The sequence below is a fragment of the Cetorhinus maximus genome, chromosome 15, assembly GCF_964194155.1.
Source record: "Cetorhinus maximus chromosome 15, sCetMax3.hap1.1, whole genome shotgun sequence".
NCBI lineage: Eukaryota > Metazoa > Chordata > Chondrichthyes > Lamniformes > Cetorhinidae > Cetorhinus > Cetorhinus maximus.
The window spans coordinates 105,953,964-106,026,052 of NC_135893.1; the positions used below are offsets into that span (position 1 = coordinate 105,953,964).

General features: G+C 45.1%; 1 long non-coding RNA gene across 2 annotated transcripts; it reads right to left on the reverse strand.

Moving 5' to 3' along the window:
* Positions 1-8,624: 8,624 nt before the first annotated feature.
* Positions 8,625-49,497, reverse strand: LOC144691090 (uncharacterized). Of its 2 annotated transcripts, XR_013579037.1 has the most exons (4): positions 49,205-49,497; positions 41,919-42,103; positions 16,159-16,221; positions 8,625-11,210 (listed from the first exon to the last, which is right to left on the reverse strand). It is a non-coding gene; the product is annotated as an uncharacterized LOC144691090 (long non-coding RNA). The 2 variants fall into 2 exon arrangements; XR_013579036.1 differs by lacking the exon at positions 8,625-11,210 and having other exon boundaries at positions 15,366-16,221.
* Between the last annotated feature and the right edge of the window lie 22,592 nt (positions 49,498-72,089).

Below are 72,089 nucleotides of genomic sequence, written 5' to 3' on the forward strand. Positions count from 1 at the left end.
CTAGAGGAGGAGGGCAGGCCAGAGGAGGAGAAGGGCAGGCCAGAGGAGGAGGGGAACAGGCCAGAGGAGGAGGGCAGGCCGGAGGAGGAGGGGAAAAGGCTAGAGAAGGAGGGCAGGCCAGAGGAGGAGAGGGGCAGGCCAGAGGAGGAGGGAAGGCCAGAGGAGGAGGGAAGACCAGAGGAGGAGGGAAGGCCAGAGGAGGAGGGAAGGCCAGAGGAGGAGGGCAGGCCAGAGGAGGAGGGGAGGCTGCAGGGTAGGCCAGAGGAGGAGGGCAGGCCAGAGGAGGAGGGGAAGCTGCAGGGTAGGCCACTGGGGGGCCAATGTGCCCTTTGCTTCTCTGATGCCTGCCTTGCTGCCCTTCTCGAGGAGGTGACAGAACGGCGAGAGGTCTTGTTTCCCCAGGATGGGAGGAGGAGGGTCCCCCACATCACAAAGTGGGCCTGGCAGGAGGTGGCGGAGGTGGTCAGCTCCCAAGATGCTGTGCGGCGCACAGGAACCCAGGGCCGCAAGCGCTTCAATGATTTCTTGCCCTCTGGAAGGGTGAGGACCATGTCAGCCTTGGCTATTTAACCCAGCAGGTAGCCTTAGCCTTTGAGGCCCCCTCCCCACGTCTTAGTGTCGTTACTGCATTGGGCATTTGGCGCACGCTGGGTGGGCAAACAGATAGTGACCATGTTTACATCAGCCTTAGTGGTTGAGGAGAAGATGGGTTCTCCCCGCAGCATATGTTGGTGTTTGTTGCATTTGAGTAGTCTGGGGGCAACCTGCAGGGGAGGCAGCTAGACACATACTCAGACCTCCAACACATGTCTTATTGATGGTGATGAGATGGTGCGCCTCCTTTCCATGGGCGCTAAGACTCGTGTGTTATTGAAAGTGATGGACGCCGCATGTGTCCAAGGTGGCCACTGTGGGAGGGGGTTGGAAGCAGCCGGACTATCTTCTGGTGACTGATCACCAGTAGTGTGGACAGGCTTAACCTCACACTTATCCACATAACATTCCATGTGGCATTCCTTAGGCCATCTGACCAGCCTGTCTGTATGCGCGTGTAATGTTTGGGCCTCCTCTTGACTATTTACCACCCCACCAATGTTCGTCTCCTTAGCTTCTTGAAGGTTGAGCGCATTATGAGCCTGGGGGGAAAGGGATGAAAGGTGTTACTGACTGAACACTAACTGATCCACTGTCCTTGTTGTTAATTTCAGCATCACCACCGCATGGCCACCAGGAACAAGTCCAGAGCCCCCCCTCCACACCTGAGGGGCATCAATTGGCACTAGCGTCACATCCTTTCAGTGAGCCAAGCACCAGCGCAGCAGCAAACACTTCGGTGGGGAATATAACATCGGCTAGTGTCCCAGGGCAGAGTGGAGAGGGCACTTCACAATCGCTGGAGGAGATGGTAGGGACAGAGAGTGCCGATGGCGCCAGCAGCTGGAGGACCAGGCACATGCTGAGTCCGGCAGTGATGATGTACTTCTGGAGATGTCAGCCATGCAGCAGCTGCAGGACAAGCGGCCGGGTGCGCGGGAGCATCTGGCAGGGTTGCATGAGAGTGTGCTTTAGTTGGTCTCTATGGTGGAGGAATCCAGGCAGAGTGTCAGTGAAGGCATGAACCTCAGGACAGAGCTTCAGGCTTCCTCCATTGAGAGATTGGCAACTATTATGGAGAGGGGCTTCAGTCGGATGGAGAATATTCTGATTGGGTTACGCTCTGACCTGCAGCCCTCACAGCGCTAATGGCCAAGGGTGGTCATTCCCAATGTGGGAGATGTTCTGGGCACCAAGTGTCGGCACTCAGTGCCCATCTATCTGTGGTGAGCAGGGAGGTCCAATGTGACCTCACATTGGCGCAGCAGCTGCCTGTCGTCGCTGCCTGTCCTCTCAGGGCGCTCCGGATGGGGGCAGCAGCTCCTCCGCCCCTCTGCCAGTCAACATTTCTTCCGTTGAGGCTGTGACAACTGGGGAGGTGCCAGTTCTGGAACTGGCCACTCCCTCCCAGGCAGAGCCAGCACAGGCTCCACGGGCTAGAGGACGCCCACCAAGGTCATCGTGGATGAAGGTCAATGCCCGTCTGAACAGAGCGTCTGTAACCTGCTTGACACAAGTGTGGAAAGATCACCCACTGAGCCCTGGAAGGAGCCAGAGGCATAGAAGTGGAGGGCAACTGTGAGCTTCAGAGCCACTGGCATGGGGTGTCCACCCACACAGTTAGCGGAGATCTCAGGGCTGATCATCTGACAGATATAGTTGACTGTCTCCCTTGAGAATCGGAGCCTCCTTTGGCACTGCACCTCAGACATATTGAGGTAGCTGCTTCACTACCTGTAAACCCTGGCAGCAGGATAGTGGCATCTTCTGCTGCCTCTTCCATCTTGGACAACCTCTTGGCCCTGCGCCCCTTGTGCCTGCGCCTGGACTCCCAAAGGTGGCTCCCCTGGAGGCTGATTGTCCACTCCTGGCCTCCTCCTTATTCTATCCCTCCCTTCCTCCTCAGAGGAGCTGCCTCCAGTGGAGATGTCAGAATCCATACCCAGGCTAAATGGAGGCCTCCGGAAAGCTGCAGGCCTGATAAAGATTCCTGTCTGCAGAGTGCTGAACTGAAGCTTCGAAGTACAGAGAAAGCGGCTGGAAATCGATCTGAACTGGTAACAATCACACAGGCAAGTTTAAAACACTTTCTGCATTAAATACTTCATGTAAAACATTGGCAACCTCTCTGAGCCCAAATATCCCGCCCATGGATGAGGTTTCTTAAAAAATGACTTACCTGCCTGCCCGTTGCGCCCATGCGCCGAGCCGAAGATCACACGGGCTCCTCAAAATCGGCGTCGATAGCCGAGGTAAGGGCCTTAACAAGGCCTTTAATTAATGGCGGGCGAGCGTTGCACTTCATCGCGCATCCGCCCAGCTAAATATCGCTATGCCGCGCGGTGATGTTAGGACGCTCGCCCGACATCAGCATGCGCCATTTTAAACGCCTCCATGCGGGGCCCACTACCCGCACGTCATCCAGAAAATTCTGCCCTAATAGTCAGTCTGAATGTCTATAATCTAGAAAATATAGTCGCCAATAAATTTAAAAGGAATTCAGGAGAATGTGGAACTCACTACCACATGGGATGGTGTAGACTGATTTGGTGATGAGCCTGGAATTTGCCTTCCCAGTTAATTTACCATGACAAAATCAGCACTTTCTTTTCGGTGATAATCTTGTCATCATTTTCCTGCAATCCTCACTGTCTGACCGCATTCCGGGTATATCCTGGCAGGAAAATATCCCGAACGTGACAGTCCTCTCAAAGGCAGAGCTCCTAAGTTTGGTAGCACACATCAAACAGAGGCAGCTTTGTTGGTTCGAGCACTTGTGCAGGATGGAGTATCGTCGCAGATCCGAGGACTTGCTGTACGGTGAGGTAGCCAGAGCCAGAGGATTAGTGGCTTCGGGGATGCTTGCAGGCAAGGCCTGAAGGCCCTAGACATCGATTATCACATGTGGGAGTCACGGGCGGACGGTAGAGGAAAATGATGACACGTCCTGTGGGCTGGCGTGCACCACCACGATGACCAGTGGCAACGTCAGCTTGGCAACAGACGCCAACACCGAAAGCAACAGCTTCATGTCCGGCGCCTGTGGCAGAACCTGCCTCTCAAGGACTGGCCTTCACAGCCAAGCGCATCGTCTGACGGCTTCCACCTGAAATGGGGTGGTTGCTGTGTGTCCCACATCTTTTGTAGATGGAAGGATGCCAGGATGTCGGATTTTCTTGCTGTTCAGCTTCACACCCCTATCCCTCATCCAATCTCTTATGAAAATGAGTTCAGTCACACTGAACATACGCCTTGTTACATTTCAAGTTGTTCTTCCTTGTTCTTTCTAGCACTTCTGAGTCTGGTGATTTGTTCCTGCTGAGCAATCCCCAAACCATGATCTCGCCTGTCCTTGTGTGCAGAGCTCAAGTAACGACTGAATGTTTTACGATGCACTTTAGCTGCAATGGAAGTCCCAAGTATCACACATCATTAGTAAGAACTTCCAAAGTGTGAATTGAAATTAATCGGATGCATCTGTGCATTTAATTCCAAAACACTTTCCTCCAGTTTAACTGTGACACAATCTCTTCTAGTGTGGGTAATTTGCTGTGTTTTCTGAGTAGTTTTGTTCGAAGTGAGTGGATAAAGCTGCACAGGCGTCTTTCAGTTTGGTTTGTGCAGATTCATTAAGAAGTGAACCTATTTAGTGAGCTCATCAACTAGAATAATTAAACCAAGTGATTTCATGCTGTTCTGTTCTGTTTTGCTTCTATCCTTCAGTATAAATGTGGTATGACTTGACGATCAGTCAAGAAGCTACCCGGTACATCAAGTCATTACATTTGGCGACGAGGGTAAAATAGCTCCAGTGCTGCACCTCGCCTCGTGAATGTCAGTACGTCAGGTCTTAAGAAAAAAGAAAAGTATACTCACCAGTCCTACCATTCATCAGCAGAACTGATCCTTACAATGTGACTACCGAAGACGGGAGCCAGCATGTAGTGCGCCTTGGTTTTTATTTCGTGGCGAACAAAATTACCACGGAGGAGAAGCAGAACGCAATCCTTTTGAGTGTCTGTGGTAGCAAGACATCCACAGTCTGACGGGGCCTGAACGCGCCCAATTCTAAATCCTTTAACAAAGTTGTAGATATTGTGAAATTGCATTACCAGCCGAAACCATTGGTAATAATGCAGAGGTTTAAGTTTAACTCCAGAGTAAAGGCCCCAGCCTATACAGCAACCTATATAGCAAAGTTGAAACAGTTGGCTGAGCACTGCGACTTTAAAGCCAGACCTGTGCTTTACGCCCTAAAGGAGAAGGTGGATGCAGAACTGCGCAGGTTAGAAAAGCTGGGCATCATCCAGCCTGTCCAATTCTCAGAATGGGCAGCACCCATAGTGCCTGTGTTGAAACCTGACCAAACTGTATGCATTTGTGGGGACTATAAATTGAACGTGAACAAGGCAGTCAAACTAAATAAATATTCTAACCCATGGAGAGATGACTTATATGCAAAGCTAGCTGGAGGCAAATCCTACACCAAACTGGACATGAGCCATGGATACCAACAACTAGAGCTGGGTAGCACATCTAGATGGTATGTAACCATCAACACGCACAAGGGTCGCCTACCCTTTGGAGTATCGTCTACATGTGCAATCTTCCAAAGGACAATGGAGAGTCTCTTGCAAGGACTTCCCTGGGTGGTAGTGTACCTAGGTGATGTGCTGATCACAGGATCAACTGAAACAGGGCACTTGGCCAACCTGGCAGAGGTGTAAAGAAGGTTTTTGGAAGCCGGTATATGATTAAAGAAAGAGAAATGTACATTCCAAGTGCCAGAAGGCATCCACCTTTGGTCACAGGGTGGATGCCTTGGGTTTGCATCTGGTCAAGCAGAAAGTTAGGGCCATTGAAGAGGCGCCCTCTCCGTTCAGTGTAACTGAACTCAAGTCTTTTCTGGGCATGATCAACTATTATAGCTGCTTCTTGCCAAACCTGTTGACAGTGTTAGCACCATTACACTTGTTATTAAAAAAGAATCATTGTTGGTCATGGAATTCGCAACAAGAAGAAGCCTTTGTGAAAATTAAGAAGCTATTACACTCATCATGTTTACTGGTACACTGCAACCCATTGAAAGAATTGGTATTAACATGCGATACGTCTCCTTAAGGTGCGGGAGCTGTGTTATCACATAGGATGGAAGATGGATCAGAAAAGCCAATAGGCTATGTCTCCAGAATCCTCTCTGCAACTGAGAAGGGTTATTCCCAACTAGAAAATGAAGGTTTATCACTGGCATTCGGAGTGAAGAAACTCCACCAGTACCAGCATGAACGATATTTCACCATTGTGTCGGACCATAAACCATTAATGGGTTTATTCAGTGAGGATAAAGCCATTCCGCCAATAGCATCAGCAAGAATTCAACGTTGGGCTTTGATATTATCTGCATATGAGTATACCTTTATGCACCGTCCTGGCTTGTCTATTGCAAATGCAGATGCACTCAGTTGTCTCCCATTACCAGATAGCATTGTACATGCTCCAGTGCCACAAGAAGTTGTGCTTGTAACGAATTTCTTGGATTCTTCACATGTGTGTGAAGCAAATTAGGAATTGGACGAACAGAGATACAAGTTTGTCGAAAGTCCGAGACCTTGTTTTGCAAGGGTGGTTGAATTCACCAGTGCCTGAAGAGATGAGACCAATCCATGCCTGAAAATCAGAGTTAAGTTGTTAAGATGGAATCTTGTTGTGGGGATCAAGAGTCGTCTTACTTTTGCAAGGAAGAGAACCACTCAGAGCTTCACAGTGCACATCCAGGCATTTCGAAGATGAAAATGCTTGCACAAAGTTATATCTGGTGGCCAGGTATAGACAGTGACATTGAAAACATGGTCAAGCACTGTCCCTACTGTCAGCACCAACAGAAGTTGCCTGTTTCAGCTCCATTGCACCCGTGGGAGTGACATGGTCAACCCTGGGTTAGGCTACATATTGATTATTTAAGACCATGCTTAGGTACCATGGGTGGGATTTTCCTCACCAGCCCACTGCCGCCATCCTCCGGTCCTGCACAAGCCAATGGACTTCCGGCTGGGGCACCGCCTCACCTGCGATGAGGCCAGAAAATCCCGGCCTACGTTTTTATTGATCGTAGATGCGCATTCTAAATGAATAGATGCGTATGGAGTCAGATCACCGACATCGAGCACAACTATCGAAAAGCTGCGTCAATGTTTTAGTGTACGCTGCCTACTGGAAGTCACTGTTTCAGATAACGGTGCAGCCTTTACCAGTACAGAGTCTCAGAGATCCATGAGTTTAAACGGAGTCAGGCATATTAAAATAGCCCCATATCATCCCCCATCAAATGGGTTAGCTGTAAGAGCTGTGCAAGTTTTCAATTCTGGAATGAAGAGGTTATCAGAAGGTACTCTAGAAACTCAGCTGTTCCACTTTCCTCTTGATTATCGGGCTATGCCTCATTCAATGACGGGTTCAACACCATCTGAATTGCTGATGAAAGGCCACCTACATACAAGGTTAAGTCTGGTGTTTCCAAACTTAGAGGGGAAGGTAGAGAAGAATCAGAGTAATCAAAAATTGAATCATGGTATTCAGAGCAAAGCCCGCAGATTCACTGTAGGCGACAGCATTTCATGTGGAATTTTGGAAAGGACCTTGTTGGGTTCCTGGTACAATTGTCTCAGAAACTGGTCCCTTGTCCTTTCAGCTGGAAGTGGAATACCCAATTGTTTGAAAACATGTGGATCATCTTAGGAACAGAGACATCCCAACAACCAGCTATTCTGCCTGTGAACCATTGAACCCTGAGGTGACTGACCTAGAATAGACATGCCTAATGTTCCTGTAGAGTTGCCAAACCCTGAACTGCCACTTTCTAATGATGTACCTGATGCTGCAGTTCCTGATCATGTCCATCCAGTGAAAGAATCTCAAGTAGTTGAGCTATGCTGCTCTAACCAAATAAGGAAGCCACCTCAGAGGCTTAATCTTTAATTCCCTGAATTGTATATATGTATATGTTGTGGGATATTCAAATGTAAATAAAAACTGTAAAAAAAACTAAAGGGGAGGAAATGTAGTAATTGAAAGTATAGTCTTTCCGACTGTCAATCAGAGGTCACGTGATTGTTCTTGGAGACTCTGACCAATGAGCCTTAAGCACAGGGCTTTCTATTGGAGGACCTGGTTCAAGCATGTGGCTTCTGAAAAGCCCTCTGTAATAAAGTTATCTGTTTCAAGTAGAAACCTATCTGGTACGTCAAGTCATTACAAAATGGTAACATCCTACAAGGTTCAAACACTTTGGGCTGAGTTTTACTGCAATGGCTGAGGTACTGCTGCGGGACCGAAAGTGAGAGACCACCTCACATAGGGGGGCACTGGAACCCAGAGAAGTGTCTTCCCAGAGGTAACCAACCGCTGAGGCTGAAGCTGCAAGATGAGGGCAATTGGATGGTCTGGGGCCTGAGAATGCTGGGGCCAGACAAGCCCTGGTGATCAGAAAGGGGGTGGACAGGTGCCATCATTGTCGCAGGGCAGACATTGCCACATGGAGGACCCTATGTGGGCCAGGGAGTGCCCAGACAGGAGGCCCCCTCTGTTGCCAAAGGCCTGATAAAATTCTGGCCAGGCTGCGCATTGTGGAACAACTTAATGCTATGTTCACGGGCCAAACATCTAAGACTGAGCAGAATCGGTATACTCATTGAAGAATGAACCTGAACTCTCTGCTCCTGTGTACAGACTTTATAAAGCATCTGCAGCCAATAGCCTTTTCAGAAACTGCATTCTTTCATCTTCCTTTCGTCCAAGTGCCACAACTTTAGATATATTATGAAGTTGTGTTTGCTCACACAGCAATTCCTTTAAGTGGATCATATCTGTTGCGATACAGAAGCTGCACCTTATCAGTAGTCTGCACTTGCAGAGCTGTGAATCCTGCAGGAAAACTAACGACCTGATTTTCAATAATCTGCATATTGGATTAAAGATAGATTAACGCAATGCTGAACACTCTTCAAACAGGGAAACACTAAGATCAGAATTTTTATAATATGAAGAAATGAAAATAGCTATTTACAATTAAATTGAAAGTGAAACATCAAATAATTCAGCAAATGTTATTCATACAATTTCAATGTTTATTTGCCTATCTTGAGAATGTTCTGGATATTAATATTTTTTGCCTTGACAAATTCCAATTTCTTTTCATCAAACTCCAATTCCATTTTTATTGTTTCATTGTCAGTTGATGTTGAATGATAATGTACCTCAAACGCAGAACACTTCTTCAAATCCTAGACTCAAGAGCATAGGGTACATACAACCATCAGCTTGCAAGCTATTAGGGCCTTCTAGCCGTTCTCACCTCATCTCATCTCATCTCAATTGGAGGAGATGGTGGTATAGTGGCCTAGACTACAAGATGGTGATTTAGAAGCTCAGGCTAATGCTCTGGGGCCATGGGTTCAAATCCCACCATAGCTGTGGGTGGAATTTAAATTCAATGAATAAATCTGGACGCGAAAGCCAGTCTCAGTAATGGTGACCATGATATCTATTACTGATTGTTGTAAAACCCATCCGGGTCACTAATGTCCTTTGGGGAAGGAAATCTGCTGTCCTTACCTGGTCTGGCCTACATGTGACTCCAGACCCACAGCAATGTATTGATTCTTAACTGATCTCTGAAATAGCCTAGCAAGCCACTCAGTTCAAGGGCAATTAGGGATGGGCAACGAATGCTGGCCTTGACAGTGATGCCCATGTCCCACGAAAGAATAAAGGAAAGAAAATTCTCATCTCACCATTCTGGAGATATTATCAAGGAGATAAAGGTATGTGGAGCTGAGGGAGAATGTTGGTCCATCCAGTCCATCAATCCATTGAAGCCAACATTCAGGACCAAAACGTTAGGTGGCAAAAAGAGGGAGTGCTGCAGGAGGGGGTGTTAGCTCATATGGGATTTAAACAGATTATAACATGTCAGCCGGATTTGCAGCATTGAACTCTGATGTCGAGAGTGCGAAGGTAATGAGCACAATGCAAACTGGAAGGTAAATATCCATCATATAACTGATGAGAAAATCCTGAGACTAGGGTTGACAACTATTGCAAAACATTACATGCACTATATCACCAATTATGAGAACACACATTCATTTGATCAAGGCCAAGTACCTATCATGATTAGCTACTGATGAAGGTCCACACCTCCAACCAGCAGAGCCACCATTCTATTGGATATTTAAATAAATTGATCGATCCTGAACTTCAAGTAAGGTGCCTCACTTGAAAGGAACATGGATCAGAGAATCTGGCCAAAATAGTTGCAGGTTTATCATTGACCCATGCACCCTGTAAGCGCAGTAATCTACTGTGAGCATATAGGATTGCTGAATTCAGCCTAATGTGCATATCCATGCTGTGCCCTAAGAGATGATGACAACACATTCTTACATTTTACAGTGAATTGCACTACTCATGATGCTGATTGTGAGGAAATGTCGAGCTTGGTGTCCATCTAATAAAAGTTCAAACTCAAACTGGATAAATCTATTCTTGGTTCATTCCATGTGACATTAAATGCATGGGTCCACTGGACATGGTCAAGACAATGGGCCCCTGCTGTAGTGCTGAAGACCTGCACACCTAAACTATCCATCTCAGTTGCCAGGTGCAGCCAGGACATTGGAATCTACCCCAATAATGAGAAAAAGGTGCCAGGTGCATCCTATTCACAAAAAAAAACAGAACAAATCTAACTCGGCCAATACTGGCCAAAATTCTAAAGAGCTAACAGTAATGTGAATGGGAGGAGCAATCAACAATCCCATTAAGTGACATCTGTTCATTAATAACCTGCTGACCAGTGTTCGGTTTAGTTTCCGCCAGACTGCCTATCTCCAGATCACAACCCAATCTTTATGCAAACAGGGACACAAGTGATGAACACCGGGGGAGAGGTGAGAGGAGCTGTTGTTAATATCAAGGCAGCATTTAACCAACAGGGTGGCCAACTGTCCCAGATTTTCTCTCTCCACAGAGATGGTGCCAGACCTGCTGAGTTTTTCCAACACTTTCTGTTTTTAATGTCATGACTCTCGATTCCTTTGTCTTCATAATTGGGCCAATTCTCACTTGGTTCACGATTGACCCTTTACCTCAAATTTTCAGTGGCAACTTGGAGTCCTCAGCACTTCTATAAGTATCCATGATTTTTTTCAAACGTTAATCCATTTCGTTGACTAGTCTTTCTCCAGCCCGATCTTATACCGTAGACTCTCTTGTCTTTAGTTAGGCAAACCATAAGCTTACAACGCACATGATTTAGTGGAATGTTTATCCAGCCCTGTCTACTCATGCAGAATGACTGATGTAGTAATCATATTCTGTTGTGTAAAATAATACTCCTGTTTCAGTGGACAAACTGCCAATAATAAATAAAACAAACAGAAAGATCAAAGCTACTGATTTTTCATCAGGACCACTGATCTGGACAGATGCCCAGCTGAAGGGCTGGAAGCTGGGTATCTATTCCCTGTTCCTAAGGCAATTCATTGCTCAGGTATAACAGTCTGTCCTTATAAATATTATTGGATCCAATCCCAGGCATCACAACTGGCCAAAGTGCTCTGAAAAGCATTTTTTACATTAAAAAGTCAATTTTTAAAAATGCATTATTAGCCCACAAAAAGCAAATGTTTGTATAGACTCGGTGTTAGATTTCCATCAATTTTGAGACAAATTTAGAATGTTAAATGAAGTAAGATGAAGTCACTACCTCAAATCTGCTGCCAAAACACAGCACCTGGATCTCCTTCTTAGAAAATCACCTTTGAGACCCGCCAGTTGCTCCATCTCATATAAAAGGGGTCAGGGAATGTGGATAATATCCTTGGCTCCATTACTCCAACTTTCTTCCCAAACCATCGCTGATACTTCCTGCCATAAACGGAAAAGCAGACAGACTATGTTCTAGAAAATATAGAATGGACTGGTGGGAATTGACAGAAACAAGAACCCTTCAGCAATGAGGACACACGGAGGTGGCCATCCACACAAACTACAAAGAGCATTTGTTTCTGCTGTGTAAGGGTGTTCGGGCAGATCAAGGGTTAATGTGGGACTGGGGAAACGGTACCGCCCCTGGTAGGATTGGATTGGATATAGTTATGGGTTAACAATAAGCGGTTTGTGGTCAACCATACAAGCCCCCAGAACTCTCAGTGAGACACTAAACAACCTTACAACAGTTTCCAAGACAGCGTACCAACAATTCTTCTTCTTAAGGGAAATCCCACAATGGAACAAGCTGCCAAAGGAAATAGTCACAGTCCCATCACTGGTAATCTTCAAGACCCATCTTTAGACCATCTCCAAGTATAAGTTTTTCATTATCATGACCACCATATCAATGAGTCATGTCTGATTCAGCTGGTGCTAACCACATTCATAAATGTTGGTGGAATACGGATGTTAGTCTACGATGCCAACACAGGCAAGGCAGAAGCAGAAGCAGATTTTAAGCGATAGTTGGGGTGTCAGGAAGTTATTCCTGAGAACGACACCACAATGAGGAAACCATTTTGAGCACTGATACTGACGGTTGGTGTTAGTTTGTCTGTATATCAATCTAGCTGATGATTTGGAAATTCGGTCAGGACTTTTTAAGCTTTGTATTGGAGACCTTGGATCTCCAAATTGGGAATCCCTCAATTCTTATGCAACAGCCAAGGAGGCATCACTGAAAATGTGACATCCCTATGTGTTAATGCCCAATTACACTGGTCTACAGTTTGTTTGCAGTTTGTGCCTCAGGCTGTGCTTCCTCCAAAGAGATGATGTTGACTGGTGGCTGAAGACCTGCAGCCCAGGTCCACCAGGAAAGCAGCACTTTCTCCAGCAGTGAAGTTTACAATTACCCTGAATTTGTCTGTGATTGTATCCTTCCAGGCAGCAGCAGGTGACCTGCACCACATCAGTCAGGAAGCTGCTCACCATTGCATCAAGGTGGTCACTAAGGACAGAGTGCGTTTTATCTGTCCCAATGGAAGAAAACAAACAAAGAGATGGAGCTATTCAGATCGACAGACTGACAGGGTTCACACAGGTGCAAGGAAAAATAGATGAAACTTATTTACCATCCAAAGCCCCATTGTCACCACACCCACCCCCCGCCCTCCACACTCCTGTCTCTTCCCCCCCACCACCCCATACCCGCACCGCAGCTACCTTTTTACACTTTTGCACCCTCAATTTTATGAATAGGAAAGATTTCATTGTATCAATGTCTGGTTAGTGTATGAGTACAATCACAGTATTGTGCATCAATAACCAGGAAGCTGCCAGTCTGACATCATCCGGACCTCCAAAAAGTGAAAGCAGATGGAGAAATGAACTTAATTCTTTTTTAGTTTCATTTATTTTACAGAGCAGCATATTCATCAAAAGAAATGCCAATGATTCCAATCGACCCCTCAAAACTACTTAAGAAAGAAACACAGCAGAACACAGCAGGTGCTGGGAATCGGAAATAAAACAGAAAGTTCTGGAAATCCTCAGCAGGTCTGTCAGCAGCTGTGGATAGAGAAAGAGTGTTAACATTGAGTTGTATATGACTCTGCTTCAGAAATTCTGAGTTATGAATTTGTGCTGGCAGACCTGCCGAGTATTACCAGCACTTTCTGTTTTTATTACTAAAGAAAGAACTTTTTTTGTTCGTATTGTGTCTTTGTGCCTTTTCAACCTCAGGACGTCCCAAAGCACTTTGCCGCTAATGAAGTTCATCACTGTTATAGACTAGCCATATTGGACCAACAGCAACCAGAGGTTACTGTGTCCACACAGCTGGCACAATCCATGCTTCTTCGAAGGAAGAGCAGCTATACGTGGATAAGTTGAGGAGGAAAGAAAGTTGCAGCAAATTAAGTTTACTGCATCATGCTGATATAAACGTTTCTACTCTGTCCCTTTACATTTTTTCATGTCATACATGCGTAATATATAAATTAGTTAACCAACTCAGAGAGGCTTAAACATTGGTTTGTGCCAGCCTTCAGGCATGTGCAGGGTGCAGGGAATAATTCCTACACCGGAGTGGGTGGACCAGCGTCACACCCAGCGATGGGCATCATGTGCCTGAGATCGTTGAGTTGCAGACACTTGCTGGGTGGTCTCCAGGCTGCTCACTGGAGAAGTGGTTTGAAATTTTGACCCACTGCCTAATCTGCAATGAGGAAGAAAGGTTCCAAACACGCCCTGTAGTGATGGTCTTGCTATGGAACCAGTATTTTTATAAAAATGTGCCTTTTGGGTGGCTGCCTCCTTTAAACCTATGACACTTGGGCCATGTTTTCTGGAGCAGGCTTCATGCAGCTAGGCAACCCAATTTTACATCGAGGGCCTCAAGCAGTTTTAAGGTCCCCTATTTTCATATTCTAAGGATGTTTGTTTTTCAGCCTTTGTCAGTGAAATGGGAGGGACACCTTCCACTCTGTAGTGAGCATGCCTGTCATTTTAGTTGACATCTATACTGAAAATGAGTGAAGCACCATCAAGTTCGTGGCCCACATGACACTCCTACCATGTTAAATGCTCATGTTCATGTAGATTGTCTCATTCAGTTTCAAGGTACTGTTGCTAAGCATAAAAATGGATAAAATAAGGAGAAATAGCATGGAATTGAACTTGGTCCAGTCCTTCATGAGTTAAAGGAAAGGAAAATCAAAACAGCCAGACCGCACACCACTGAAATCCTAACCTGGTTTATCCATCTGAATAATTTAACTCCATTTTTAATAAAAGCTTTTTCATTAGGTCACTGCTTCAATAATGTTACTACTCTTTCATTTACTGGATGCAGTAAGTAGCTCCCATTTCATGGCAGAGTTTGCAGCTCACTGGATATTGGTTTACTTCGCGATCATTTCCATTAGCCTGTAAAAGCACTGTGGTATTTTTCAGTAAATGGTGAAATTAGATTTATTTCCTGAGAAATAAGACCAGATATTGGCAGAAACACAAAACCAGCTCTGTGACAGCGGTGAAAGGATATCTCCAAGATATGTAACAGAGGTTTGCTGACACTCCTCCGGGGGTTTTAGACTACGCACCAGTCTAACCTTCAAGAATTTTCTGTTTGCCGTGTCTGCCGGAGTCGGCAGGCACAGGCCACAGGAAAGTTACAGAAATAGATCAGGAGTTTTTAGCTTATCAGAAGAAATCATCTATTGGGGTTCACCTGTGTGATTGCCCTCATGGTGAGATGTTACCTTTTAACAGGGCTGCCCTGTGAAGGTGTGTTGAGTGGACACCAATATTTTACCTTACGGGGAAAGGAAAAATGGGAATGGGATTTAACCTTTGCCACTTGGAGGGGAGTAATGTTGAGAAGATACCCAGTAACTCCTAAGCCCCAAGCAAGCTTAAGCATTAGGTAAAATCTTTCTGTAGCCAGAGTGAAACCATGCAAAGAATTTTTTAGTTCATTAGATATCTGTTGATACCGTTAAAGGGAAGCTGGATTGTTATCTGTTGAAAGGAAGTATTAAATGTTATAGAGATCTTAGTAAAACTATAAAACCGATCTAACCTCTGAGGTGGGTTTCTTGTGGTGAGATGGAGGTAGGAGCCGGACACTTAGAAGTTCAAATTTTCTGTACGTCCTGCAGTTTCTAACTACAGGACATCTTTTCTGTCGCCTCGCTGCCTGACAGCCTGTCTGCTTGACAGGGTGGCTGCCTGTCAGCTCGCTGCCTGACAGCCTGTCTGCTTGACAGGGTGGCTGCCTGTCAGCTCGCTGCCTGACAGCCTGTCTGCTTGACAGGGTGGCTGCCTGTTGGCCTGTTGGGTGGGAAACCTGCTGCACAAATCTGCAGCCAACTAGAGGTGGGGAGGGAGAGGGGGGTAGCTGGGAGAGAACACTGGGTGGGGTGGTGTTGGAGGGAGCAACAGAGAAGTGGACGGTGGTAGAGGGGGCTGGGCTCCGATCACTGGAGGGGAAGCAGACAAATGTTGGGGATGGGTACAGAGGGAAGCTTGTTGGCCATGGAGGAAACACCCTTCTTCCTCCTGACCCACAGGCAGTTCTGTCAAGCCTTTTACCTTATATATTCAGCCCTTCTCGCCTCCTTTTACCTCCCAGGTTTCCCAAAGCCAAGCAAACCTGGCCTACAATGGTTAAAAACAGAATCACTGTTAAAATGAAGGCACCAGGACCTCCCTTCAAATGGTTTCAGCGGCAGACCAACTTTCCGTGGTTCCACCAACATCCCACTTCACCACAGGCCTGAGGCTGGTTGGGTTCCTGTTCCACATTTCCAGCTTTATAAGCTCCCACCCTAAGCAAACCCGTTTGTTTTGGTTAAGATTAGCCACAATGTAGTTTTCAGATGGGGGAGGGAAAGTTTCTTAAATTGCGGGGATAATGTGTATACGTGGGGAAGGACACAGTAGGCCCAGTGAAAGATCAACTGCTGCCCTTCACTCCCTCCAAACCTTCCTGTGTTCTTAGTATCTTTGCAGGATTGCTGAAAACAGCTCCGATGCTGAGGTTTTTGAGTTTTTAGCATTTAGTATTACCTGGTGCTGGTCGGCTACACAGCAGCTTCTAGATTGTCGACACGTCCTTCAGACTGAGACATCCTGAAGATGAGAAGAAAACAGAAAAACGTAAGAAAACGACTTTAAATCACACCAGATTCCCCATGGCACTGTTCGTGGTAAAACAGATGATATTCTGCTTTATGAGGAAGGAACATTGTCCCCTCGGCAATACACAGCTTATTACCCTGCTGGTACATTGCAGCTGTGTGGAACCTACCTAGCCTAGCGCTTTCAGACCACAGGACTAATTGCTGTATAGAAATATTAGGAATATAGGGTAGAAGTTAATGCCCTCCCTCAAGATGAGTTTCAAGGCATGGGGCATTTAACTGGACGTGAGGGTATCGAGTAGGGACCCCACTGACTCCCTGTCTCCACTCCGAATAAATCCATAACAAGAAGACTCATCGATGGCCTTCTCACCCGCCACCAATTGAGACCCACTGAAGGTCCTCATCCCACCACCACTGGTATTCAGTCAGCGACGGGAGGGGTAGGTCACTGGGGAAGCCGGAAAGCAAACCTGGCTGGGGCTGCTTGAGGGCTCTCAGGGTGGGGAGGGGCCCCTTGTTTAAAGACACTCAGTACCTGATCAAGACACCCAGCATTGGGAAGGGGGGAGAGGGACCTTCTGGGAGCCACCCACCCCCACTTGCTGCTGACTCCCCCTCACCCTGTGACCACGTCCTGCTCTCACCCGCCTGTGGCCTGGGTCCCTTGACGATCCTGAGGCTCTCCATGGATGCATTACTGGCGGCTGCCACCAGCCCCCCTGATTGGCCAGCAGCTCTCTCCGGGTTGGGATTTCTGACCCTGGGTTTCTTGATCCTGGGGAAGATCTGCCACTGTCCATTTAAGTGACTGAGGGACGCTTAATATGGCGGGCTTTCTCCAAAGGAGCCGATGCAGGTTTAAACTAGAATGGCAGGGGGATGGGAACCTGAGCAGGGAGACAGAGGAGGGGGGAAACAAGGATAGAAACGAAGGACAGAAAAGTAAGAAGCAAAAGTGAAAAAAACAAGGGCAAAAAAAAAATGGGGTCATAGTGCAAAATAAAGTTATTTAACAGGGTTAAAAAGACAAGTCTAAAGGCATCGAATCTTAATGCATGGAGCATTCGCAACAGGGTAGACAAATTAACAGCGCAAATAGATATAAACAGTTGCAGGGTGCAGGGTGAGCAAGGATGGGAACTGAACATCCAGACGCATTCAATATTTAGGAAGGACAGACAAATAGGACAAGGATAGGGTCACACTGTTAGTAAAGGAGGAAATCAATGCAATAGTGAGGAAGGATATTGGCTTAGGAAATCATGATGTAGAATCTGTTTGGGTGGAGGTAAGAAACACCAAGGGGATTTCAAGAAAGCATTTGATAAGGTCCCACATAAGAGGCTAGTGGGCAAAATTAAAGCACATGGGATCGGGGGTAATATGGTTGACAGGCAGGAAACAGAGAGTAGGAATAAATGGGCCTTTTTCCCGATGGTAGGCAGTGACTAGTGGTGTACCGCAGGGATCAGTGCTTGGGCCCCAGCTATTCATAGAAACAGAAACATAGAAACTAGGAGCAGGAGTAGGCCATTCGGCCCTTCGAGCCTGCTCCGCCATTCATTATGATCATGGCTGATCATCCAACTCAATAGCCTGCTCCCGCTTTCTCCCCATATCCTTTGATCCCTTTTGCCCCAAGAGCTATATCTAACTCCTTCTTGAAAACATACAATGTTTTGGTCTCAACTACTTTCTGTGGTAACGAATTCCACAAGCTCACTACTCTCTGGGTGAAGAAATTTCTCCTCATCTCAGTCCTAAATGGTCTACCCCGTATCCTCAGACTGTGACCCCTGGTTCTGGACTCCCCCACCATCGGGAACATCCTTCCTGCATCTACCCTGTCTAGTCCTGTTAGAATTTTATAGGTTTCTATGAGATCCCCCTCATTCTTCTGAACTCCAGCGAATATAATCCTAATTGACTCAATCTCTCCTCATATGTCAGTCCCGCCATCCCAGAAATCAGTCGGGTAAACCTTTGCTGCACTCCCTCTATAGCAAGTACATCCTTCCTCAGATAAGGAGACCAAAACTGACACAATATTCCAGGTGTGGTCACACCAAGGCCCTGTACAATTGCAGCAAGACATCCCTGCTCCTGTACTCGAATCCTCTGGCTATGAAGGCCAACATACCATTTGCCTTCTTTACCGCCTGCTGCACCTGCATGCTTACCTTCAGCGACTGGTGTACAAGGACACCCAGGTCTCGTTACACATTCCTCTCTCTCAATTTATAGCCATTCAGATAATAATCTGCCTTCCTGTTTTTGCTACCAATATATAATGATATATATAAATGACTTGGATGAGGAAACCAAATGCAATATTTCCAAGTTTGTTGATTACACAAAACTGGGCGGGATTGTGAGTTGTGAGGAGGATGAAAGGAGACTTCAGGGTGATTTAGACAAGTTGTGTGTGTGGGCAAACACATGGTTGACACAGTATAATGTGGATAAATGTGAAGTTATACAAACAGAAAAGCAGAGTATTATTTAAATGGTGATATAGTGGGGAATGTGGATGTACAAAGGGATCTGCATGTCCTTGTACACCAGCCAATGAAAGTAAATAGGCAGGTGCAGCAAGCAATTAGGAAGGCAAATGGCATGTTGGCCTTCATTGCAAGAGGATTTAAGAGTTCAGAAGTAGGGATGCCTTACTGTAGTTATACAGGGCCTTGGTGAGACCACACCTGGAGTATTGTGGGCAGTTTTGGTCTCCCTACCTGAGAAAGGATATACTTGCCATAGAGGGAGTGCAGTGAAGGTTCACTAGGCTGATACCGGGAATGGCAGGACTGTCGTATGAGGAGAGATTGGTTCGACTGGGCCTGTATTTACTAGAGTTTAGAAGAATGAGAGGGGATCTGATTGAAACATATAAAATTCTAACAGGGCCAGACAGGCTGGATTCAGGGAGGGTGTTTCCCCTGGCTGGGGAGTCTAGAACCAGGGGCCACAGTCTCAGGATACAGGGCAGGCCATTTAGGACTGAGATGAGGAAAAATTTCTTCACTCAGAGGGTGGTCAACCTGTGGAATTCTCTCCCACAGAAGCTGTGGAGGCCGGGTCACTGAGTATATTCAAGAATGAAATGGATAAATTTTTGGATATTAGGGGCATCAAGGGGTATGGAGAGAAAGTGGGAGTCCTCCGAGTCCCTACTTCTGCCTGCTGTGGATCAGACAGTGCGATGTGCTCACCAGATTGTGATCCCGAGGCTACTCTAAAACCAGGTCACACCAACGTATGTCTCTGCACTGGTGGAGGGTGTGGGTGAGCGCTGTGGTGGGACTTCAAGGAGGGTTTCAACAGATTCTCCTCCCAAGGTGTCTTTGGGGTTTACGTCGAGGACCTGGGTCATGGACCCCCTCGGCTTCCCAAACGTGGCTGTGAAAGCAAGGCGAGATAATTAGTGCATTGCAGGTGACTGTGGAATAGGAGAGCTCACAGCATGGTTGTCTAATGGATATTGCACAGTGGGATCCACTTGGTAGAGCACTGCTGACCTCACCGTCAGCGCAGGACCGGTCCATATTGTCGCCAGCCAGCTGGATGACTCTGTGTTCAAACCCTGTTAAGGCCTTGGTGTCAGGCATTCCTCCACCAGTCTGCAAGCTCTCCCTGTTGTTGTGTGCCAGCTTCTCCTGTGTGAATACAGATGGAGAGAGTGCAAGAAGGACACCTGCTTGGCCAGATGATAAGCATGCCTGGCATGTGTGGGTGGTGAGTGGTGCCATGGATGGGATGAGGACATGATCCGCAGGGCAGAGGAAGGTGTGTGTTTGAGAGTGAATGGTGGTGTCCCTTGAACTTGCAGTGAGTGAGGGCTCTGCGGATGTGTAATAGGTTTGTCAGTGTGTGCTTTGAGAGTGATGAGATGAGTGACTTACCCTGGCAGAACGGAGGAGATCATTCACCCTCTTTCAGCACTGGGTGGCTGTCCTCTTTTGCAGGACATTGGCACTGATCACCACTGCCACCGCCTCCCATGCTGGATTGGTGACCTTGCTTGCTGGTCTTCGCCCAGAGCTGGAGTGGAGGACTTCATGGTGGGTTTCCACTGTGTCCAATAGGCACTTGAGGGAGGCGTTGCTAAATTTGGGGTCAGCACGTTTCCTTCCTTTGGCAGCCATGACTTTCCAGCAGCTTCGGATGCCTTAGAGAGAGAGAGAGCTCTGTGCAAGGGCACCGAGATTAAATACGGCGCCCAGATTATAGAGCTGAGGTGATGGCAGAGCAGGTGAATCAGAGGTCATCCCGCCAGTGTCCCAGCGTGTTTCCCGGGAATACATTATTAAGGAGGTGGGACCTGCCTGGAATGGGGCAATATGGCGCGAAAAGTCATTATTGCAACCAGCAGGTAAAATGTTCTTTTTCCCGCCTGTTACCGCACTTAGCGCTTATCTAGGACGGTTCCAACCAGTGAATTAAATATTTTTGGACTGGCTTCAGCAAATATAATTGGTGTTTTATTAACTCCTCCAGGTAGGTGAATAAACAACTGTGTTTGCATCACATACCGCAATTGCATAAATAGAGAAATCCCTGCCTGTTTACATAAAAATATATAAAATGGGCACACTGTCTGTTCCGTTTACAGTGCAGGCCAAGAAATACAAAATATTGAACTGATTTGCATCTCTCCTTCTTTACAAAATATCTCAATGAAACACTTAATGTTATGAAATGTTGTCTTTAGATAAACAAGTTTAAATTCAGGACCTGTTTTCAGTCTGCCAAATTGAATAATGATCACACCCTTCCAGAATTTGTCACTTAATGTTTTCTCCATTGCTTTAACTTCTCTCATAAACGTGAAAAGGAAATGCAGCTGTTATATCCAGCTTGAAGATATTAGGCGATATAACAATTACATAGCAACACTTTAAAGTTGCAATGTTTTATTCATTACACATGCAACACCCAGTGTTTGTGGTGATGTGATTTACTGGCCCTGTCTGTGATTTAAAACAGGGAGGTAGTGGGATCGAAGTCAAGAGGCAGGGCGTTGTGTAACACAGCACTTTTTTATTTTCCCATCTGACTGTGGTGAAGACTTCCATTCTTTCATTCAGAGCTCCCGTGGGAAACAGGTATATTCGTGTCTGAAGATTGGGCAGAAGAAAGGAAATTAAAATCCCTGAGGCCCTTTTTGTTCTCTGTACCCCCAACTGCTGCCAGTTCCCACTCTTGCCCACTGACCATGAGTAGCACTTGTTGGGAACTGGCCACTTCCAGTAACAATTAAAGCCATCTTAAGCTGCAGTCTGGGAAAGCTGGTTGGAGCTTTGGGAGATATTTTTATGACAGCTGCTTGTGGGTATTGAGCCTTAAAGCCTTTAATATGTTATATATTTTCTGCTGTAGATTGTGAACATATTTTGTCTCATGCTTTTTGGTCCTGCTTCTTGTTATTCCTTATACTAATAGTCACACCTACAAGATGTGTTATACAGCCTTCACATTCAGCTGTCCGGCCCCTAGGTAGCAGTGATCATAATAGGATTGAATTTTAATTCAGTTTGAGAGGGAAGAGTGGGTCTAAGACTAGTATTTTAAATTTAAATAAGGACAATTATGAGGGCGTAAAAACAGAGCCAGCGAAAGTGAACTGGCAATTTAGGTTAAGGGGTAGGTCAATAGAGTGGCAGAGGAAGATGGTTGTGGTTGTTGGAGGTCAGTCATCTCAGCTCCAGGACATCACTGCAGGAGTTCCTCAGGGTAGTGTCCTCAGCCCAACCATCTTCAGCTGCTTCATCTATGACCTTCTTTTGTGTTTTTGGTTATCAGGTTCGCTGTGTACAGTGAACGCGAGATGCACTCTTGATATTAACACATTAGTTAATGCTTGAAACAATACAGGCAGAGAGACCGATTAACTGAACAAACACTGGTTGTTTATTGGAACTAAGAACAGAGCACGAACACCATGTGTGCTTCTTCAATCACCTCCAGCTCTCGACTTTCAGTTACCCAGAAGCATGCACTGTGTAGCGATTGGTCAACACAGTCACATGGTCAAATAACTACATTCTCTTAAATGTACATTGCACTCCACTTTACCACACCTTCCTTCCATGGTAAGGTTAGAAGTGGGGATGTTCACTGATGATTGCAAAATTTTCAGCACCATTCATGATTCCTCAGATACGGAAGCAGTCCATGTCGAAATGCAGCAAGACCTGGACAATATCCAGGCTTGGGCTGACAAGTGGCAAGTAATATTCTCGTCACACAAGTGCCAGGCAATGACCATCTCCAACAAAAATGAATCTACCCATTGCCCTTGACATTCAATGGCATTACCATCACTGAATCCCCCACTATCAACATCCTAGGGGGGGCTACCATTGACCAGAAACTGAACTGGACTATTCATATAAATACTGTGGCTGCAAGAGCAGGTCAGAGGCTAGGAATCCTGCGATGAGTAACTCACCTCCTGACTCCCCAAAGCCTGTCCACTATCTACAGGGCACAAGTCAGGAGTGTGATGGAATACTCCCTACTTGCCTGGATGAGTGCAGCTCCCACAACATTCAAGAAGCTTGACACCATCCAGGACAAAGCAGCCCGCTTGATTGGCACCACATCCACAAACATTCACTCCCTCCACCACTGACGCACAGTAGCAGCAGTGTGTACCATCTACAAGATGCACTGCAGGGATTCACCGAGGCTCCTTAGACAGCACCTTCCAAACCCATGACTACTACCATCTAGCAGGACAAGGGCAGCAGGTAGATGGGAACACCACCACCTGGAAGTTCCCCTCCAAACCACACACTACCCTGACTTGGAAATATAGCGCCGTTCCTTCACTGTCGCTGGGTCAAAATCCTGGAACTCCCTCCCTAACAGCGCTGTGGGTGTACCTACACCACATTAACTGCAGCGGTTCAAGAAGGCAGCTCATCACCACCTTCTCAAGGGCAACTAGGGATGGGCGATAAATACTGGCCTAGCCAGTGACACCCGCATCCCATGAATGAAAAAGAAAATGAGACTACAGAGGGATATGGATAGATTACGTGAGTGGGCAAAGATCTGGCAAATGGAGTATACTGTGGGAAAATATGTAATTGTCCATTTTGGCAGGAAAAATAAGAAAATAAGCATATTATCTAAATGGTGAGAGACTGCAGAGCTCTGAGATTCAGAGGGATCTGGGTGTCCTAGTGCATGAATCACAAAAGGTGAGTATGCAGGTTACAGCAGGTAATTAGGAAAGCTAATAGAATGTTATCATTTATTGTGAGGGGAATTGATCACAAAAGTAGGGAGGTTGTGCTTCAGTTAAACAGGGCATTGGTGAGACCACATCTGGGGTACTGTGTACGGTATTGGTCTCCTTACTTAAGGACGGATGTAAATTTATTGGAAGCAGTTCAGAGAACATTTACTAGATGAGTACCTGGAATGGGCGGGTTGTCTTATGAGGAAAGGTTGGACAGGTTAAGCTTGTATCCACTGGAGTTTCAAAGAGTAAGAGGTGACTTGATTGAAACAAAAAAGACCCTGAGGGTTCTGACAGGGTGAATGTGGAGAGGATGTTTCCTCTTGTGGGCGAATCTAGAACTCGGGGTCACAGTTTAAAAATAAGGGGTCACTCATTTAAGACAGAGATGAGGCAAAACTTTTTCTCTCAGGAGCCTATGGCACTCTCTTCCTCAAAAGGCAATGGAAACAGAAAACAGAGTCTTTGAATGTTTTTAAGGTGGAGGTAAACAGATTCTTGATTAACAAGGGGGTGAAAGATTATTGGGGATAGGCAGGAAAGTGGGGTTGAGGCTTCATTCAGATCAGCCATGATCTTATTGAATGGCACAGCCAGCTAGAGGGGCCGAGTGGCCTACTCCTGCTCCTAATTCACATGTCTGTACGTTCGTATTACTGGGGAGGAACATTTTCCAACTAATATGGCACAAGCCAAGAGACCAATTAAGGACATAAAGCTAGTTTGCAACATAGTAATGAGGCCGGGGCTTCAAAATGGACCAAGCCACCCGCCAGCATTAAAAGATTTGCCTTTTTCTCTTCACCTGGAATTAAAATCTAGCCCCAACAAGTCTAGGCATACACTGTATACTCTGTGAATGTCCAGTCTAGGTATTCTGGAAATTACAGCTGACTGCCGTGTTGACAGTGATATTGAGACCTACAGATTCAAGATTCTATGTTACTTCTCATTAAAGCTCAGGTCTCCAATGATAAAACGTTTCGAACACTTTTCAAAAAAACGCATGGATGCGTTTTACCATTTCCTTGTAATTTTTCTCATGAGGCTGAATCACAGCTGTTCATCCAGATTAAAAATGTGGCTCTGGTGGGAGTTCAAAGGTACAGCTGAGAGGTTAGATCAGGAGCAGGATATGCCTGGTCACAATCTCAGGTGGCAACTTCTGTCTGTCTTTGAAAAAGGCGGCACATCTGCCCCCGCCAAAAGTTATGTCTGAGGGGCAGGACTGGGACAGGGACACCAGGAATCAGTGCTTCTGACAGTATAAGCACGTTGCTGAGATGCTCGTGTATATTGCAGTTACCTACTCGCTCCATTCAATGACTCTACACGCTTCACGGGGAGCTACAATGGGAGACAGCAATGGGACCTAACTTAGTGTAAATGCTCAGCTCATGGCGTGCAGGTCTTTGCCCCTTATATTTCACAATTTGTTCATTAACAGGTGTGGGTGTCGCTGACTAGGCCAGCATTTATTGCCCAACTCTATTGGCCCTTGAGAAGTTGGTGGTGAGCTGCCTTCTTGAACCGCTGAAATGTGGTGTAGGCACACCCACAGTGCTGTTAGGAAGGAAGTTCCAGGATTTTGATCCAGTGACAGTTGTAAAGGAAATATCTTTTTTTTTTCCTTAATATTACTGTGGGACGCTGAAGCTGGCTTACAGGGACTGTGTGAATGTATATTTTTGTGTGTGTATGTGTGTATGTGTGTGTGTGTGTCTAGTTTAAACTGAAGACAGTCAGACTGCAAGGTTTGAATCATCAAAAGGGATTAGGTGTAAAACAGGCATTTGAAATGGAGATGGGTAATCTAGAATGAAGTCTCAGCAGATACTGTGTGAATGGAATTTGCATTTTTAGTTAATTTGAGAGGTTGTTTGATTTTCAAAGAGACCTGATAAGATGTTTACAACTGGCAAGACAAGTGAGGCAAAGTTATTAAGTTTATTTTTCCAGAGGGTATAATTATGAAATGAAAGATGTTTATAATCTGGGAAAAGTAACTTCCAAATACAGGGTGAAATAATGGGATTTACAGATCACAAGGGAGGAAATGTATTTAGAGAAAGATGGAAAGCTGTGTGTGGAGTGGCCGTGTGAGATCTTGAATGGTGCTCTGCGTGAAACAGACCTGTGGAAAAGTCTCTAGCCACCCTGGAGAAGTTTGCTGTTTCAGTAACCAAGGTTGTGTTAAGAGCCTTTGGAGGCCTATTATCAAGTGAGAGGGAGATAGAAGCTGTGAAATACCAACGTTATGGCAACAGTGGGTCCTTGTGGTAATATTGCTGGATGTTTTATAGATTAGGAATCTATTTGGACTGTCACCTGGAAGGGGTGTGTATTCGGAAGTCTAGTTAAGTAGAAATCTTGTGAGAACTGTTATAAAATTAAATGTAACTGTGTAACTGTAATCGTGTGTGTTTAAGATTTTTCTTTTTTGTTAATAAATGTTTTAATTTAATCTTTAAAATTTCAAAAGGTGGTAGTGGACTCATTACTTCTGACTTCAGTGCACAAGTCTTATTGTAATAAATACAAATTGCAAAATTGTTGTGGTAGTGTAGCCAAGTATCCTTTGGGATTTGGTCAGCCTGGCAAATACCACCCGTCATATCATAACACAGTGAAGGAACAGCAACATAGTTCTAAGTCAGGGTGATGAGTGGCTTGGAGAGGAACTTGCAAGTGGTGGTGTTCCCATGCATCTGTTACCCTTGTCTTTTTAGGTGGTCACAGGTTTGAAAGGTGCTGTCTAAGGGGCCTTGGTGAGTTTGTGCAGTGCATCTTGTAGATGGTACACACACTGCTGTTACTGTGCGTCAGTGGTGGAGGGAGTGAATGTCTGTGGATGTGGTGCCAATCAAGCGGGGCTGCTTTGTCCTGGACGGTGTCAAGCTTCTTGAGGGGTGTGGAAGCTGCACTCATCCAGACAAGTGGAGAATATTCCATCAATTGTGCCTTGTAGATGGTGGACAGGCTTTGGGGAGTCAGGAGGTGAGTTACTCGCCACAGAATTCCCAGCCTCTGACCTGCTCTTTATTCTGTTCCAGATCCTAGTTCCAGAAGGCAGTCCCTATAGTAGGAGAAAGAGTGAAATGGTGCCTAAAGGATTTTTGAAAATATGATGAAAAATCTTCATTGGTTCTTTTTATTTTGTTGGCAGGTTTTACTGACTGCTAATTCTGGATTATTTATTTTCATATTTTCTCAGTAATTATTTGCCACCTTTAACTTTGTTTATTTACAGTGTTGCCACTGTTGCGATACAGGCTCTCTTCATTTAATTCCAGTGATATTTCAGCCTACATTTGAATTCAACAGCGCATCTACCAGTTCCCTGGGCTTCTTGAAACTCTTCATTGAAACCAAGGAAGAACACAATGGCAATTCACAAGGCTTATTAAAAGTCAGTCAAATGCAGCAGTGCTCTGAGTAAATACTCAGTGCTTTCGATTGCTTTCTTACCAGCACTCTGAAAGGGTTTGGTGAGAGTAGTTATGGTGAGAGGTTAGTTTGGAGGTATCAGGATGTGTGGCACCTTGGCTGCCTTAGATTGGAATTTGGATTAAGAGCAAGATGAACCTTAGTAGCAAGAACGGTGTGCTGTGGAGAGCGCTGCAGGTGGTGAGCAGAGAGGGATGGAGCACACAGAAGGTGTGTGTGCAGGATACACAAACAGGGGCTCAATTTTCTTGATCTCTCGGAAGACCAACGCTGCCACCTCAGGCGGTGGAAAACATCTTCATTCTCCTAGAAGAAGATCTGCTCCCTGTTGGACCTGTTGATCACGTTTTACCAGCGGCTGCAAAAATCACCACTGCCCCTCAACCTGGCTGTGCTGGAGACATATTAAGGATTTCCCAGTTGTCTGCACATAAATCTGACTGATGGCCTGTTTTAAGGGCTGGTAATTATGTCAACTTTGACATCACCGTGGGCAATTAGAATGAGTGGGTGTCGGGGTTTGCATCTCTGACTGGCTCCCCACAGATGCAGGGCGGCAGCGATCGTACACGCAAGTGGCAATGGCACACACCCAAATCAACCAGGACTATTTGTCAATGATGAGGAGGTTCTATTCCACCAATGAGCAGCTGGTTTGCAACCACAAGAAAAGGTTTATGTAAATGTGTGCCAGATGCCTGGGGAGCTACCATCTTGCTTTCATCCTCCAGTAGCCCAAGCCCCCTAACCCTGTGGACCTACAAGCAGACTCCAGACTTTCTGACGAGCACCTCAAATGCACTGCCAGTGTCACAAGTACCTGTCACATTGGCTTGATAATCAAGGGACCTCTCCCTGACCCAACAAACTCTGGAGGGGTCAGCAGCAGAGACCCTGGGCAGATGCACCCCAGTACTTTTTCTGGACTGCAACCCCATCCGTGCATTTTTGGGGCCCACCTACGTTTATCCTCAATATATTTTTGGCGGATTTTTGCCTGGATAAAATTGCAACACTCGACATTGTCAGAGTTTGCCCATTATCGGACTCTCAACGCATCACTAATGTACAGGCTCCTGAACATTGAAAAGTTGGCAAGGCTCCCTTCTACTGCAGAGTACTTCATGAAATTCCAAAACATTTGAAGGGTATTTTCAGCATGATATGGTAGCACAGCTGCATTCAGCCCTGCATGCAAAAGGAGGCACACAATTTGACAGGAAAGCATCTCTTCCACAGGTGGGTGATCCATGTCATCCAATCACAATCCAGGTGATGAAGGTCAGAATTAGCCCCTGTGTTTCTAGGACAGGGACCAAAGCTTTAGCCCTGTGCCTGGTTGCAGCCCCAACTGTGGCACACCAATTCTCAGCTCACCACCTTTGATGAAAAAAATATTATGTGACAGGCCCTAGCATACTTACAACCTTAGGCTATGGAATTGGGGTCAATGTTTCCTGATACATATTGTACCAGATATGAGTTATTTATATTTGAGAAGGCAAAGCTATTTCTCTCTAGGCAAGGTGCACACACGATAAAAAAATGGAGCTAATCCCACTGAATAGTATTTCAATAGCAAATGGAATTTAATCTAAGTTAACTATCAGAGATGAGTTTATCACAAGCATAAACTTGCTGCCAACACTTTGGCAGCAGATGAGGTTGGTACTTGCTGTACTATGACTTGGCAGTATGAGTGTTCTATATTGTAGTGATAGCTCTTGGTTTTCCCCCTTAAATGCATCAAGGACTGAGTGTCTGACTGAATCCACAACTATGTATTTGAGAGCCCACTGACAATTATCAGGACAGATTGCAAGAAATTTGAATGAAGTATCTCTGTTCTGCGGTGAAGTGTTGAGCTTTACCAGGGTGGATAGGAAGTTTAAACTAGGAGAGGTTCTGCACAGAAGGCTGTGAAAGCAAGACAAAAAAAAACTCAAATTCAGTAACATGGTGACCTTAATCCTTCAAACAGATTATCAAGTCATAATCACATGGCGGCTTGTGGGGCTTTCCTGTGGGAAAATTGTCCACTGTTGCCTCAATTGCAACATTGACAAGATGTCAGGAAAAATCATGTCACAATGTCCTGGGGTCATGAAAGGTACTAAATAAATGCAAGACTTTTATCCTTTTATTTGGGATTACTAATGTACTAAATAATGTCCACTCTGCATGCTTGTTGTACATACACAGCATGCCCATGCTAGCGCACTTACCACACGGCACACACCCAGGTCAAACCAGAAGTGGATTGGATGCCATTTTTAGGTCTACAGGCTGTCATAGTGCCAACACCACCAGTGCCATCGAGCAGAGTTTCGTGGCCTCTCTTTGCTGCCTATTGATCGTCAGCTTGGTTTTGAGGTCCAGAACTAGATTCCAACCACCATATCCATAATGTTTTATCTTGGCTCATTGGGTAACCTCCACTGTTTGCTTAGTAAATATTTCCAGACACCTTTTTATGAAACTGTCTGCTCTGAGGATCCCTGCAGACAGTTAAACTATGATTTAATTTTGCAAACTTGGTTTCATTACAGAATCGTCGACGGTATTTACCTATTTTAAAAGTTCTTGTTTGCACAACTCAGACGAATATGATTTGCAACGGTGCTTTTTAAGGAAATATTTTGAAGGACTTGCAGGATCTGCTTCAGAAAGAAGGATAACGAAGGATCAGTTTGAGAAGCGTTGCGGAGAACCTCAAGCCATGACTTGCCTTCTTTTTTTTTGTAAAAATATACTTTATTCATAAATTATCTTCAATCACATTCAAAACCATTTCAAAAACAACATTACAAGGGCACGAGCAGACTGTCAAAGTCATTTGGCAGAATGCCTCATCGCCAGAACTTTCCAACAAGCACCAAGACGTAGCTTGGCTGGTGGTGAGAAAGGCCCTCCCCGTCAGATCCTTCCTACACGCCAGGAGGCTCACCCCCTCTGCACGTTGCCCTCGAGGTGGCTGTGGTGGGGAAGAGACCGTTGTTCACCTCCTTGTGGATTGTGCCTTTGCAAAGAAAGTCTGGAGAGAGATGCAGTGGTTGCTGTCGAGGTTCATCCCGAGCAGTTCTGTGACACAGGACTCTGTGCTCTACGGGCTGTTCCCAGGGACATACACCGAGACAAACATCAACTGCAGCTGGAGGATCATCAACTCGGTGAAAGAGGCGCTTTGGTCTGCCCGAAACTTGTTGGTCTTCCAGCACAAAGAGTTGTCCCTGACCGATTGTTGCGGACTGGCACAATCCAAAGTCCAGGACTACGTGCTGAGGGACGCACTAAAGCTTGGGGCAGCTGCCGCAAAGGCGCAATGGGGAAGGGTCGCTGTCTAAGACCTTTCTACCACAGCGCACCGAGAGACTGGGAACTGTTTAGAGCCCCTCGGGCTGTACAGATCAAAATGAAAGGCTGTAAATGACTGTAATATTGTTTGTACTGATGCACCTGGTGATACATTTTGTAAAAGTTTAACCTGGATGTACCCTTGTAGCCATGACTTGCCTTCTTCTGGACTGTATATATCCTGCCAAGAATTCCCTGTTTTTCCTGTGGTTACTCACCAGGGAGTCACCTGAATCCTGCCCATTGTTAAAGTCCTGGTGGCCAGTTGGTGAAAGATGCAACGAGAGCCAATCATTACTCAGTTTAGATGTATTCACAGAATGAACCATTACCTCCTAACTTAACCCTCCCCCAGTGTCAGTAGGCGTCTCTTTATATGTGCTCAAATGTCAAACCACTCAGTGCCCTCCAATTGCATATAGTTATCCACAATAAATATACAATCAACACCCATAGATAGAGCACCTTATTCAGTATATGTGCCTCAATTTATTTGTAGCTTTATTTATCCTGAGCTGTAAACTTTTTAGATTACAACAAAACTTAATTGAAAAGATACTGAAACACTAGATTACTTGACAAGAGAGGTTGATGGCATAAATGTTATATTTTGGACATAATTAGCATCCCAATCAGCAGTTGCACCCAAAACAGAAGCCCTATCCCCCCAAAAAATTACTGGATTATCACTTTTTCTCCCCAACGGCATTAGTTTTTTTGTCTCTGAACCCATTAGAAGTCCTATAATTCTGATGGTGCTTTGTTTTTAATTCAGTGGAGAATAAGTCTGAGAAAAGTTGACGTAAATGAGATTCAGTGACATCCAGCTAATGGAATTGTCTGCTTGGCTTGGCTGAGTTTTTAATTACTGACTAATCTCATCAATATGGTGAATGAGTGGCAATTAGAAAAATTTCTTTAGCTGACAGCGACAACACTGGCAATAACGTACGGCTCATTGGTTGACTTCCGTTTCCATCTCTGTATCACTATGATATGTAACCTTGGCCATGTTGTTATTGGACAGATGCACTTAGAACATTGTTTATTTGTTAGAGCGGGTAGAAACCTAAAAAGGATAGAACAGGGTGCTTTCTCAATTGGGAGAAGTTAGAAACAGTGGAGGTCCAAAGAGAGAACTGAGGGCCTAGTTACACATCATTAAAGCATCCTAAATAGTTACAGAAAATAATCAAAAAAGCTAATGGAATGCCGACTTTTCTATCAGGAGGACTAGAACATGAAGGGCCAGAAGTCATGCATCAGCTGTACAGAATTCTGGCCAAACCATACCTGGAGTTACTGTGAGCAGTTCTGGGCATCACACCTTAGGAAGGATATATTGACCTAGGAGGGAGTGCCGCGTAGATTTACCAGAATGATACCTGACTGCCATGATTAAATTCTGAGGAGGGATTACACAAACTACTTCCTGCAATTTAGAAAGTTAAAGGGTAGATTGGGAGAAACTATCTCGGCTAGTTTTTTTAAAATTCATTCATGGGATGTGGGCGTCACTGGCCAGGCCAGCATTTATTGCCCATCCCTAATTGCCCTTATTCAGAGGGCATTTAAGAGCCAACCACATTGCTGTGGGCCTGGAGTCCCATGTAGGCCAGACCAGGTGAGGACAGCAGATTTCCTTCCCTAAAGGGACATTAGTGAACCAGGTGGGTTTTTAACAACTATTGGCAATGGTTTCATGGTCATCTTCAGACTTTTTAATTCCGGATTTTTATTGGATTCAAATTCCACTATCTGCCGTGGTGGGATTCGAATCCCAGTCCATTACACTGTGTCTCTGGGTTATTAGTCTGGTGACATGGTCAATAATGAGAGTCAGGACTTGTGGGAGTGAAGTTAAGAAATATTTCTCCACAGAAAGGGTGGCAGAAGTTTGAAACATCTTTCACAAATGGCAACTGATGTTAAATCAATTGTTCATTTAAAACTGAGATTGATATATTTTTGTTAGCCTATCGAGGGAAATGGGGCAAAAGCAACGGGTGAGATGGAGTTAGGTTGCAGATCAGCATTAATCTCATGGATTGGCAGAACAGGCTCAAGGTGTTAAATGACCTCGTCCTGCTCCCCTCTGAGAAACTACTTCCTCCGATAAGTGGATCAGTAACCAGAGTTCATAGATTTAAAATAATTGGCAAAAGCACCAGAGGGGGAGTGAGAAAAAGTTCTTCACACAGAAGGGACGTTAAGATCTGGAGCGCTAATTGAAAAGGTGGCAGGGTCAGATTTTAAAAGGCAGTTGGGCATGTGCACGAAGAGAACTAAATTGTCGGGTTACAGGGAGAAAGCTGGCTGTGGGATTAACTTGGATTATTCTTTCAAAGATCAAGCACATTGACAGGCAGAATAGCCTCTTTCCATCTGACTCTAACCTCAGGGCCTGAATTTTACACTCCCCCGCTGAGGGGTCAGAGTGTAAGATTTCTCAGAGGGGCTCCCACCCCCACCCACCCCCACCTCTCTACAATTTTACACTGGGATGGGCGAGACCTGAGGTGGGCACCTGCCCTTGCCCCAGTTGAGGCCCTTAAGCAGCCAATTATTGACACTTAAGGGCCGCTTCCCGCTCAGCCTCAATTTTTAAGCTGGCGGGAGGAGCTCCTGGATGGGGGGGGGAAAGCCCAAAAATAATCGGGTTCAGGCCTCGGCTGTGAAGGGGAAGAGGGCGCCTCCATCAGAAGCTTCCCTTTAACTTCAGGCTATGGTTAGGGTTAGGGTCTTAACGTCCCCTTATGTCCAGTAGCCTCAGGACCCTCCTCCCCCCACCCCCCCAACCACCCCCCCACCCTTGCCTCTCCCTTGACACCCCCAAACCCCCACCCCCAGGCCTCCCTTATCCTCCTCGCCCTGAGACCACCAAAACCTATCTGTTCCTGCTATCCCGGGACTGAGACTCTGGGGAGTGCGTGCAGTCCCAGTCCTGGCCACTGCGCCTTCTGGCGCTGCAGGGACTAGCGAGCTGCCAGCCAATCAGATCGGCCGGCAGTTCGGCTAAGGCAGGGCTTCCTCCCGGGTGAGGGTGGGGGGTGGTCCTGTCTCTGGCTAATTAATGCTCACCGGAGCGTGGAATGGCTGCGGGGCAGACAGTGCTAGCAGGGATGTGTTCCCCGCCGACTTCTGTATTGTGGAAAGGGAAACCCCGGCACCCTTAAAGTGTTGGCCAAAGTGTTTTACGCAATAAGCGGCTATGAAACTTCCTTCATTTTCAGCGGTGATGACACTGGTGAAATCCAAATCAGACTTTTACCCTTCTACTGAAAACAGTGCAATGGTTAAGTATCCTAACGTGTAACACCAGCCTCAGTACTTAGGACTAATGCTGCTGCTTGAGAGCAAATATTACTTTTAAAATTCATAAATTTGTTAATACTAAAGCTTGGGAATAAAGTCAAACTAATCATTATGTGGTATTAAATGAACAGAAAAGTTGAAATTCCACTGAAATCAAACTCGAGAGGATAAAATAATAAACAGAACTGATGGCCAAAAGCTATGTGGCATTTGGAACCCAGTAACTGTATTAACACACTATTATATACTTCGATTTTGGGTAGATTTTGTGCTCAGGGCTAGCGATGCCATTGTTAGGGAACGGAATAATGTTTTTGTTTCAGCAAGAGTCTTACAATCATATCATGGAAAAATCAATATCCTATTAACCTATGTGACAGAACACACTTCCTTCCATTATGTTCACTGTACACATGAAAGTGAGAGGTGTTGGAGAACTTACACATCACAAAAGAATTCTTCAGAAATGATTTGCCTAATTTTAAATAAAATTGTCTAATGTTGATACTGAGGAGCTACCCCTTTCTTTAGAATGATCCTCCTAAATGGAGTTGGTGTATTTGGTGACCACTTTGGTGCCTTCAGAGATGGCGTGTTTGGCCAGTTCCCCAGGCAGCAAGAGGCGGACGGCGCTCTGGATCTCCCTGGCTGAGTCGGTGCGGGCGTTTGTGGTGGTGAATGAGGTGCAAAGCCTCGGAGGCGACGCGTTTGAAAATGTCGACAATGAAGGAATTCATAACACTCACGGCCTTGGATGAGATCCTGGTGGAAGGGTGGGCCTGGGTCAGCCCCCTTGTATGCACAAGTCCCTCTACGAAGGGACAGTGACCTTGACACAATCCCTGTCTTAATAAATAAAATAAATCAACCCCAAATGATGGAAGTCTGAAATAAAAATGCAGAGCAGGTCAGTGAACAGCTACAAAGGAAAGTAAGGCAAACATTTCAGGTTTTACACCAAACATGTTAAACTGTCATCTTTCTTTAGAGATGTTCAGTGGACTTGCTGTTATTTCTGAATTTTCAGTGGCTTAGCAATACTGTATGAATATTAGTGCAATGATATCAATTGTTGTGTAGAACAAGTTTCATGACTCCTTCCTCTGATATGAAAAGTATTTTTTGACTGTTATGTACTAATAATGGCTGATGGACGTCAGCCGTGTTTTGAAGCTTTGCAATCCTTTTCAGCTTGTTACTAACTGAGCTTAACAAACACCACAAATATCATCTGAGGGGGAGTTATGTCAACAGGTGGAAGGTGGAAGGTGCAGCCCCATCAGGGATACTACATATCTCCAACCTTGGTATTTAAAGCCCAAACTCTACTCAAACATAGGCTTCAGCTTACAAATTATTGATATCATTCTGCTTCAGATGCGCAAAAGGTCATTGTAGGATGATTTCCAAGTATAAATATGGCATTACATGCGAAATAGGAGCAAATATAGGCCATTCAGCCCCTCGAGCCTGTTCCGACATTCAATAAGATCATGGCTGATCTGTTTGTGTTTCAAATTCCACATTCCCATCTACCCCTGGTAAGCTTTGATTCCCTTGTCTAACAGGAATTTATTTAACTCCATCTTAAAAATATTCAATGACCCCGCCTCCACCACCTTCTGAGGCAGAGAATTCCAAAGTCGCACAACCCTCTGAGAGAAAAAAATTCTCCTCATCTCTGTCCTAAAAGGGTAACCCCTAATTTTAAAACAGTGACCCCTAGTTCTGAACTCACCCACAAGAGGAAACATCCTTTCCACATCCACCTTGTCAAGGCCGTTCAGGATCTTGTAAACTTCAATCAAATCACCCCTCACTCTTCTAAACTCCAGTGGAAACAAGCCCAGTCAGTCCAACCTTTCCTCATAAGACAACCCACTCATTCCAGGTATCAATCTAATAAACCTCCTCTGGACCACCTCCAACACATTTACATCCTTCCTTAAATAAGGAGATCAAAACTGCACACGGTATTCAAGATGAATAGCATCTCACTAATGCCCTGTATAACTGAAGCATAACATCCTTACTTTTATGTTCAATTCCCCTCGTAATAAAGGATAGCATTCCATTAGCTTTCTTAATTACTGTCTGTACCTGCACACTAACATTTTGTGACTCATGCACTAAAACAAGTTGAACCCTCTGCACCTCAGAATTCTGCAATCGTTTTCCTTTTAAGTAATAATCTGCTTTTTATCCTTCCTGCCAAAGTGAACAACTTCACATTTTCCTGCATTATATTCCATCTGCCAGGTTTCTGCCCACTCACTCAACCTATCCATATCTGTCCACAACCTCCTTATGTCCTCTTCTTTGTTTTGTCTGCAAATGTAGCTACCATGCCTTCACTCCCCTCGTCTAAGTTATTGATATAAATTGTAAAAAGCTGAGGCCCCAGCACAGACCCCTGCGGGATTCCACTCTTCACATCCTAGCAATCGGAAAAAGACCCATTTATGCATACTCTCTATTTTCTGCCAGCCAGCCAATCTTCTATCCATGATAATATGTTAAATTCCACACCACAAGCTTTTATCTTCCTTATCAAATGCTTCCTGGAAATCCAAGTACAGTACATCTACAGGCCCCCCCCTTTATCCATAGCGCATGTTACTCCTTCCAAGAATTCCAACAAATTGGTTAAACATGATTTCCCTTTCACAAAACCAAACTGACTCTTCCCGATTACCTTGAGTTTTCTAAGTGCTCAGATATAACCTCTTTAATAATTAATTCTAACACATTCCTCACAAAAGACGTCAAGCTAACTAGCCTGTTGGAAAATTAACACCAACGTATCTACGACCTCATTTGCCACCTCTTTTAAGACCCTGGGATGAAATCCATCGGGACCCGGAGCCTTGTCAGCCCACAGCTCCATCAGTTTGCTCAGCACCACTTCCCTACTGATTGTAATTTCACCAAGTTCTTCTCTCCCCTCCGCCTCCTGATTTACAGCTATTACTGGAGTATTTTTCTTTTTTTATTCATTCAAGGGGTTTGGGCTTTGTTGGCTGGGCCAGCATTTATTGCCCATCACTAATTGCCCTTGAGAAGGTGATGGTGAGCTGCTGTCTTGAACTGCTGCAGTCCATGTTTTTTGTATCCTCTATACTGAAGACGGAAGCAAAATATTTGTTCATTTCATCTGCCGTTTCCTTATTATCTATTATTAACTCCCCACTGTCACTCTCTAGAGGACCAACACTCACCTTACTTACTCTTTTCCTGTTTAAATACCTGTAGAAACTCTTGCTACCCATTTCTGCATTTCTAGGTAGCTTCCTCTCATACTCTAATTTCTTTCTCCTGATTAACCTATTCATCATTCTCTGCCGTTCTTTATTTTCTGACAAATCATCTGACCTGCAACTGATCCTTGTGCAGTTATATGCTTTTTCCTTAAGTTTGATGCTTTCCTTAACTTCTTTAGTTAACCATGGATGGTGGATCCTCCCCTTGGAACCTTTCTTTATAGTGGAATATACTTATTCTGTGTGTTCTGAAATAACCCCTTAATTGTCTGCCACTGCTTCTCTATTGATCTATCCTCTAGCCTAGTATCCCAGTTCACTTCAGCTAGCTCAGCTTTCAGGCCCATGTAGTTGCCCTTGGCCTGAATTTTACCTTTGGCGGGTGCGCGTGATCTGCGGGCCTGGGAGTGGCTGGGAAATGGACCGCCGACCGCGATTGGCCCCTGACCGCGATTGGCCCCTGACCGCGATTGGCCCCTGACCACGATTGGCTCCTGACTGCGATTGGCCCCTGACCGCGATTGGCCCCTGACCACGATTGGCCCCTGACCACGATTGGCTCCTGACTGCGATTGGCTCCTGACCACGATTGGCCCCTGACCACAATTGGCCCCTGACCGCGATTGGCTCCTGACTGCGATTGGCCCCTGACCGTGATTGGCCCCTGACTGCGATTGGCCTCTGACTACGATTTCATGCTGGCTGGCCAATTAACGGCCATCCAGCGTGAAAGCACACACTGAAAAGCTCAGCACTGCCAGGGCGGGGTGGGAAGAGGCCGGGCGATGATGTTTCTGCGGGTGTGGGTGTGGGTGAGCGCGGCGAGAGAGCTCCCTGAAGCCAGACAGCTGCCTCTGGGAGCTGCCGACCTTCAAATGATGAAATAAACCATTAAAAAGGTGCAAAAATTGTCCATGCGTCACAATCAAGCACCTGGAAAATATACCTCATTAAAATGCTGCCCACACATATTTATTTCTATTTTATTTCACAACGGAGATTTCATCCCACCCTTGGATGAGGTTTGATGAGAAATGTAAAGGCCGCCCGGCCAATTGGCCCGTCTGCCAAAAGTAATGGAGGACGGGCCACGACAAATCAGAGACAATTGTGAGCTTAGGGCTTTAATTGCCGGCTGGCCTGCTTCCGACTTTTGCGTGTGGCCGCCGAGCGAAATATCGTGCAAGAGCGCGATGATGTCGGGACGCTCGCCCCATGTCACCTCATGCGATTTTACACCCAATTGAGTCCAGCAGGTGCCCTCCCGCAGGACACAAAACTTTCCCTCTTATTTAAGTTTAAAATACTGGCCTTGGGCCCACTCTTCTCCCTTTCAAACTGGATGTAAAACTCAGCAGGTCTGGCAGCATCGGCGGAGAAGAAATCAGTTAACGTTTCGAGCCTTCATGGCCCTTCGGCAGAACTGAAGCATAGTTTTACACCCCCACTAGAGCTGTACTTTGAATATCCTGTCCTCCATTCTTAATTAGCACTTTTCTCAGACAAAACTTCTCTTTGACCCTTTTGTCTGTGACATCTTTTGATTATCTGCTCATCTCCACAATCACCACACCCTCAATGTCTCTCTCTCCCCCCACCAACCCCCCCCCCCCCGCTACCTTAAACCAATTTATATTTCTCCCTTCTTCTAACTATGCTTCAGTTCTGCCGAAGGGCCATGAAGGCTCGAAACGTTAGCTGATTTCTTCTCCGCCAATGCTGCCAGACCTGCTGAGTTTTTCCAGGTAATTCTGTTTTTGTTTTGGATTTCCAGCATCCGCAGTAGCTTTTAGCTTTTTGTTTTTATGGATGTAAAATTCAATCATATTGTGGTCGCTGCTACCTAGGGGTGCCTTTACTCTGAGGTCATTGATTAATCCTGTCACGTTACACAATACCAATTCGAATATAACCTGCTCTCTGGTTGGTTCCAGAATGTGCTGCTCTAAGAAACTATCTCAAAAGCATTCTATGGATTCTTCATCCAGGCTACAACTGCCAATCTGATTTTTCCGGTTTATATGTAGATTAAAATCACTCATTATTATTGCTGTCCCTTTGTCAAAAGCACACAATATTTCTCCTTGTATACGTTGTCCTACATTGTGGTTATTATTAGGGGACCTGAGGACCACTCCCACTAGTGACTTCTTTCCTCTACTATTCCTCATCTCTACCTGAACTGATTCTACATCCTGATCTCCCAAACCAAGGTCACCTCTAACAATTGCACAAATGCCATCCCTTGATTACCAGTGCTACCCCTCCACCTTTACCTAGCTACCTATTGTTCTTAAATATCATATACCCCTCAATATTCAGGACCCAATCCTTGTCAACATGCAGCCAGGTCTCCATAATGACTATTAGATCATATTTATTTACTTCAAAGTGCGCTTTCAATTCATTTACTTTGTTATGAATGTTATGTGCATTCAGATACAGAGCCTTTAGTTTTGTCTTTTTATTATCTTTGTAACATCTAGCCTTGGCTGTTGACGTATTCCTAGGCTTTTTCCTCTCTGTCCCTTCCTGCCATTCCCTGACCCTCATTTCCCATATTACTATATTGCTCACCTACCTTGACTCTGCCCCTTGATCTGTTACATCTACTCAAGCTTAATCCCTCGCCCCTCCTTGATTAGTTTAAAGCCCTCTCTACTTTCCTAGTTATGCATTTCACTAGAACATTGGTCCCAGCACGGTTCAGGTGTAAACCATCCCAACGGTACAGCCCCCACTTTCCCCAGTACTGATGCCAGTGCCCCATGAACCGGCACCCACATCTCCCACACCAGTCTTTGATCCAAGCAGAATAATCCAGAGATTATTACCTTTGAGGTTCTGCTTCTTAATTTTGTGCCTAGCTCCTTATCATGACTATGCAGAATCTCTTTACTTGTCCTTCCTATGTAATTGGTACCATGACAACTGGATACCGCCCCTCCCCCCACTCCAAGTTCCTCTCCAGCCCTGAGCAGGTGTCCCGAACCCTGGCACCGGGCAGGCAACACAGCCATCTGGACTCTCGCTCTTTGCTGCAGAGAACAGTGTCAATCCCCCTCACTATACTATCCCCTACTACCACTGCATTCCTGTTTGATCCCCCTGCTCGAATGGCTTCCTGTACCATGATGCCATGGCCGGCCTGCTCATCCACCCTGTAGACTTTACTTACGTCCACACAGGTAGCAAGCACCATGTACCTGTTTGACAATTGCAAAGTCCGAGGCTCCTCCACAACTGTCTGCTTGGCCCCTTTACCTGTCTCACTCACGGTCACATCCTTCAGTCCCTCACCGCTGTACAAAACAAACCCGATTCTGAGATGTGTGACCGTCTTCCGGAACAAAGTGTAAAGGCACTTCTCCACTCACCAACCCCCTCCCCACCCTTATGTTGTGCAGTGTCTGCAGTTCAGCTTCCAGGTCAATAATCCTGATCCAGAATCCCTCCAGCTGCTTACACTTTCTGCAGACATGTTTGTCCTTGATCGCCTTGGCACCCAGAAACTCCCACATTCCACAGCTGCAATATAACACCTATCCTGCCATTCTTTTTTTTATGTTATCTAGTTAGTTTTATTGAATTACTTTTTTAATTAATTTAGAATAATTCCTGCATATACTACAATTTACTGTGCTTATTCAAAGCTAGTACCACCTACAACTAAAGGTTATATGTTGCTTAACTACACAGGGTATGTGTTTTAGGTATTTATTTTAATTATTTTATTTTATTCTAAAGTTTTAGTTATTTTTATTTACAAATCTTTTAAATTTTGTATTCATTTTAATTAATAAGCCCTACTACTCCTAATAAACTTAATTACTATGATTATAATAACCTTATTATGAAGAAAACCTTACAGTTACCAAAATGTTGTACCAGTATTTAAAAGATAATGAGCAAAACAAGTAAAATGCTCACCAACCAATTAATTACATAGTTCCCTTTGACATCACACTTGATTTTCTCCAAATCTAATTGGTCCACTGAAACCCACCACCAACACCAACACCAGCACCACCACCACCACCACCACCAGCACCAACACCAACACCAACACCACCACCAACACCAACACCACCAGCACCACCACCAGCACCAGCACCACCACCACCAGCACCACCACCACCACTAACACCACCAGCACCACCACCAGCACCAGCACCACCACCACCAGCACCACCACCACCACCACCACTAACACCACCAGCACCACCACCACTACCACCACCACCACCACCACCAACACCACCACCACCAACACCACCACCACCAACACCACCACCACCACCAACACCAACACCAGCACCACCACCAACACCAACACCACCAGCACCACCACCAGCACCACCACCAACACCACCATCACCAACACCACCAGCACCACCACCAACACCAGCACCAACACCAGCACCAACACCAGCACCACCACCACCACCACCACCACTAACACCAGCAGCACCACCACCACCAGCACCAACACCACCACCACCACCACCAGCACCACCACTACCACCACCACCAGCACCACCACCACCACCACCAACACCACCACCACTACCACCACCAGCACCAACACCAGCACCAACACCACCACCAGCACCAACACCAGCACCAACACCAGCATCACCACCAGCACCACCACCGACACCGACACCAACACCAGCATCACCACCAGCACCAACACCAGCACCACCACCAGCACCAGCATCACCATCACCAGCATCACCACCAGCACCACCACCGATACCGACACCAGCACCAGCATCACCAGCACCGCCAGCAGCACCACCACCAACACCAACACCACCACCAGCACCACCAGCATCGCCAGCACCAACACCAGCCCCAGCTGCAGCAGCAGTTCTTTTATCTCCCAGTTCCTCTCTCACTCCTTCACCCACTCCTTTATCTCCCAGTTCCTCTCATTCTAGCTGGCTGGTGGTGACACTATAAATGCACCAATATTTTTGTCTTGAAGGTTTGCCACACATTCTTATTGAGTTGGTTGTTATTTGCAATAACCAGCAATGCCTATGTCCCATTTACCTCTTCGATTGGTGATACATTCCCCTATGTTGCCAAGGTGCTCACCGTGTGAGATTTATCACGTTAATGCTAAAGTTGAGCCTGACTGTCTGCTAAGCAGTTTTTCAATTGGGCTGGAGATGCAGATGGTGCTGCGTATACTGGCAGCTTCTCATTTGTAACACAGGCACAGGGTTCTTGACACTCTGTGCAGGGAAGAAAATGAAGTTAGAAGAATATCTCTCTATATTCTGCCTGAACACATTTTCACACAATGGGACATTGCCCGGTACTGTGTGTGTAGAATATTATCTACGAAACAAAAAGAATTTACATTTGTAAGGCACTTTTTATGTGCTTTGGATATTCCAAAATACAGTGGTGTTACGCTGGTGATGGCATAGGGATATTTCCACTGGACTGGGGATCCAGGGATCCAGGGTAAAGCTGTGGAGACCTGGGTTCAAATCCCACTATGGCAGATGGCGGAATTTGAATTCAATAATGTTGACAATGAAACAATCATTGTAGAAACCCATCTGGTTTACTGATGTCCTTTAGGGAAGCAAATCTACTGACCCTGCCTGCTGTGGCCTACATGTGACTCCAGACCCACAGCAATGTTGGTTGACTCTTAGATGCCCTCTGAACAAGGACAATTAGGGATAATTGGGTAATAAATGCTGGCCTAGCCAGTGACACCCACATCCCATGAACAAATAAAAAAAATATGTGGCAGCTGCTTTGAGCACAGCAAGGTCCCACAAACAGCAGTTAAATAGTCGATGATTTAATATGTTTTATTGTTGTTGATTGAGGGATAAATTTTGGTCAGGAAATGGGGAGAACTCCCCTGCTTGAAAACTCCCACTGCTACATTTCAAAAGTATTTAATTGGTTGTAAAGTATTTTGGAATATTCCAAGGATACAAAAGGTGCCTTACAAATCTAAATTATTTTTGTCCGTCTGAACAGACAGATGGTTTTCACATCTCCACTGTTGGCACCTCCAACAATACAGCACTCTCTCAGCGCTGCACAGAAGGATCTGCTGAGATAGTGGGGTGTAAATTCATCTTGGCACAGCACGGTCAAAGCAACCCATTTTACATGCTGCCTGATTTTCATTTGTATCCAAATAAATAATAAAGAAAATTAGGTAGAGTGAAAAATGGGTTGCCAATTCACTATCACCTGTTTCATTACACAAGGTGAATTTATACTCATATACATTCAAGTCGCTGGTGTGCAGACTTAGAGGCAAGAGCTCCATATTGAGCCAAGCTGACCCTCTATTAGTGAGGAATGCATTACAAGCTTGGCTGTTGGCTTGCTAATATTAACATGCTTTCAGATGCCCTGTGAATAGCACTTAACTCCCACGCCTTTACACGTTGGATGAGGTGAATCTTTATCAGTTCTAGATGTTGCTGTCCTTTTATTCCTCTGTCCGATACATCCAGTTATCTATGTAAAAAATTGAGCATTTGCATTGTTTTGACATTCGCCACTTAATTTTCCAAAATTGTTGGCAGGATTATCCATGTGGCTTTGTAAAGTCCCATATGTGACTTTTTGTGGTATTTCACTGTGAATAATGATGTGATGTGACATTATATTGATACAGTGTGATGCAATGTGATAGTGATATGGTGGGGGTGGCGATGTTAACCACGTTGTTAATGTAACATGGGCATCATCAATCAAACTGCCCATTGCACACCAATGGGAGAGATGTAGATCAGGCAGGCAATCTAATATCCTCTGCTTTGTATGATCACTGTGATGTGATGGGGAATGGGGGTGGGGTGTGAGTATTCAATGTGCTGCATTAACCATTTGCGTTTTGTGTTGTGAATTGATCTGACCAGTGCTAAATGTACACCAGGTGGTGTAATAGCTCGTGTGATTTTTAATCATTCAGCTCTCTGGCCTGAAACAGGCAGCAGACTCTTCAAAAGTGCCAACCTGAAACCGTGTTGAATGCTTTCTCAGGTGTGTGATGTGTGTGTCTTTGTAAATAAAAGCTTATAAGTGTATAAAATCTAGTTTCCAGTTTTATCCTTCACCGCCTGGCTACCTGAGCTGTCGCACTGTACTGGCTGTAGCACTGTACTGGCTGTAGCACTGCACTGGCTGTAGCACTGTACTGGTTGTAGCACTGTACTGGCTGTAGCACTGTACTGGCTGTAGCACTGTACTGGTTGTAGCACTGTACTGGCTGTAGCACTGTACTGGTTGTAGCACTGTACTGGCTGTAGCACTGTACTGGCTGTAGCACTGTACTGGCTGTAGCACTGTACTGGCTGTAGCACTGTACTGGCTGTAGCACTGTACTGGTTGTAGGATCTTGGATGTGAAATTCAATTGCAAATCCAGAAGAACACAAAGAATAAGAGCAGGAGTAGACCATTTGGCCCATCGAGCCTGCTCCGCCATTCAATACGATCATGGCTGATCTTGAGCTTCAACTCCATTTTCCCACCCGCTCCCCACATCCCTCGATTCCCTGTGAAACCAAAAATCTGTCCATCCCAACCTTAAATGTCTTCAACGATGGTGCATCCAGAACCCTCTGGGGTAAAGAATTCCAAAGGTTCACAGCCCTTTGAGTGAAGAAATTTCCCCTCGTCTCAGTCCTAAATGATTGGCCCCTTATCCTTAGATTGTGCCCCCATGTTTTAGATTACCTAACCAGCGGAATCAACCTCTCAGTGTCAACCCTGTCCAGCCCCTTCATAATCTTGAATGTTTCAGTGAGACCATAAGACCATAAGAGATCGCCTCTCATTCTTCTAAACTCCAGAGAATATAAACCCAATTTACTCAGCCTCTCAGCATAGGACAACCCCTTCATCCCAGGGGCCAATTTAGTGAACATTCACTGTGCCACCTCCAAAGCAAGTATATCTTTCAGATGGAGTTTGCTACATACATGCTGCACTCATTGTATCAAAGCTATTAGCGGCCTAACCAACAGCCCTTAAAGGGACCTCCGGATACCACCCCAAAAACAGGCCCAAGAAGTGTTCTTTTTCTTTTGGCTGAAGGTGAGGGCAAGTCAAATTTTCACCCCACAGTAATTATATATGAGAATGATATATATGATAATAGGATAACAGCAACAAATTTATATTTATATGGGCCAGAGTGTTCTGTCCTGAAGCCTAAATTTGGTGACAGAAGCAGTGACAGGTTTGGGGAGTGGGGGGATTGGCTGACTACACTTGATCTTGTGCTGTTCAGCTCATTACTTATGCACCCGTGGGGCCTTTTAATTGAGGATGCCCGGGATGCTATTCCCTGCAAGAGGGCTTCCCGATATTGTTCGCCAGGGAGTCTGACGCATGTTTAACCCGCCTTTAAAGTCCCGACAACAGAATTCCTAAAGTTCATCCCGCCATCAGGAAACCGATTCTTGGCCTCCTGCCAAATTAAGATGCCCCGCCTGCCACACTTCACACCGCTTGTGGGACCAGAGGATTCTGCCCATAGCATCTTAAGTGGAATGAAGTGTACCAAGGTGATTGACAGGAGCATTATATAAAAGAAAGTGACACTGAGCCGCTAAAGGAGCTAGCAGGTCAGGTGACCAAAAGCTCAGTTAAAGATGTAGGTTTTAAGGGCTGTCATAAAGGAGGGAATTGAGGTAGAGAGGCAGTGAGGTATAGGAGGGCCTAGGCAACTTTTTAAAAATTCATTCACGGGATGTGGGCTTCGCTGGCTGGGCCAGCATTTATTGCCCATCCCTAATTGCCCTTGAGAAGTGATGAGCTGCCTTCTTGAACCACTGCAGTCCCTGTGGTGTAAGTATACCCACAGTGCTGTTAGGGAGGAAGTTCTAGGGTTTTGACCCAATGACAGTGAAGGAACGGCGATATATTTCCAACTCAGGATGGTGAGTGGCTTGGAGGGGAACTTCCAGGTGGTGGTGTTCCCATCTATCTGCTGGCCTTGTCCTTCTAGATGGTAGTGGTCATGGGTTTGGAAGGTGCTGTCTAAGGAGCCTTGGTGAATTCCTGCAGGGCATCTTGTAGATGGTACATACTGCTGCTACTGTGCATCAGTGGTGGAGGAAGTGAATGTTTGTGGATGTGGTGCCAATCAAGCGGGCTGCTTTGTCCTTGACGGTGTCAAGCTTCTTGAGTGTTATGGGAGCTGCACGCATCCTGGCAAGTGGGTAATATTCCATCTTACTCCTGACTTGTGCCTTGTAGATGGTGGACAGGCTTTGGGGAGTCAGGAGGTGAGTTACTCGCCACAGGATTCTTAGCCTCTGACCTGCTCTTGTAGCCACAGTATTTATATGGCTAGTCCAGTTCAGTTTCTGGTCAATGGTAACCCCCAATGTTGGTAATGGGGGATTCAGTGATGTTCATGCCATTGAACATCAAGGGGAGATGGTTAGATTCTCTCTTGTTGGAGATGGTCATTGCCTGACACTTATATGGCGTGAATGTTACTTGCCACTTGTCAGCCCAAACCTGGATATTGTCCAGGTCTTGCTAAATTTGGACATGGACTTGCTTCAGTATCTGAGGAGTTGCGAATGGTGCTGAACATTGTGCAATCATCAGCGAACATCCCTACTTCTGACCTTATGATGGAAGGAAGGTCATTGATGAAGCAGCTGAAGATGGTTGGGCCGAGGACACTACCCTGAGGAACTCCTGCAGTGATATCCTGGAGCTGAAGTGTCTGACCTCCAACAACCACAACCATTTTCTTTGGCTTCCATGGCTACCAAGGGTTGTGAGGTTTGAGGAGATAAGAGGGATGGGGATGGACAAAGCAATGGAGAGATTTGAAAAGCAAGAATGAGAAATTTCAGCAAGTTGCAATGTGATTGGCTGTTTTTATTTTCCTGTTTATTGTGGTAAATAATTTGATAGAGTTTCTGGACAGAAATATCTTCTGAAAAATCAATGCCAAATATGGCTAAAAAGCCCTCCTCCCACAACTTGAAGGTTCCCACTTGGCAGCATCTCGGGAGTGCTTACGACAGGTTGCTAAGAAATTTGCAAAATAGTCTCAGTAATTGACCTATGTCCCCGTCACACTGACACGCTGGGTTTATGTGCCGCATGGAAGCTGTTTGTGTGGAGGTCGGGAAGCTCAGAACTCTCTGTGTAATTCTATTACTGGAATTAAATGGGTGGCTTTGTTCTGCTTTGTAATTGCAAAACTTCCATAACAACACACTAGGGAGAGAAATGGAAGCTCACTTAAAGGATTTTCAATATTATTCACACTGAAAGCTCGGTAGAGAACCTTGTTGGCTGATATGCTGTCTCACTGGCTTCTTTGTTTGGCATAATTAGTCTCTAGTGCCATGGATGGAATCTGCACAAGTACGGGGAAGCGATGCCAAGAGCCCTTGCTAGAAAAGTAGAAAACTATTTATAAATATCCCACATACACACTACATATCGTACATAGCTCAATGCGCTGTCTCATAATGGTACCAATGTTATCATCAATTAGCACAAACAAGGTCGTCTTTGTGGAGCTTTAGCTCTGCTGGGTCATATTCAAGTCAGCGAGCAAAAGTTAATTCATTTATTAGGAATAGACGTGCACCTCAGCTGGGTTTACTTAATATGCACTGTGAAGCTAGGCTCACCTTTCTGAGTTCAGACAACACGGGATCCATTTTGGTGTGTGTGTGTGTCCGCTCCACCTGAGCAATGATATTGATGGGTATCTTAGTCAGTTTTTATGGTCCAGTTTCTTTGGAAAAGAACAGGCAAATTGACAGCACTAACTATGCTATTTATAGGCCAAATGCATACTTAAGCAGAGACCACAAAATGCCAGAGGTTAAACTGAATATTAGATATTATTGGCAGGGAAATTTCCTGAGAGCTGTCATGATGATGTGACGTGTACATGTATAATATTAATCTTTAATTTCATCAGCTGGCCAGATATAGATTGAACTTCTATAAAAGTACTTTTAAAACAAGCAAAGACATTGACTTAAGATGGTTGCCACAGGTCACCGGACACATCTGGTATGACAAGTTGGTCAAGTTGGTCAATTTCTGGAAGTTTCCAGTGTGGATTACAATTAGGGCATGCCAAGGCAGCCTCTTATGGAATTCCATACCTGCTGGTGTGAAGAATTTCTTCAAAAGTGAATTGAAAATGATAACTAGCTCTCACTATCTGCATTTCTATAAAGCCAACTTTCAGGCAGAGACAGAAAGTTTACCAGGACAATGGCTATATAGAAGATGTTTTTATCTTCTTCCTAGCACATCACAGGAAAGAATGGTCTATTCAGAAGTGATGGTTGGAATATTAAAGAAATTAATCATCTAGGCCATAATACAATGGCCAAGGTCTGCCCATTCATGAGTTAATCAATTACCTTCTGTGGAATACTCAACTCATTATGTGGAAGAGATCATGTGAGCAGAATAACTATTTTGAAAAGTCGTTATTACAAACCCTGGTTGCTTTTTGGCAGTCTAGTAGAAGTAGCCTGCAAATGGACAAGTAACACCATCTCTCTCCCTTCTATCTCGGGTTCAGAGCCCTATCTCTGTTACATTGTAGAACCCATCAGATAGAGAACCTAAATGAAAAGGGAACCTCGGGTACAATTGCTTTGACTTTTGGAAAAGACAAATTACGGTATAAAAGAGACGGTCTCCAGAAGTTGCAATTTACATCAGCCTCAGCCTCACTGGAATTGCAAGAGCCCTGTCAAAAACACTGCCTCAACAGTTGAGTCTTAATTTGCCCAAAATTTAAACTCCTCTACTGCATATCTTGTAATTTTGCATGATTATGTGTGCGCGTTTGTTACAAAGGTGGGGACATGGGTTTACCTTTCAAATATTTTAATATCTTTACCTAGGTGGGTTTTTAGCATAATAAAAACTAGCTCCTTTTGTGTTCAAAGGAAGCCTGTTGGATTGAGTTATTTACAATCAGCATGTAAACGATTAAGTGCAGGCATTGAATTGATATCTTCAACCTCATAAATTACAAAAACTCTAATGATCGATTGAAGAACAGGAAAGAATGGTCGTGTCCAGACATCCCTCCTCATCGGCCATAGCAGCGTACAGCAACAGGGAAATGAACCTTTAAAATTCAAAACTCTCAAAAGCGTCAAGGCAGGAAGAGGGGGATCCTGTTCCAGCCAAGGGATCAGAAGGCACTCCAGGCACCTCTGCTGCCAGAGAGAAGTCACAGAGGAGGCCAGTGAATGAAGCTTAGCTCTCAGTTGGCTGCAGTGCTGGAACATGATAAATGACCCCTGAAGTGTTGTCAAGTTGAAAATACTGATCACTTACTCTCTGCTCACATCTCCTTGACCTGTGACCTCACTAGCTGCAATGCTGCCCTGCACACTTCTGTTGCTCCCGTACAATCACTGCAGCACATTTCACTCCAATTCCTTCTCGTACTCTCAGCACTGCCTGTATTGTAACCCTCACTTCCCCTTGCCTCATATTTATTTTCATTCATTCACAGGATATGGGCTTCGCTAGATGAGCCAGCATTTACTGCCCATCCCTAATTGCCCTTGAGAAGGTGGTGGTGAGCTACCTTCTTGAACCGCTGCAGTCCCTGTGGTGTAGGTACACCCACAGTGCTGTTAGGAAGAGAGTTCCACTTTGACTCAGCAACAGTGAAGGAACAGCGATATATTTCCAACTCAGGATGGTGAGTGGCTTGGAGGGGAATTTCTAGGTGGTGGCGTTCCCATCTATCTGCTGCCCTTGTCCTTCTAGATGGTAGTGGTCACGGGTTTGGATGGTGCTGTCGAAGGAGCCTTGGTGAATTCCTGTAGTGCATCTTGTAGATGGTACACACTGCTGCTTCTGTGCATTGGTGGTGGTGGGCTGCTTTGTCCTGGATGGTGTCAAGCCTCTTGAGTGTTGTGGGAACTGCACTCATTGAGGCAAGTGGGGAGTATCCCATCACACTCCTGACTTGCACCTTGTAGATGGTGGACAGGCTTTGGGGAGTCAGGAGGTGAGTTACTCACCGCATGGGTTACTCATTACACATGGCATACCAACTATTCAACCATGACAGACACATTGTCTAAACATCTCTCAAGACTGTCACAAGAGCAGGCCCCCTTCCTTCTTGCAAGAGAACATGGAAACATAGAAAATAGGAGCAGGAGTAGGTCATTCGGCCCTTCGAGCCTGCTCCGCCATTCAATATGATCATGGCTGATCCTCTGTCTCAATGCAGTACCCCCGCTCTCTCCCCATACATTTTGACGCATTTAGAGTCCAGAAATCTATCCATTTCTTTCTTAAATACATTCAGTGGCCTGGCCTCCACAGCCTCTGTGGTAGAGAATTTCATAGGTTCACTCTGAGTGAATAAGTTCTTCCTCATCTCAGTTCTAAATGGTCTACCCCGTATCCTGAGACTGTGGCCCCTTGTTCTAGACCCCCCCCAACCAGGGGAAACATCCTCCCTGCATCCAGTCTATCCAGCCCGGTCAGAAATGTTTCAATGAGATTCCCTTTCATTCTTCTAAACTCCAGTGAATACAGGGCCTAGTCGGCACAATCTCTCCTTGTACGACAATCCTGCCATCCCAGGAATCAGTCTGGTGAACCTTCGCTGCACTCCCTCTATGGCAAGTAAATCCTTTCTTAGGTAAGGAGACCAAAACTGCACACAATACTCCAGGTGTGGTCTCACCAAGGCTCTGTACAGCTGCAGTAAGACATCCTTGCTCCTGTACTCAAGTCCTCTCGCAATGAAGGCCAACATACCATTTGCCTTCTTAACTGATTGCTGCACCTGCATGCTTGCTTTCAGTGATTGGTGTTCAAGGACACCCAGGTCCCTTTGTACATCAACATTTCCCAATCTATCACCATTTAAGTAATACTCGGCCATTCCGTCTTTCCTACCAAAGTGAATAACTTCACACTTATCCACGTTACACTGCATCTGCCATGCATTTGCCCACTCACTCAACCTGTCTAAATTGACTTGAAACCTCTTAACATCCTTCTCACCACTCATATTCCTCTCTAGTTTTGTGTCGTCAGCAAACTTGGAAATATTACATTTGGTTCCCTCATCCAAATCATTGATACATATTGTGAATAGCTGGGGCCCAAGCACTGATCCCTGTGGTACCCCACTAGTCACCACCCACCACTCCATAAAAGACCCATTTATTCCTGCTCTCTGCTAACCAATTCTCAATCCTTGCCAATATATTACCCCCAATCCCATGTGCTTTGATCTTACACACTAACCTCTTATGTGGGGCTTTATCAAAAGTTTTCTGAAAATCCAAATACACCACATCCACTGGTTCTCCCTTATCTAGCCTGCTAATTACATCCTCAAACAACTCCAGTGGGTTTGTTAAACATGATTTCCCTTTCATAGATCCATGCTGACTTTGTCTAATCCCTTTGATATTTTCTAAGGGAAAAGTTTCCCCCCCGTTGGGGGATGGGGAACAGTGTGATGTCTGGGGGTGGGGGTGGGGGTGGGGGCGGGGGTGGGGGCGGGCACGAATCCGATCAGTGCCTCCGATTGGGGCCGCATCACCATTTTATGTGGGCGGGCCAATTAAGACTGAGCGCTCCCTGTGCGGCCGGGGGGGAGGGGGGGTGGGATTCCCTGAGGCCAAGTCTGTGCTCTTTCGCATGCATTTGACATTTAAATGTGTTGATAGTTTCATATTTTAAACCTGAAATAAAGCAATTAAAAACGTTTAAAACATGTCCCCTCGTGTGACACTGTCACATCAGCTGGGGCAGGTCAAAGAATTATTTTTTAAAAGTTATTGCATTTTAAAACCCTTCAAGAAACCTCATCCCGCCCGTGGATGAGGTTTCATGAAAAATGCGAAGGCCGCCTGGGCTCTTCGCCTGCCCCCCAACCTTGAGGGTGGACGGGCATCTCATTTAATTGCTTTAATTAGTTTTTAACGGGCCTTAATAGGCCTTTAACAGTTCAGCAGGCACACAGCCAACTTGGCTGCACGCCCGCCGAACTGAAAACCTAAATGACGCGCAGTGACATCACCGGAGAATTCAGCCCTAAGTGCCCTGTTATCACGTCCTTTGTAATAGACTCTAGCGTTTTCCCTACTACTGATGTTAGGCTAACCAGTCTGTAGTTCCCTGTTTTCTCGCTCACTCCTTTTTTAAATAGTGGGGTTACATTTGCCACTCTCCAAATTGCCGGGACTGTTCCAGAATCCACAGAATTTTGGAAGTTGACAACCAAAGCATCCACTATTTCCATGGCCACCTCCTGGGATGTAGATTATCCGGCCCTGGGGATTTATCGTCTTTCAGTCCCATTCATTTCTCCAACACTTTTTTTTTTACTAATACTAATTTCCTTCAATTCCTCCTGCTCTCTAGATCCTTGGCTCCCTAGTATTTCTGGGAAGTTATTTGTGTCTTCCTCTGTGAAGACAGAACTAAAGCAGTTGTTTAATTGCTCTGCCATTTCCTTGTTCTCTGTTATAAATTCTACCATTTCAGACTGTAAGGGACCTACGTTTTTCTTCACTAATCTTTTCCTTTTCACATATTTATATGTTTTTTTATGTTCCTTGCAAGTTGACTCTCATAATCTATTTTTACCCTCTTAATCAATCTCTTGGTCCTTCTTTGCTGAATTCTAAACTGCTCCCAATCCTCAGGCTTGCTACTTTTTCTAGAAATTTTATATGACTCCTCTTTGGATCTAATACTATCTTTAATTTATTTTGTTAGCCATGGTTGGGCTGCTTTTCCTGTTGTGTTTTTTGTGCCAGAATGGAACCCATAACTGTTGCAATGCATGCATTTGTTCCTTAAATATTAGCCATTGCCTGTCCACCTTCATTTTAATGAAGTTCCCCAATCTATCATAGCCAACTCACTCCTTATAACGTCGTAGTTTCCTTTGTTTAGATTTAGGACCCCAGTTTCGGAATGGACGACTTTACTTTCCATCCTAATAAAGAATTCCATCATGTTATGGTCACTCTTCCCTAAAGGACCCCGCACACCAAGATTATTAATCAACCTCTTCTTATTGCACAATACCAAATCTAGGATAGCCTGTTCCCTAGTTGGTTCCTTGACATATTGGTCTAAGAAAAACATCTTGTACACACTCCAGGAATTCATCTGCCACAGTATTATTGCCAATTTGGCTTGCCCAGTCTATATGTAGATTAAAGTTACCCATGGTTACTGTGGCACCCTGTTACTTGCATCTCTAATTTCCTGTTTAATGCCATCCCCTACCTTACCATTACTTTTTGGAGGCTTACAGACAACTCCCACTAATGTTTTCAACCCCTTGTTGCTTCTTAGCTCCACCCAGACTGATTCTACATCTAGATTTTCCGTGCCAATATCCTTTCTCACTATTGCACTGATTTCACCCTTATCTACCAATGCCACCCACTTCCATTTCCTTTTTGCCTTCCTAAATATTGAGTACCCTTGGACATTCAGTTCAGGCTTGGAATGATAAGTGGCAAGTAACATTTGCGCCACACAAGTGCCAGGCAAAGGCCATCTCCAACAAGAGAGAATCTAACCATTTCCCCTTGGCATTCAATGCTATTAACATGACTGAACCCCCTTCTATCAACACCCTGGAGGCTACCATTGACCAGAAACTGAATTAAATCAGCCATATAAATGCTATGGTTATAACAGCAGATTAGAGACTGAGAATTCTGGGGCAAGTAACTCACTTCCTGACTCCCCAAAGCCTGTCCACCATCTACAAGGTACAAGTCAGGAGTGTGATGGAATACTCCCCACTTGCCTGGATGAGTGCAACTCCAACAACACTCAAGAAGCTTGACACCACCAGGACAAAGCAGCCCGCTTGATTGGCACCCCATCCACTTAAAGCTTAAACATTCACTCCCTCCCCCACCGATGCACAGTGGCAGCAGTGTGTAACATCTACAAGATGCACTGCAGGAACTCACCAAGGCTCCTTAGACAGCACCTTCCAAACACATGGCCGCTACCATCTAGAAGGACAAGGGCAGCTGACACATGGGAACACCACCGCCTGCAAGTTTCCCTCCAAGCCACACTGATATGTAGTCAGAAATTTCAGGGTCAAAAATAGCACCAATGTTGCAAACATTGTTTTAGCTTCAGACTGTCATTTACAGATGAAATTGAGTTCATGATAAACGTGTTTATTGTTCTGGATTCAGTGTTGATGTTTATATTTGCCGTGAAACATGGGCAAGACCCATAATACTGGATTGAAGGAATGCAGTTGATGGTGATAGTGTCGGTAGCGATAAGGATTGTGGAGCTGTTGGTGTATGATTCACATTAAGTTCTCTTCGACGAGTTGCTCTGTCAGAGACCTGGCTGCTAGGTGCTCACCATGTGATTACCATGTATGGTCTGGTGGGAGAGTGAACAATTAGAAGCTGAAACAGATTGTTCAGTTTATCAGAAAAACTTGGACTTTGCTGGGTCTTGCTGGTGATATCGTGACAATGATTAACCAGCTTACATATAACCACTGGAGGATGTTTAGATTTCTGTCCCCATTCTTTATCTAATGTTGAAAAATGTGTCTGCCTTCCCATATTACTCATGAGACCACAAACACTTGACCTTAGACACTGAAGGACAGTTTCAGCTGCTGAGAAATGATACACAAATGGCAACATTTTTTTGTTGGAATGCATTCTGGCATAGGCAATTCTGAATACTGTGCAAAAGGAGAAATGAAAAAGAAGGACTTACATTTATACAGCATCTTATTTGACCTCAAGATGTCCCAAACTGTTTTGCAGCCATGAAAGTACTTCTGAATTATAATCACTTAATGCAAGATTCTAGAAACAATTATTCTGGATAGAATTAGTAGTCACATGGAAAAATATAGGCTGATAAGGAAGAGGCAGCATGGATTTCTAAAGGACTAATCATGTTTAGCTAACTTGCTGGAGTATTTTGAAGAGGTAAAAGCAATGGTCGATGAGGGTAATGCGGTTGATGTGGTGTACGTGGACTTTCAAAAGGCATTTGATACAGTGCCACACAACAGACTTGTGAGAAAAGTTATTGCTCAGGGAATAAAAGGGACAGTAGCAACGTGGATACAAAATTGGCTGAAAAATAGGAAGCAGAGAGTAATGGTCAATGGATATTTTTCGGACTGGAGGGAGATTTGTAATGAAGTTCCCCAGGGGTCAGTATTGGGGCCCTTGCTTTTCCTGATATATATTAATGATCTAGATCTTGGTGTTCAGGAGATAATTTCAAAGTTTGTGGATCACATGAAGCTTAGGAGTGTTGTAAACTGTGAGGAGGACAATGCAGAACTTAAAAAGGACACAGACAAGTTGGTGGAGTGGGCAGATAGGTGGCAAATGAAGTTCAATGTGGAGAAGTGTGAGATGATGTATTTTGGTAAGGAGAACATGGACAGGCAATATAAAATAAGCTGTGAAATGTTGAAGGGGATGCAGGAGCAGAAAGAGCTGGGTGCCTATGTGCATAGCTCATTGAAGGTGGCAGGACAGGTGGAGAGAGCAGTTACAAAAGCATATAGTGCCCTGGGCTTTATTAATTGGGGGCATAGGGTACAAGAGCAGAGAGGTTATGCTGAATTTATATAAGATATTCATTAGACCTCAGCTGGAGTATTGTGTACGGTTCTGAACGCCACATTATAGGAAGGATGTGAACACATTGGACAGAGTGCAGAAGAGATTTACAAGAATGGATCCAGGGATGAGAAACTTCAGTTACGAAGATAGATTGGAGAGGTTGGGAGTGTTATGCTTGGAGAGAAGAAGCTAAGATACTTGGTCCACATCAGTCAACGGCAGTAAAATTAAGTGTTTACCTGAGCTATAAATAAACTGGATATTATAGAGACATGTTCTATCCAATTACATGTAAAATTACACACACACACACAGGATATTGACAAAATATTGATGTCATATAAATTTTATAAATACCTAGTTCATGGTTCACTGTGAAAAGTTGGCCCCTCCCCTCTCCCTCCCCACACCCGCCTCTCCCCAGTGAAATTAAGGAACACTCTGGACAAGGTGATCAATCCAACATTATGAGCCACAGCATTTGCCCATGCTGCAATCACAAATGAGACATTTTTCATCCAACAGGACTGAAGCTATTATATTCCTGGGAATTCAGCCATCTACAAGCTTATCTTCATTATCTTCAATCCCATTCTTAAATGCATCATAACACTCATCAATGCAGAATGAGCTTCCTTTGCTGAGAACCTATCCATATTCTCCCTTGAAAACGGGGCTGAAAGCCCATGAGGAATGGGTAGAAGTGCGGAGATGGACACACCCTCACCCACGGCCACTGACCCCGCAGCAGTCTGTGGGATCACAGGGAGTGTGAGGGTGAGCAAAGCTTTCGTAGGTGTGTTGCGGAGACCAGGAGTGTGAAGCTGAGCTGACCAGCTAGGTGGGGGAGGGTAAGCCGCCATCCCAGAAAACGGTGGAGGCTGGTTCCAATAGTTCCGTGTTAGTCAGTCACCTGCAATGTTTAAAAAAAAACTCTATCATCGCTGGAGGGTCCTGAGCTTAATTCTAACCTGGGCCTCCAGGTGGATTTCACTTCCACCAGTTATTGGCAACATAGATCTCATGAGATTGCGCATCCTGCCACCGACAGTCTCAGCTGTGGCTCAGTTAATAGAAGTCTTGCTTCTAAATCACTTGTCTCTGAGCCTATGAGTCTAAATCAGCACATTGTGGGTTTGAGTCCCACTCCAGAGCCCCTTTTTTTCCAAAAATGAAGGCTGATGCTCCAGTGCAGGACTGAGGGAGTGCTGCACTGTTGGAGGTGCTGAGGAGTGTGTGAGAGGAGGGCCCTGGGACAGGCAGTCAGCAGCACCTAGAGGAGAGTGCGAGAGGAGGACCTGTCTCTACCTGTCAGAGCCGAAGTATGACATCACAGGAAAACAGGTAGGTGATTGGTGGGTATTTCTTCTGTATCTCTTTTGATTGGCCAAGTGGTTTGAATCAGGAGACGTTATTCCAGCTGAAGAGTATACTTAAGAAATTCACTTTTAAAATATTTAATATCCAAATTAATTAATTAAATAAAATAGAGGTGGTTGGACAGGCGATGTGTTGCAGCTGTAGCATGTGGGTTCTGATGGACCCCATTGTAGTTCCTAGTGACCACACCTGTTGCAAGTGTTGGCTGCTCAAGGAACTTCAGCTCAGAGTTGATGAGCTGGAGTCCGAGCTGCAGACACTGCGACACATCAGGGAGGGGGAGAGTTACCTGGACACTGTGTTTCAGGAGGCAGTCACACCCCTTAGATTAATTACATCAAATTTGGGCTTTGGTCAGGGATGGAAGGGTGTGACTGCAAGTCAGGCAGGTATGGAGAGCCATAATTTAGCTTTGGAAGAGCCTCAGCCAGTGGCCTTGTCCAATGGGTACGAGGTTCTTGATCGCAGTGTGGATGAAGGCACAGGCTGCAGGGAGGGTGAGCAAACTGAGCACAGCACCGTGGTACAGAGCGCCATTCAAATGGGGGGAGAAAAGAGAAATGTAGCAGTAATAGGGGACAGCATGGTTAGGGTATTAGATACTGTTCTCCGCAGCAAAGACAGAGAGTCCCAAAGGCTGTGTTGCCTACCTAGTGCCAAGGTTAAGGACATCTTTTGTGGGCTGGAGAGGACCTTGGAGTGGGAGGGGAAGGATCCAGTTGTCGTGATCCACATAGGTACCAATGACATAGGTAGGACTAGGAAAGAGGTTCTGCTGAGGGACTACGAGCAGCTCGGGGCTAAATTAAAAAGCAGAACCACAAAGGTGATAATCTCTGGATTACTACCTGAGCCACATGCAAATTGGCATAGGGTAAATAAGATTAGAGGGGTAAATGTGTGGCTCAAGGATTGGTTTGGGAGAAATGGGTTCGATTCATGGGGCACTGGCACCAGTACTGGGGAAGGAGAGAGTTGTTCTGTTGGGACAGGCTTCATTTGAACCATGCTGGGACCAGTGTCCTGGCAAATCGTATAACTAGAGTTGTAGATAGGGCTTTAAACTAATTAGTGGGATGGAGGGTTCAATTGAAGGGAATTTTAAAAAGTCAAAAAGAAACAAGAGAGCAGCGGTGCAGGGTAGTGAAGAGGTGAATGATAATCAAAATGTGACAGGAAGGAGCAGAAAATATAAGCAGAAGAGTGCAGCAGAAATTAGAACCAGAATGAGTAATAATGGTAAAAAGTCAAAGCTTAAGGCTCTTTATCTGAATGCATGCAGCATTTGTAACAAGATAGATGAGTTGATGGCACAAATAGAAATAAATGGATATGACTTGATAACTATTACAGAGACATGGTTGCAGGGTGACCAAGACTGAGAACTTAATATTCAAGGGTGTTCGACATTCTGAAAAAATAGGCAAAAAAGAAAAGGAGGTGGGGTAGCTTTGTTAAAAAAGGAAGGTATCAGGTGTAATAGATCATGATGTGGAATCAGTTTGGATGGAAATAGGGAATAGCAAGAGGAAGAAGTCATGGGCGGGAATCATGTATAGGCTCCTGAAGAGTTGCCTCACTGTAGGACAAAGTATAAATCGGGAAATAATGGAAGTGTGTAAGAAGGGCACTACAATTGTCATGGGTGATTTTAATCTGCATATTAACTGGACAAATCAGATTGGCAGGGGTAATGTGGAAAACAAATTTGTTGAGTGCATCTAAAGTGGGCTGGGAAAATAGACTAAGGGGAAGGTCAGTGGATGAGCAGTGGCAGACATTTAAGCAGATATTTCATAACGCTCAGCAAAAATTTATCCCGGTCAAAAAGAAAGACTCAATGAGAAGCATGAAGCACCCGTGGTTAACAGAGGTGGTCAAGGAAAGTATCCAGTCAAAAACTAAGGCATATAAAGTGGCGAAAATTATTGGTAGACCAGAGGATTGGGATTGTTCAGGAACCAGCAACCGATGACTAAAAAGCTAATAAAAAGGGAGAAAATTGATTATGGAAGTAAATTGGCAAGAAATATAAAAACAAATAGCAAGAGCTTCTAAGGATATATAGAAAGAGAGTGGTTAAAGTGAGCGTGGGACCCTTGGAGGATGCGACTGGAGAATTGATAACAGGGAACAGGGAAACGGCAGATAAGTTAAACCAATATTTTGCATCAGTCTTCACGGTGGAGGACACTATAAACATCCCAAAGATATCAGATAAGCAAGGAGCTAATGGGAGGGAAGATCTTGTAACAGTCTCTATCACAAGGGACAAAGTATTTGACAAGCGAATGGGACTAAAGGCAGACAGGTCAGCAGGACTTGATGGCCTGCATCCAAGGGTTTTTAAAGGAAGTGGCTGCAGAGATAGGAGAGACATTGGTCAAAATATTCCAGAACTCACTGGATTCCGGGAGGGTTCAGCGGATTGAAAAACTGCTAATGTGATGCCCCTGTTCAAGAAGGGAAGGCGACATAAAACAGGAAACGAGAGGCCAGTCAGCCTAACATCTGTCGTTGGGAAAATGCTAGAGTCCATTATTAGGGAAGAAATAGTAGGCCATTTAGAAAAGCTTAACACAGTCAAACAGAGTCAACATGGTTTTGTGAAAGAGAAATCATGTTTGACAAATTTGCTAGAGTTCTTTATGGATATAACACGCTCAGTTGATAAAGAGGAACCAGTAGATAAAGTGTATTTGGATTTCCAGAAGGCATTCAGTAAGGTGCCACATAAAAGGTTATTGCACAAGATAGGAGCTCAAGGTATTGGGGGTAATGTATTAGCATGGGTTGAGGATTGGTTAACACACAGAAGGCGGAGAGTTGGGATTAATGAGTCTTTTTCAGGTTGGAAAGACCTAACTAGTGGAGTGCCACAAGGATCAGTCCCAGGGCCTCAATTATTTACTATTTATATTAATGACTTGGAGGAGGGGGCAGAGTGTAATGTATCCAAATTTGCTGATGATACAAAAGTAGGTGGGTGGGCATGTTGTGATGAGGACATAAGGAATCTGCAAGGGGATATGGACAGGTTGAGTGAGTGGGCAAAAACTTGGCAGATAGAGTTTAATGTAGGAAAGTGTGAGGTCATGCACTTGGATAGGAAGAATCAAAAGGCAGACTATTATTTAAATGGAGAGAGACTCCAAAAAAGTGCAGCACAGAGGGATCTGGGTGTTCTTGTGCATGAAACACAAAAAGTTAGCATGCAGGTGCAGCAAGTAAATAAAGAGGCAAATGGAATTTTGGTCTGTATTATTAAGGAGTTGGAGTTTAAAAATAGGGAGGTATTTTACAACTGTACAGGGTATTGGTGAGGCCGCACCTGGAGTACTGTGTACAGTTTTAGTTCCCATATTTAAGAACGAATATGCTGGCATTGGAAGCAGTTCAGAAGAGATTCACTAGGCTGATTCCTGGGATGAAGGGCTTCACTTATCAAGAATGGACAAACAGGGTAGGCCTTTATTCATTAAAGTTTAGAAGAATGAGAGGTGATCTTATTGAAATGTACAAGATTCTGAGGGGGCTTGACAGGGTAGATGTTGCGAAGATGTTTCCACTAGTGGGGGAATCTCGAACTAGGGGACATAGTTACAGAATAAGGAGACACCCATTTAAAACTGAGATGCAAAGAAATTTCTTCTCTCAGAGGGTAGTGAATGTCTGGAATTCTCTATCCCAGAGAGTTGTGGAGGCTAGATCACTGAAAGTATTTAAAGAGGAGGTAGGTAGATTTTTGAAATATCGGGGAGTTGAGGGCTATGAGGAGCTGGCACGAAAGAGGAGTCGAGGCCTGGGGCAGATCAGCCATGATCTTATTGAATGGTGGGGCAGGCTTGAGGGGCCGAATGGCCTCCTCCTGCTCCTATTTCTTATATTCTTATGTCTTTGAATGTTATGTCAAACTGAGGCCCTCTCAGTTGGAGGTAAAAGATCCCATGGCTTTGGAGTTAACCTGGGTGTCTTGGACAATCGCTCAATCAACATCAACACAAAAAGAAGATTACCTGGCCATTAGCAAATTGCTGTTTTGGGGATCTTGCTGTGCACAAAATTGACTGCTGCATTTCCCACAGTACAACAGTGATTACATTTCAAAAGTACTTCATTGGCTGTAAAGCACTTTGAGATGTCTGGTGTTGTGAAAGGTGGTTATATCAATGCAAGTCTTTCTAACATTCTGCTAGGTCTTGCCTGAACAGGTGATCATGACCCTGCTCCACCTTGTAACAATGGCTTATAACAATGGAGAGCAGAAGATCTAATTGAGGTATTTTAGATGCTAAAGGGGATAGACAAAGTAGACGTGGAGCGGATGTTTCCCCTTGTGGGGCATTCTAGAATGAGAGGCCATAGTTTTAGGCTAAGAGATGGTAGATTTAAATCAGAGAGGAGGAGGAATTACCTTCTTAAAGAGTCGTGAATCTGTGGAATTCACTACCTCAGAGTGCAGTGGATGCCGGGACGCTGAATAAATTTAAAGAGGAGATAGACAGATTTTTAATTAGTAACAGGTTGAAAGGTTATGGGGAGAGAGTGGGAAATTGGAGTTGAGGCTGAAATGAGATCAGCCATGGTCATATTGAATGGCAGGGCAGACTCGGGGAGCTGAATTGCCTACTCCTGCTCTTAGTTCTCATGTTCTTATGTTCTAAGAGAGGCAGCCAGCAAAGGCTTCACTCCCAGAAAGCAGATCAGAAATTCAGAAATGAGGCTGAAACCTGGTGTAACCCAGGCAATCTGTGGCCATTCTGGCAAACTCTAAAATGGATGCTGTTCTGAGCTGCCACCATATTCTGTGATTGGGTCCTTCTGTCTTGGACTCTTGGTGTGAGACTTGGTTCATAGACAAACTGTAGACATATCTGCTTAACATGTGTTTATTAGCACTGCATCTAAACAGGTTACAGAGTAGGCACTTAGCCCTTAAGCATGATTCCAAGCTCTCACTCTTACGAGTCTAACACATGACTGAGTAGCGTCAGTAGTACATCATCGTTTACATCATATATTAGCATATCCCATCTTTTAAAACCTTTAGACTACAGGTGCTGACTTTTAGTCCCAAAGTCCATGTGCCTCTAATCTAACCGTAGTCGTGTTAATTGCTGACAAAAGAGACATGTCTAAGTTTTTTGTTCATCAGGACACTCGCAAGAATACCAGTATAAGGGGGAAAACAACAATTTATACTGTATGTGAAGAGAGTGCTGATTGGTTGGCAAGTGGCATTGTCATGGAGGACACACCATTGATGGTGACTGACAGTTCATCCTCTTCACATACAGTATAAATTATTGTTTTCCCCTTATATTGGTATTCTTGCAAGTGTCCTGATGAGCGCAAGATGAAAAGCTTAGACATGTCTCTTTCCCAGCAATACTCAAGTTCCATACTACCAAACGACTATAGTCTTGTTAATATTGCACTCACGTCCTGTGGTTCTGCCATCAACTCCTAACCTATACATCTATTATCTGTACCTTTAATCAGTTTAAAGACCTGAGTCCTGTAATATCTCCATCCTGAATGTCAATCTGGTGAGTCACATTTCATTGCCCAAAGATTGGGTCTCAGACTGTGCCTTGTTGTTTTCACTAAACTCCAATAATCTCCACAAGGCAGGATGGTCCAAACTGCACAATATATCTAACTCTGGCCTCACCAAATATTTACAAAGGGTTTCTATGATCTGTTTTGCTTTTTACACTCTTCAGTGTTTTTCAACAATTTATTCCCTTTTATATTCAGCTTCTGAATATACTGATTCATCTCCAGTGCTGGTTGTTTCCATTGATTCCTTACCCAAGTTAAATGTCCGCTTTGGTGGTCCAGACAAGAGAAGGCAATGTTTTATATTGATGTTGTTCACAGCTGGCAATAACACACATGTTTCCAGCGGTGTTGTGACTCTTTCCGATTTACCCTATAACTAAATGTTTTTTAATTTGGTGTTTTCTTTCATTGCGGGTGGGCCATCCTCATCTTATATGGGAGGCTTTCATGATCATAAGCTGAAATACCTGATGACATAAAGTATTTGGAATGCACTATCTAACTCGTGGTGGAAGCAGATTCAATTGGATCACTCTATCAAAGGGCCAGCACAGACACAAGGGGATGAATGGCCTCCTTCTGTGCTGAGTGATTCTATGACAATGTTATCTGGCCTTGCATTACTTCACAATTAAATGAATATGTGATGCCTTAGCCCAATTAATGTGTCCTGTTACCTTTAACTGCTATCAATCTCCATGTCACATGGACACACAGCATGCTGCCAAAAGGCAAATTAAATAATATTTTGAGAAGTATCTTATTTTATAATATTTATGATGATAAAGAACTGCGGGGAACCATGGCTCACCAGTCTCCATTAGCCAGTAACTCACAGATATGTCGAGATCCATCCCTCACCGACCTTTGATGCTATTGCTCAGCCAATGTTCACTCTCATTACCTCACTTACAATTAATGTTATGGGTTTTAATCTTACTAAAAAAAGTGTCATTTTTGAGGGTAAATAGCCTCAGTTTTTGGTTACACTACTGGGAGAAAAACACACTTCTCTCGTTTGCAAGCAACGCCACCTTAAAAATGTGGTACTTTGCAAAGATGGTGCCAGCATATGTTTATGCACCACTGCAGGTTCAATTCATTTCCATGGCAACATGTTTCAGAGATAGATATGATTGACTTATTACCCTGCTCCTGACCCTGGAGGGGATGAGAGGCTGCCAAGAGCTGTCTGTTAAGGCTGCTTTTATTTTGATATCTCATTTTTAATTGAAAAGCTAAAGCAAAATAACCGACAAGGCACCGAACATTTTGAATTGAAAGAAAGTTTACCATGTTTTAATTAAAAAGGCCTCTTTAGGTTCAACGCATCAGGGATAGCTACATGAAACACAAACGATCATGCAATTTTTTTTACCTTGTCTAAAACACGCGCGCAAGTATCTGATAAAAAAGGGATGTGAGAAATTGTAGTCAAGGTTTAAAATTGCCTATTCATTAAATCATGGAATTGCCACCAGTTTAATGTGGTCAACTACACTGTTAACTCTTCATGCTGATGATTTAATTTAGGGTCTTGTCATTTTAATTGACCTGCGAAGCATCTGTAGAGCACCACAAAATAACGTTAATAATGTGCTTCCCCTTGGGGACGCTGATGATTGCGTTTGTCATTAAACCACAGTAAATACAGGGAATTAGTATTTACGGGTGTGTTTATTGTCAAGGAGACACTCACCTGGAGAGAGAAAGAGAGAGACGGTGCTCAGTGCTGTGGGCTCTGCTGCAGACAGCACATCGTGTTTTGAGGAGGGAGATTCTACCTGTCAGAAAATGAGTGCTTCCCATATTTACAGTGACAGATGCAACTGTCTGCTTCAGTTGGTTAGACTTGATTATACAACTGAGTTGATGAATATTTGCTTTGGAGTTGTCATACATTACCTGCCATGTGGCATTCAAATACAATAACAGGAAGTCTAGGGCAAAATCCCATCATCTATTTTTTTTAATGCTGCATCTATTGCCTTGAATTACCTGAGGCTTTTTTCAGCCTGTTATTCAGGCTGCCCTTGAAGAGAGCGTGTTGTATACATAACAGTCAGAGATGAGGAGCAAGGGGTAGAAATTAATCCCAGACTCTGTGAAATGGGCCATTCATCAAAACAGCATAATTCCACCGACTGTCAGGGTAGAGTGACTAATTAAACATGGAGGACCATAAAGCAAAGGGCAAAGAGAAGAGCAGTGACTGGATAAGTTTCCCAGATCTCTGATATAGATGTGAAATGGTGCACAACATCCAAGACAAAAAACAGGGAATTATTTAAATACAAGGTGAGATAATGTTCCCAAGAATACCTGAAGGTATCAGGGGAAATTTAGAAGTGACTTATATGACCAACTGGCAAGTTTCTGCTGGGAAGCTTTCCAGAATGGAGTCATGTACAGGAGGTTACTTTGTCCACATTTTTATTGAGGACTATTAGTGCTTGTGTGTGTATTTACTTTACCAGGTTGATAACTGGTTTAATCATTGTTGAAAATAAGACTTCAATCTTTAGAATTTTAATCAAGAATCTACTCAAAAAGTAAGCTTGCTTTCCCAAGCAGAGGGTACTCAGGATTCTATCAATTCCCAGGGCAACTTATTTCCAGCAAAACAACTTTACAAGAAGGTGAGGGTGCCGAGCTAGTTTAACTTTTAAAAATAACCATTGTACCTTTACCATTTATTCACCCAAGTGCGGATTGACATCAGGTAGCATTTTATTAGTTCCAGTATGGAACTGAGGCTTTGATAAGAAACCACGCAGACAAACTTCACTGTGAAAGGTTTGTTGATATTTTGTAGAAGACCTGTGGAATGGTGTATGATGATGATCTGATACGCCAAATAAATAGATTTTTAAATGTTCCTTTGTTTTGTTTGCCAACTGGGTTCTGAAAACAACAAAATGCTCACATTTGTTTTTGCTGATAAAGACAACATATTTGATAATGAACATTCTTGGAGCTATTTAAATTCAGACAACATAAACTATGAAGGAATGTAGTGAGACAGAAATCAATCTTGCCATGCTGAGACAGTGTTTTAAGTGTTTAGGTTTGTTTTCTTCACTGTATTGCTGATTGTATCAGGTTGTAAGATTACCTGGATTGTGTTTTTCTGTTGGTAACCAGTTAACCCTTATCAGTTCACCGTGGCCCAAAGCCTGTACTTTCAAGTTAACCCTTCAAATTCTGGATTTATTTTGCACCTTTCAACCTGTTGCAAATTGTAAGAATCGTTAGAAAGCAGAATGAAAGAGAAGTTTAGATGCCAAGGCCTGGATTCTCCTTATCCTGTCAGAGGAGAGTTGAGTTGGAGTGACTGCCCACCGTTCTGTACCAGGTGTTATTACTCTGCTCAGTAGGCGCCTGGCAGGGTCACTGCCAGCTAGCAGTAACCTACTGCTGCAATTATCCTGGCGAATTCTGCCGTTGGACACCCAAACTGCCAGGGCAGCACCTACCTTTACACCGCTAACCTGTCTGCAGGCTGTGGCATGCCTACTGGCCAATGAGCAAGCTGATTGCCTCCAAAGGCTCCAGATTGGCACAGAGCCCATTGCAGGTTGGTGCCATCTGCTGTAGGGGTACCTGCACCAAGCCTGCACCCAATGGATGTCACTGTCGAGGCACTGAAGGTCACCACCCTCTACTTCCCCCTTCCTCCCTGCAGGCTAGCATGGCAGCCACCTGCAGCACGGCTCACTGTGCTGCTACACATCTGTCAAGCAGGTGACTATTACATTATTTAGCAATAGCAGCGTTTTCATTTTCTTTCCCATTGAATCACAACAACTGCCTGTCAAACTTCACTAATCATTAATGACACCTGTTTGCCCATCTGGGGAGCTGGTTTCTGTTTGTCCTCTGCCACTGCTGCATAGTCCTCAGTTGTACACTGGCTCTCATGCAGCAATACCTTCTCTCAAGCTCACTAACTACATTCTCTAGGCTGTGCGTAGCTATGTTGGTGCTTGCATACACTGGTTAGGGAAGAGCGGACATAGGAGCAAGGCCGGTTCCACCATTAAATTAGATCATGGTTGATTTGTACCTCAACTCCACTTTCCCACCTTTATATCATATCACTCAATGCCTTCACCAAATAAATATCTGTCAATCCCACTTTTGAAATTTTCAATTGATTTAGCAGCATTTTGGAGGGACAGAGTTTATAATCCCCACTAACCCTTGTGCAAAGAAATGCTTCCCAATACCACCCTGGGTAGCTAGGCTCTAATTCTATGCTTAGGCCACATTGCTCTCTATTCCACTATCAGAGGAAATGTTTTTCCTCTGTTCACTCTATCCGATATCAATCATCTTAAACACCTCAATTATATCACCCCCTTAGACTTCTATATTCAAGGGGATACAAGCCTAATCTTTGCAGCCTTTCAGCACAGTTTAAGTTTTTTAGCCCCCGTCTCGTTCTGGTGAATGCGCACTGCACTCCCTGCAAGGCAAGCTAACCTTCTGAGATATCGTGCCCAGGATTAAACACAGCACTCTAGATAATGTCTAACCAGATGTTATACAACTATAATCAAACTTCCATCTCTTCAAATTTCAGACCCTTAAGATAAAGGTTACCATATCATTAGTTCAATTTTTTTGTACCTGTCCTTCAGTATTTAGCAATTGGAGACACATGATGCTGTGAGGAACCAGCTGTTTTAGACCTCTGGTGGTCTGCTTTGTCAGAGCTTCAATGACCACAAAGGGACAACTGTTATCCTGCTGCCTCCTGGTTACACTTTTGAACAGGGCTTGTATGTGGCTTTTCTGTAACGCCTGTGTGCCACTGAATGAGAAGGGCTAAAAGACATGGCAATTAATCATTGATATCGCTATGTCCTGGTCCCTCAGCCTCACAGCAAGCATGCCCTCCTCTTAAGAATTCAAGGGTATGTAACTTCTAGATCCTCCTTGAGGATGAGGTCTGGTCCATTGCCATGTACCATCTGGTGCTGAAAGCAGCCTTTAGATTTTGAAAGTTGAAGGAGCGTAGTGGCTGATGGATGCCCAACGCTCCTGTGTGTCAGCAACTGACCATGCAACACGTAGCAAGATGCATTTAAAAAATTTCCAGTGTGAATCCTTCCTAAGGTATCAGTGAGTACGAGATCGAACTGGAGTGTGGACCCGCATTGTGAGCAATAAAACAAAGTGTTAAGATTATCTGAGGGCTCTCCATGGGTCAGCAGTAAATGTGTAGCAAGCTGACAGGCACTACTTAGCAACAAGAATGCTTGGATCAAGCGACATATAGGACGGGATGTTTTGTCCTGCAGGTGCCCAATCTGAACAGGGGTGAAATAGTGCAAGTTAACATCAGGCAAGCCTCCCAATGTCATCGCGCATCCTCGCAGTCCTTCAGCTGACAGGCGTGGGCGAGAGGCAGCAGCGTGCCTGCCGACAATTAATCGGCCTATTAAGGCCCTTAAGTAATTAATTAATTAGCATTTTTTCGCTGCCCAATCAGCCGTTTGGTTGGCGGGCGGGCGAATAAGCCAGGCGGCCTTTGCATTTTTAACAAAACCTCATTCACGAGCTGGATGAGGTTTCCAACTGTTACTAAAAAACAAAAAAACTTTAACATCGTTTTTCACATGTCCCTCTCCATGGGGCTGAGTGGGGACGTGTTTATATCATATGTAAAAAGTTTGTTTCTCGTTTTAAAACCCTTCAGCTCCCTGAGGCAGCTCTGTGCCCTCAGGGATCTGTCAGTACGCGCTCCCTCCGCACATGCGCATGCGCAGACTTCCACGCTCGCACTCCTCCTGCACCCACCCCGGCAGCGCGTGTTTCATGCTGGCTGCCGTCAACTGGCCAGTGTGAAATCGCGTGTTGGAACCCGATCGCGGGCGGCTGTTGATCTCACGGCCGTTCCTGGGCACGCCCGCCATGCCCGCTCGACGAGGGGAAATCCTCCCCATGGTACGGTCAAGTGTTCGTGCCAAAACGCACCCTGCAGCCATTTCTTGACATGAGTTCTGCCATCTCCTTCCTGGTCTACTTCCCAGGTCTGTGTATAGTGTGGACAGTGTTGACCCTGTCAGTCAGCTCCCACCAGCCTCACAGCTCAGCAATCTGCTTTCAGTATCAAACGGACCAACACCAACCCCATCTGCAACACCTCCACTTTGCCAGTCCTCATGTTGTAAGAAAGCTGGCTTTTGAGATCCTGACAAATACATGCCAAGGAACAAAACAATTTCTTTCTCAGGAACCATCTGGGATTTTAGCTCCCAATGCAGGTCTATCGCTGAATTGACTTGGCTCACCAAACCCTCTGACAGTGAACAGTACAGAAGGAGATAAGTTTTGTTTACTGACCCTCGATTAGGTTATCTTCATGCAGCTGACTGAGTGAATTAACTTTATCTTTCCAAATTGTCAAAGAAAAAGCCAGACCCTCGGGGCCATTTTCACTGAGTGCTTCTGGCGCTAAAGAGATAAAGAGGTGGCCAAGATGGAGTCTTAAACTGAAACATTGGTTCAGCCTGTACGTAGCACAAAATGAAGCCTTGGTAAGGGAGTTGAAGCCAGTGCGAGGAACAGCAGCCTGGAGCCTTGGTAAATAGATGATATCCACTTTAAGATGACGGCTAGTGCTCATTAAAGAGGCCACACTAGGTTTTCCTTCAACCAGATCCCTCTCCTAACAGTGACCAGCTGTTTGGGAGAAACACAATGTTGCTGTTTACTTCAAGCACTGCGCCAAGAGATCCTCACCACTAAACTGATACTCAACATTTCATGGACCTTTCTGCTGGAGTTGTGAAGGAAACCTCCGAAACACATTGAACACGTTCTGGAAAACTTTGTCAAGACTTCACCAATACCTGAGCAATATTTACTTCAGGAATTCTGTGAGAACCTCACTAACAAGAGTAAGTGTTGTGCTGCTCCATCTTATTGGATAATTTACGGACATCACCAGGAGAAAGGGAAAGGGATGGGAGGAGGACATGAAGCCAGGCACAGCAACACCAGCTGCTGCAGGAGGGCGAGATGGATCCTTCTCTCCCTTCCTCCATCTCTGGACATCCTCCACCAGGACCTCCAGTGCCGTGTTTGAGAACCTGTGCACTCTGTCAGCCTCAGACACTGTGTGCCAGTCAGCACACTTCGGGGAATTAGGTGCAAGGAGACTATATAAGCTGCTCGAGGAAAATTGTGTCCAATAAGCACCCGAATGCTAAACCTGCAGGTTTGTGTTTAGAAAGTTCAAATTACAATAATCAACAATTAGAGCCAAAATTGTGTCTAAATCTTGTCTTTCAAACAAACATATTAATATTGCAAGCATTTAAGGCCTGTTTTCACCTTTGGTGCAAAATAACTCCTTAAAAGGCATACACTAATCACCATCTTATGGTCGGTCCTGAGCCCCAGGGTCTCCAGAGTCATCAGCCCCCCTCCCTCTGGGACCTAGCCTGCTGCTGGGGTAGCTTCCAGGCCACCAGATACCAAGCTGGTGGTATGGAAATAACTCCCAATCTCAAAATGGAATGTGTTTCTCCCCAGTACCATCAAACAGCCACAATAGTTAAAATCTTCCCCAATGTAGCTTTCCGGACAGTTCATGTAACTCAAGGGATCCTGGTCCTCTAAGTCCTACCTCTCTCTGCCACCTATGTGGATGGCCATTTATCTTGATGGTGATCTTCATCATCTTTTCTCCCTTTCCTGAGGACCTTAACTGTCTACACATCACCTATTTCCAACTCTGTAACATCACCCAACTCCACCTCAGACTCAGCTCATCCACTGCGGAAATCCTCATCCATCCCTTTGTTGTTTCTAAACTTGACTATTCCAAACACACTCCTCACTGGCCTTTCATGTTCTCACTTTCGTAAACTTAGCTCATCCAAAACACCTCTGCCCCGTGTCCTAATTCGCATGAAGTCCCATTTATCCATCACCCCTATATTCACCTACATTGGTTCTCGGTTAAGCCAGGCGGCAATTTTCAAATCATCCTTGTTTTCAAATCCTTCCGTTGCCTCGCAGCTCCCTACCTTTGCAATCTCCTTCAGCCCTAGAACATTCCAACCTATCGACATTCCCCTAATTCTGGCCACTTGACCTTCCAGGATTTTAATCACTCCGTGATTAGCGGCAGTGCCTTCAGCTGCCTAGGGCCTAAGTTCTGGAATTCACTCTCTAAACCTCTCCTCCCTCTCTACCTCTTTTGGCTCCTTTAAGATGTTCCTTAAAACTAGGGCGATTGCAAACATCTGGGGCTGAATCATTCCAGGTTTGCAGTAAGTGGGGTAGCAGGTGTTACAAAAGTCGTTTTACCCCCTGGCCGGAATGGGGGGATTTTGCGCTGGATTGTCCCATTCCCCGTGCATCCCACCTCATCACTAATGCTCTCACGGGAAACACACTGGGTCACTGGCGGGCAGGCTCGGATTGGCCTGACACACTGTGACCTCAGCGCTCCCTCGCTCCGGACGCCATATTTAAACTGCACCAGAGAGCAGCCGACTTCATGTCTACAAACCAGGACTGCTCCAGGAAACTGATGGCCCCAAAAGCCAGGAAGACAACAGCCCAAAATTTAGTGACGTCTCTCTGGGTGCCAGCTGGATGCAGTGTAAGGTCGCAATGTCCTCTACCCCCGCTCTGGACGCACGAGGTCCACCAGAGTCACCAATCCAGCCTGGGAGGCTGTGGCAGCGACGGTCAGCACCACTGGAGCACAGAGGAGGTCACCATCCAGTGCAGGAAAAGGGTGAATGATCTCATACATTCTGCCGCTCCCAAACCCATCAAACATCCACAGGGATCCCACACCTCAAGGGACAACACCACTAACTCTCACACACACCCTCACATCTCCATCAGGTTCATATCCTCTCGAGCTCGTGTCCACATCCTGTCCATGGCTCCGCTCACCACACAAACATTCCACTCAGCGCCATGTGTCCTGCTCACACTCTCTCCATCTGTTTCCATGCAGGAGAAGCTGGCTCACATCAGCAGGGAGAGGACCCAGATCGGGAGTGGAGTGGCCCACATTAGGCCCCTCACTCACTTTGAGGAGTGTGCCATCGCGCTGACTGGTGAGGGTGTGAGCCGGGGCTGTGGTGACGGTGAGGTCAGCGGAGAACATGGACGTGAGGATCCTGCAGCACATCATCCCTCTCTCATCGCAACTGTGAGTGTCTCTCTCTCCTGCTTTTGACTCTGCTGCCATACAGTAATTATCTCTACTTTGGTTCTCAGGGAGCTCTGCCAAGTGACCGACACCCTCAGCCAGCCAGTCCCTCAGCTCCATCCAGGTCCTCACCTCCAGCCAAGAGGACACCTCCTTCATTGAAGAGCTGGAAATAAGCAGCCTGGATGACCCGTCACAGCGCTTACCCACACCCTCCACCAGCGCAGAGACACACACCTCGGTGGGACCTAGATCTAGAGCAGGCTCGGGTTCACAATCTGGTGGTCACCGCACGGACACGTGTCCATAGCAGGAGGAGGCAGGTTCAGCCGAGCTCCCCAACACTCAGGGGGCTACTGGGGAAGAGGCATCTGTGAGGTCCGAGTCAAATGATGAACCTCTGGATTTGGCCTTCCAACTCATCCTGGAGAGTCAGCAGAAGATATGGGAACAT